The 67176-nt window shown below is 53.8% G+C and overlaps 9 protein-coding genes and 1 pseudogene across 12 annotated transcripts in view; 1 reads left to right on the top strand and 9 right to left on the bottom strand.

Moving 5' to 3' along the window:
* KDM2A (lysine demethylase 2A) overlaps nt 1-29968 on the bottom strand; it is a 33370-nt gene extending 3402 nt beyond the window's left edge. The window contains exons 1-18 of the mRNA XM_062494279.1: nt 29939-29968; nt 29595-29622; nt 28275-28379; nt 15109-15247; nt 14430-14508; nt 13188-13234; nt 12896-13074; nt 12109-12215; nt 11716-11809; nt 11081-11234; nt 10262-10377; nt 10028-10154; nt 8811-9232; nt 4078-4161; nt 2213-2479; nt 1961-2092; nt 1790-1879; nt 488-1200 (exon numbers count right to left, since the gene is read on the bottom strand). Of these exons, the coding sequence (XP_062350263.1) occupies nt 488-1200; nt 1790-1879; nt 1961-2092; nt 2213-2479; nt 4078-4161; nt 8811-9232; nt 10028-10154; nt 10262-10377; nt 11081-11234; nt 11716-11809; nt 12109-12215; nt 12896-13074; nt 13188-13234; nt 14430-14508; nt 15109-15247; nt 28275-28379; nt 29595-29622; nt 29939-29958 (2903 nt within the window). The 5' untranslated portion in view covers nt 29959-29968. The remainder of the gene's footprint in view (nt 1-487; nt 1201-1789; nt 1880-1960; nt 2093-2212; nt 2480-4077; nt 4162-8810; nt 9233-10027; nt 10155-10261; nt 10378-11080; nt 11235-11715; nt 11810-12108; nt 12216-12895; nt 13075-13187; nt 13235-14429; nt 14509-15108; nt 15248-28274; nt 28380-29594; nt 29623-29938) is intronic.
* Nucleotides 29969-31036: 1068 nt separating this feature from the next.
* Nucleotides 31037-32857, bottom strand: RHOD (ras homolog family member D). Its single transcript, XM_062494322.1, has 5 exons — nt 32651-32857; nt 32104-32191; nt 31789-31898; nt 31563-31697; nt 31037-31458 (listed from the first exon to the last, which is right to left on the bottom strand). The coding sequence occupies exons 1-5, from the start codon at nt 32777-32779 to the stop codon at nt 31291-31293; spliced, it is 630 nt and encodes a 209-aa protein (XP_062350306.1). The 5' UTR covers nt 32780-32857; the 3' UTR covers nt 31037-31290.
* Nucleotides 32858-34575: 1718 nt separating this feature from the next.
* Nucleotides 34576-35493, top strand: LOC134045458 (mas-related G-protein coupled receptor member H-like). The gene has a single exon (XM_062495245.1). It carries the CDS (start codon nt 34576-34578, stop codon nt 35491-35493), a length of 918 nt encoding a protein of 305 aa, XP_062351229.1.
* A 1776-nt stretch (nt 35494-37269) lies between these two features.
* Nucleotides 37270-38635, bottom strand: LOC134045077 (proto-oncogene Mas-like). The gene has a single exon (XM_062494661.1). It carries the CDS (start codon nt 38285-38287, stop codon nt 37355-37357), a length of 933 nt encoding a protein of 310 aa, XP_062350645.1. The 5' UTR covers nt 38288-38635; the 3' UTR covers nt 37270-37354.
* Nucleotides 38636-40215: 1580 nt separating this feature from the next.
* On the bottom strand, nt 40216-41150 carry LOC134045078 (mas-related G-protein coupled receptor member H-like). The gene has a single exon (XM_062494663.1). The coding sequence runs from the start codon at nt 41147-41149 to the stop codon at nt 40232-40234; it is 918 nt and encodes a 305-aa protein (XP_062350647.1). The 5' UTR covers nt 41150; the 3' UTR covers nt 40216-40231.
* A 21-nt stretch (nt 41151-41171) lies between these two features.
* On the bottom strand, nt 41172-43519 carry LOC134045076 (mas-related G-protein coupled receptor member H-like; annotated as a pseudogene).
* A 3527-nt stretch (nt 43520-47046) lies between these two features.
* LOC134045132 (mas-related G-protein coupled receptor member H-like) lies at nt 47047-49125 on the bottom strand. Of its 2 annotated transcripts, XM_062494750.1 has the most exons (2): nt 49008-49125; nt 47047-48707 (listed from the first exon to the last, which is right to left on the bottom strand). In XM_062494750.1, exons 1-2 carry the CDS (start codon nt 49011-49013, stop codon nt 48093-48095), a joined length of 621 nt encoding a protein of 206 aa, XP_062350734.1. In that variant the 5' UTR covers nt 49014-49125; the 3' UTR covers nt 47047-48092. The 2 variants fall into 2 exon arrangements, with proteins under 2 accessions (XP_062350734.1, XP_062350733.1); XM_062494749.1 differs by having other exon boundaries at nt 47047-49054.
* Nucleotides 49126-51406: 2281 nt separating this feature from the next.
* On the bottom strand, nt 51407-53943 carry LOC134045008 (uncharacterized). Its single transcript, XM_062494561.1, has 4 exons — nt 53940-53943; nt 53573-53579; nt 53052-53252; nt 51407-52924 (listed from the first exon to the last, which is right to left on the bottom strand). Exons 1-4 carry the CDS (start codon nt 53941-53943, stop codon nt 52468-52470), a joined length of 669 nt encoding a protein of 222 aa, XP_062350545.1. The 3' UTR covers nt 51407-52467.
* Nucleotides 52498-56771, bottom strand: LOC134045318 (mas-related G-protein coupled receptor member H-like). 3 transcript variants are annotated; one of them, XR_009933294.1, is made up of 3 exons: nt 56283-56771; nt 53573-56041; nt 52498-52561 (listed from the first exon to the last, which is right to left on the bottom strand). XR_009933294.1 is itself a non-coding variant. In XM_062495033.1 (3 exons), exon 3 carries the CDS (start codon nt 55745-55747, stop codon nt 55013-55015), a length of 735 nt encoding a protein of 244 aa, XP_062351017.1. In that variant the 5' UTR covers nt 55748-55778; nt 55928-56041; nt 56283-56771; the 3' UTR covers nt 53338-55012. The 3 variants fall into 3 exon arrangements, 2 of the variants coding, with proteins under 2 accessions (XP_062351017.1, XP_062351016.1); XM_062495033.1 differs by lacking the exon at nt 52498-52561 and having other exon boundaries at nt 53338-55778; nt 55928-56041; XM_062495032.1 differs by lacking the exon at nt 52498-52561 and having other exon boundaries at nt 53338-56041.
* A 3528-nt stretch (nt 56772-60299) lies between these two features.
* On the bottom strand, nt 60300-63227 carry LOC134044879 (mas-related G-protein coupled receptor member H-like). Its single transcript, XM_062494367.1, is given in 2 exon segments — nt 60300-62990; nt 62993-63227. Coding segments are annotated over 2 exon segments (894 nt in total). The 3' UTR covers nt 60300-62331.
* Nucleotides 63228-67176: the final 3949 nt, after the last annotated feature.

The raw sequence follows: 67176 nt of genomic DNA, 5'->3' as shown, positions 1-67176 counted from the left end.
CTTCCATGGGAGTTTGTGGACAGCCAGGACCTGATGGCAGATTAGCTGAGCCCCTGAAGGTGCAGGAGAGGGGACACTCCTCTGCCACACCACTGCCACCAGCTGCTGATCAAAGCAGGCAATCCCTGCTGCTCGGCTGTTAGAAACCTCCCAGTTTCCATTCCCGTCTGTTCCCAAGCCCTCCATGCACAGCTGTCCTGATGCCAGCATTGTCTTCAGGCCTGCTGCCCCCCGAGGCACTTCCAGCCAGCAAAGCCATCCCGCCTCAGCCTGCCTTCTCTGCCTGCTGGGAGGTGAGGCAGCAAGGGAGGCCAGGAAGGGCAAGAACCATCAGGGTGATGGGCGAGGGAAAGGCACTGGCACCTCGCAAGGACACAGCCGGGGACAGCTGAGAGGACGGGAGGAAGGCCGAAGGGAACAGCAGAGATGGGTAGACACATGGCAGAGATCCTTCCCCGCCACTCCCTCTGGGTGTCCCCACACTCACCACTTGTACCAGGTTTTGCACACCCGCATGCACTCGCAGAGCTCCCTGCGGGTGAGGTAGCGGAACACGGACATCCAGACCTCGCGCTGGACGCAGCTCTCCTCGCCCTCCTGCACCCGGCCCCCGCGCCCGTTCAGCCGGGCTGCTCCCCCCTCCTCCGCGTTCTCCTCCTCCTCCTCCTCTTCCTCCTCCTCTTCCTCGGCGGCCGCCTCCTCGTCGCCCCCGCTCCGCAGGGGCATCCTGGCAGGCGCGTGGCGCACGACCACGCGCGGCGAATGCTGCAGGTTGGCCGAGGAGGCTGTGATGGCTTGGAGCTTGGGGACGATCGAAGTGCCGTGGACATCTTTGGTGGGGCGCTGGAGCGTCACGGTGAGGTAGGAGCCGTGCAGCTTGGCCTTCTCCACCTCTGACAGCTCCTTCTTGCCGCTGGGGTTGTTCTCCTTCTCCCGCACCATGGTTCTTTCGGTGGCCTGGAGCCGCAGCAGCTGCCGGCGCTTGAAGCGCTCGTCCCGGCTGGCGCTGTGATGGTCGCTGGGCCCGGCCCCTGGGGACGAGCGTGTCACCACCCCACGGGGGGACGCGGGGTCGTGGATCAGCTGCAGCATTGGGGTGGGCGAGTTAGGTGGGGGGGTCAGGGGCTCCTCGCAGCTCCGCAGGGGCCGCAGCACCTTGGCTTGCGCCGTGTCGTCGTCGCTCTCCTCCACCTTCCGCTTCTGCGGGCAATGGGGGTGGCTGGTTAGCAGGAATGAGGCCTGGGGAAGGTTTTTGACTTCTCTTCTTCCCCAGGGAAACACCACTGTGCTGGCAGGACCTGCACCAGCAGCGCCCAGTGAAATCATAGAACAGTTTGGGTTAGATAGGGACACCTTCGACTACATCAGGTTGCTCCAAGCCCAATCCAACCTGGCCATGAACACTTCCAGGGATGGGGCATCCACAGCTCCTTTGGTCAATCTCTCCCAGAGTCTCACCACCCTCACAGCTCAGCTAAGTACCACGAGGACCAGAGTCCACCCACACCAGCAACAATCATTTTCTTAACCCCTTCTCAAAAGGGGTGTCCCTTGAGGTTGGGTCCACTCTGTGCCTAACAGTCCAGTGTCTCTTACAGTGAAATATCTCAGGACTGCATTGAAGCAGGATGTGCCCAGGCTCCCAAGTGCTGCACCCCCATGACTCTCATTCCCACTGGTCACTGCATCCCCCTTCCCCCAGCTCATGCTGGTTGAACACATCCCTGGCAGGATGCAGCAGGAGGGATGGAGGACACATATCCTGCCTTGCCACAGCACAACTGCTCACCTGGCCCTTCTCTGTGTCGTCACCCTGGTAGCATTTGGGACACTCCCAGCAGTTGGGGAGCTCATCGTTGAGCAGCCCTTCCCCATCCATCTGCAATGAGAAGGGGGGTCAGCAGCAGCAGCCCAGCCCCACAGCAGAGCCCCCCCTTTGCCCAGCATGTTCCCTGCTCACCTGCAGACAGCCAGGGTGAACAATCTCGTTGCAGATACAGCACTCCATAAGCTTCTTCTCAAAGTCCTGCGAGTCCTCGTTCTGATCAACCTCCCCGCAAAGTGCACACGTGACCGAGTGAGGCAGCCTGGGCTACAAAGGAAAGCAGGGCTGACACCAGAGCATGGTGGGACAGCCTTCCTCCTTTCCTCCCCTACTACCTGAACCATGGAGAAGCAACAGCTATACCCCAGGAATCCAACCTGGACTCACCGCCAAGCACTGCCGGAGGACACAGGACTGCTTCATGCGGCCAGGCCCACCAAACTTCTTCATGTCCCTGCAGTAATGGCACATGCCACACTCGCCCTGCATGCAGGCCTTGCATTTCCGGCACCGCACCCGCCGCCGCCGGGCACCCGACACGATGGGAGACACCGTGGACCTGACGGGAGTCGGGCGGGGGGCTGGCTTCATGGTGTGTGGCTTGGTGATGGGGATGGTGGGCAGGCGCACCCGCAGCCGGGCCTGGAGCTTGAGCTGGGAACAGGGAGAGAAGGAATGGGGTAAGGAGAGGGAAGCGCTGTGTTCTGCTGGGATCTGGAAGGCTCTGATCCCTGGATCTGGAACTACGACTCCAGGTAATGTGCCACAGAGCAGCTCTGCTCCCTCAGCGCTCTGCAGCCAAAGGTGCCTGGATCAGCGCTGACCTGGCAGCTTCTCATAGAGCACGCTCCCTAATCCCTCACACCACCCCACATCAAGAGCTCCCCTCCCTCTCAGCTCCTGTTAGGGCTCAAATGGGCCTGGAAGGGGCTGCTGAGTCCCAAAAGCATCCCACAACATCCACGCTTTCCTAGGGAGGCAAGGAATTTACAAGGTCCACACCCAGGCTGTCCTCTCTGTGTCATTCTGCTAAGTGCACAAGGGGACAGCTCTGGTGGCTCTTTCCTGAGCTTGAGGCACACTGGGAACACCCACACCTTCCTTGTTTACAGTGCAGGTAGGACAACACAGCTCTCCAGCTGTCACTCTGCATCCCATCAGCCCTCACAGGAAAGCTGCTGGCTGCAGCATCCTTCTGGGACTGGCCATGCTGGGAGGTGCACCACAGCTGATGGGCTTGGGAAAGGGCAGGCTCCCAAGGATAGGGCTGGGGATATGCCAAGCCTCTGAGTGCTGCACCCAAAGCATGCACACATCTCCAGCTCACTTCTCCCAGAAAAGCTGCCCGTGATGCTTGTGCTGCACAAGGATCATGCTGGATACCCAGGGAAGGGAAGGTAAAGACAGGCACCTCCCAAGGGCAATCCGAGAGGCTTGTCTCCAGGCTCTCAAATGGGGTGTTACCCACCCTTCCCATGAGGATCCTGCTCTTCCCATAGCCTGCCTGTGAGCCCATCTCGTGGCAGGAAGGAAGAAGTGATCTCTGGGAACCATCCTGGCAGGCCACAGGAAGGCAGCCTGCAGAGGGGAAGTCCGGCTGCTCTGTGCCTCCATCTGCCCAGCGTGCTCAGCCCAGGTTGCAGTCCAGCTGGGGGCCCTGTGCTATAAGCACAGCTGGATAGGGGGAATGCAGGGATGCATGGATTGCTGAAGAGCTGGCTGCTATCCACAGGGAGAGACTCCCAGGAGAGAGCTGCCTTGCTTGGGGTTGTAAGACCCAATCCTACAAAAGGGACAGGGACATAAGGGACACATACACCTCACAGTGAGGGGCTGGACTGCTCTTGACCATCAACCCCACATCTCACCCACTTCTGCCACAGCGAGGCCTTCCCTGACACACAACATTCCTCAGGCCATCCAGGTGTCCCTGTCAATCCAGAGAGCTCCTGGGATAGTAGGATCACCCCTTCCTCCCACAATGAGGCTCCTTGCTCTCCAAGCACAACCAAAGGGCTGGAGAACATGCAGCAGCTGGGGCTGAACCAGTTACCACCCATCAGCTGAGCTGGGATAACTGGCACGGTGGGAGACCTCTGGGTTTGCCCACGGTACCGTGGAGGTGGCTGCACCCCACATCCCACTTTGGTACTGCTTCCAAGGCGGGTATGGGAGCAGTGCCACCACACCCCACGCCTGGGAAACAACTCAACACGTGACACCCATCTGGGTCCCCTCCTTGCAGCTCCTACCTTATCCCTCTTGGGCCACTGGACGATGGGGACGCCTGTAAGTGCCAGTTTGGGGTCGCTGTTCGCGTATTCTTCCAACAGCAGCTAATGGAGAGACAGGAGGGGGGAACACAGCACAGAGACAAAAAGCACAGGTGTGAGCAGAGGGGAAACAAGGCTCCCGCCAGCGAGGCAGGCTCCGACCAGATGCCAAGGCCAGCATGCTTCAAAGGCGGCTGGGAATGAGCCCTCCTCTCCCTACGCCCACCAGCAACCATCCCTCCTCCCCACATGAGACAGACAAGCTCTGTCGAGTCGATCTGCACCAGCGCTTTCATCAACTGCATTTCAGCCCCGAGGCCCCATGCTGGGTGGTGGTAGAGGAGGAGAGCGCCAAGATTCAGCGATCTGGGGGGATTCTGGGGGGAGGATTCGCCAGCATTGCCCCCCAGGCATGGGGCAGCCTGGAGGGTGCAGCGGCAGCAGCAGGATGTGATGCCCCTGCACGCCCTCAGTGGCCTGGCACAAGCTGCCGGTAGCCGAGAGTTGCTCCCCCGCACTGCCTCGGGGTTTGGCTGACTTGGAGGGAGAGATCCCTCGGCACCGACCGGACTGGCACGCTGCCCTCTGGCACGACAGCCCCTCTCTCCCGGTGCATGGGGCTCCCGTGCTCACCCCGGTCCTTTCAGCACCCTCCGGCGCACCCCCTCCCCACATCTACTCCCCACCGAATTTGCCGATCGCAAAGGTGCTTTATTTACTTGACGTTGCCATGGCTACGCAGGCAGGAGCCTCCTGCCGGCATCCCGGCGGGCGGTGCTTCCCGCTGCCAGGCAGGGCCAGGGCAGAGGGTGCCCGGCGTGCCCCCCGCCCGGTTTTCCGGGTACCTGGGGAGGCAGGAAGCCGCAGTCTCCCCTGGGCTCCCCGGCAGCGCAGCGTGCCGCCTTCAGACCTTCCGGCTCCCCACGAGCACACGCCGAGGGAAAGGTCAGGGCTCGGAGCTCCCACACGGACATCCGTGGGACCGCAGCGTCCGCCTTCCCGTGGCACCGGGGACGGGGCGGGGGTGCGGGCAGCTCAGGCACGCTCCCCCCGCCAGAGAGCCGAGGGACTGCGGGGGCTCCCGGGTCCTGCGGCTGCATCTGGCTCGGAGCCGGAGTAGGCGACAGCCCGCAGGTCCCCCGTGTCTCGTCGCGCTGCTGTGGCCGGGGGAACGCGGCGGAGGGGACCCTGCGCACAAGCGGCCGCAGCGCCTCGGCAGCGGCGCCGGCGAGAGCGCCCCGGGGACGGGAGAGGTGAGCCCAAGCACGGGCCAGGGACCCCGCCGGGGAAGTAGGAGTCCCCCCCGCAGTCCCCTCCCACCCTGTCCGGGTCTGGAGCGTCCCCGCGTCCCCTCCCCGCGCCACGAGCATTGCCAGCTGCCTGACCTTGCGCTTCTGGAGCTGCCGAGACTCTGGGGTGAAGTTTGCCGAGCCCTCTTTGTTTCGGTGCCCGCACTGCGAGGGCTGGGGCCCCCTCCCCTCTCCCCGGACACCTCCGGGGGCTGGCTCAGACCCCGGCCGGACCCTCGGTGTTCGGGGACATGGCTAGGGGAGCAGCTGCGCCCCCCGCCCCGAGCGCCCCCGGCTCCTCCCCGCCCCCGGCAGCCGCACCGGCAGCCGCGTGCTCCTCCCGAGCCCTTGGGCAGCGGCGGCGGCAGCTTCCTGAGACGGAGACAATGCTGCTGCGTCACCCACATGCGGTTCCCAGCAATGCTTTGCAACGGGAAGATGGCAGAAGAGAAAAAGGGAGCGAGGGAGCGGAGGGCAGAGCCGCGCTGCTGCAGCGCCGGGAGGGGCCGGGACGGCGGGGATTGGCGCAGGGTCCGGGCGGCGCTGCCCACCGGCCTCCCCGGGATCCCTCCCTCCCTCCGCCGCCGCAATCCGAGAGGCCGCGGCCGGGCTGCCCGGGGCCGGGCACAGCGTGGCCGAGAGCCCCTACCCCGTCCCGCTCAGGCCCAGCCTCCCCGGCGCCTTTCTTTTGTCTGCTCCGAGGCGGGTTTGGGATCTGGGAGACCCCGCTGGAGCGAGTGGGGCTTTGAAATGTAGGCAAGGGTCAACCCCCTTGCAGCTCCCTCCGGGGTCTGAGACCCCACACTCCCGACCTGGAGGGACAAACATCCCGCCAGCCAAGTTTGGGAGCAGCCACATTCCCAAAGGCACCGGGGACCAAGCCGCTAGAGGGGGACAGATCCATACCGTGCGATCAAGGTGTCCCCCCAAAGCAATCCCAGTCCCCCCCCAACCCCCGAGACAACCCCCCAGCTACACACCGCAATTAAAATGGAGGAAACCCCTGAAATAAAACCAAACAGGCACAGGGGAGCAGCGGCTGCTCCTACTTTTGATGCATCCAAAGCATGTGCAGGCAACTCCAGCTCTGTGTTCCCAGGAAGCCAGTGGCATGCAGACCTGGCTCCGGACTGGCAGCAGCTGTGCAACCAGTGACACCCTCTGCCCCTGGCACAGGCTTTCTCTGACCTGTAGGCAGGAGAGTGACCAGCGCTGCCATCCCACCATGGGAGACCTTCCTGGCACAGCTCACAGTCCATCCTGAACTTCCTCACCCATCCCTGAGGATACCATCCCCATTCCTCACCAAATTGCCTCTGTGCCCATTGCCCAGTCAGGTAGTGAGCAATACCATAGCAGAGGTTTTGAGATGAGGTCCTGGACACACAACCAGCACTTCTGGAAGAGGCTTCTCTTGTTTCTACAATCATTGATGCTCCAATAGCTCCATGCAGAGCACAGCTATAACCTGTTTATGCCATGCCACAGGGGCCTGGCTTCAGACCTGCTGTCAGCTGCCTCACGACCACCCTCCTGTCAAATCCAGTCAAGGAAAGCAGCACACCACAGAGGGGTTGGAAAGCATGGATGGAAGCAATCAAAAGACAACAGGGTGCCCCAGAAATTTCCTCTTTGTCATTGATCCTTCCAATGACCCCTCACCACACTCAGAATTTTCAGACAATTCCTGCCACAGAGCTGGAATGCAACATTGTCACATCCAAAGTGTCACGTCCCTCCACGTGACACTCCAGGCTGAACTCCTGACAGGATACTTATTTCTCCACATGACCCAACAGACAGACACCCTGAAATCCTGATCACCACACAAGAGGCTGTGGGAAAAGGCAGCATTTTCCTGCTCTTGGTGTGCCTGGGACCACTGGATAGCAGAGGGTGGCACTGGATGGGCAGATCAAGGTGCCAGGCCTGCAAGTCTAGATGAAAAAATAACACGTTCTGACTGTGGGGAGTGCAAAGTGCAGCTTTCCCAGCTTGGCCAGATCCCAGCTCCATCAATGACCTTATCTGGCGACAAAAGGGAAAAAGTACCCTGCTGTATTGGTGGCCCCAGTTAGGAGTTTTAGCTAGAAATGTCTTAAACCCTTCTCAGGCTTTACAAGCCTACTGGCCACCTCCATCACCTCTATGGAAAATGGGTTTTGAAAGTAGAGCTTTGCTGTGGTTGGACAAACTTGTCCCACTTTCCCCAGCCACTGCAGGAGGCTGTGACTAAGGATCTTGATGCCTTGAGGATGCCAGTCCTGAGGGACAGTCCTGAAGCTCAGGACTACTTCCAAACCTCCAAGGACAGCCAGCTTTAAGGAGCAAATCCTCAGGGAAGTTGTCTGGGACCACAAAGGGTGTCACCCACAGCTCATCTGCGAGGTACAAGGGGACACCTGGGTGGGTACGTCACACCAAAACCACAGGCACACCTTTACCACCTCCAAAACATGAACAAATTCTTTGATCAGATCTCAAACTCCAACTGAACACCAACAACCTTTAAGGCTCTGCCTTCAAAATGCCCAACACCAGCCCTCTTTTGTCAGTCCAAGGGTGAAACACAGAGCCTACAGCTCAGGTTCCTCCAGAGCACCATACAAGGGCCCAGAAACACACATGTCACATTCTCAGAGGTCACAGCACACACAGGATACCTGAAAAGCCACAGAAAACCAGAAATTCAGCCCCTAACAGCACCTAGACTCTTTCAGCCAAGTCCCTGGGACCCCAGAGTTGCACCCTCTACTCCAAACACATTAGAGCTCTGGATTTATCTGAACATCTCACAAAAAACATCTGGAGACAGCACTTTGAAATAAAAACAATGGCACAGACAAGGACAGATGCATGGCTGTGTCTGGCTGTCAGCTTTGGTTCAGGCAGGCAGCTGTAAAGATCACCAACAGCAAGGAGGGGAGCAGAAGGTAACTTTTTAGGGACTAGAATGTATTTCTGGAGATAGAGTGAAGTTGACATTCCCACTCCAATGCTTAAAGGGCTAAAACACCAAAGCTCATTGGGTCAGCTCAACAGATGGAGGAAAATAAAATCCAAACAACCCTCACCAGCCCAAATTAACTCCAGGTCACACCCTGGGCAAACAACTCAAAGGAACAAAGCCAAATTCACCTGGGGCAAGGAAAAGGCTCCAACTGCCAGAGTCCACAGCCAAAAGTGGAAGTGAACTGCATCAGAAATGAGCATGCCTGCCTGCACTGATAGCCATAAGGGATCCAGACAGGGCCCATCCACCCTCCTGCTTTCCCAATCCCAAATCCCAGGACTGTCCCTCAGGTGTAACATCAGCCTCATGCAGAGGAAGAGGATGACACCAATCCTGCCCCAGGACAGGAGCAGGGTGAGGGTGAAGCCCGATTTCCTTGTGGGAAGTGCTCTGCACTCGCTCAGGCCTACCTTGACGTCAGCGATGAGGGCGTCCTCGTCCTCGATGCCGGTGGGAACACACTTCTTGTGCAGAGGGAGCGACTCCAGCTTGTCCACGAGGCAGCGCAGCCCCTCCAGCTCAAACTGGGTCAGGTGCACCTTCCTGCTCTTGTGGGGACTGCCCCCGCTCGGGTCCCAGGCCTGGCCGTTTTGGGAGCCCCGGCTGGAGTCGGAAGAGTCTAGGGATGGGGTCTTCTTGAGACCCGGCAGGCTGCTCCGGCAGCTCTTGCCCAGTTCGTCATAGTCCACGTTGGCACCGTTGGCGATGGGGCTGGTGAGAATGGACCTCCTGGTCACAGGGCGCCGGGATTCCTTCCCTGCTCCGTCCTCATCATCCTCCTCCTCCTCCTCCTCTTCCATGTTCACTGAGTCCGAGGAGCTCAGCTCCATATCTGCCATGACGGAGAAACAGGGAGAGCAATCACAGGAGGTGTTCCGTGCTTATGTCACGAGGGATGCCAGAGCAATAGATTTGTATGAGGTGAAAAGAACAGAGAAAGTAGAAAAGAACACCCCTATCCCATTCCCGATTTGTTTGTTGGAATGTAAGACAGCAGACATGGAAAAAGGTTGCAGAGGAAGAAAGAGCAAATGCCCTAGACTGAGTTTCATGTCTTGGACTTAATTTAATAGAATTGGGTTGGAAGGGACCTGGATTATCATCTAGTCCAACCCCAGTGACATGGGCCTGAACGTGTTGCACTACATGTTCCTCAAAGCCCTGTCCAGCCTCATTTTGCTTTGGAGGGCTCGGGATCTCCCACTGAGGGCTCAGGACTTTGATGCTGCCTTCATGGTGCAAGAAAGAGGATGTGGACTCACTCAGGACCATGAGGCTGCTGAGCCCTCCAAGTAACTGTGTCAGCCCTTTAAACCCCATGTACAGAAGGCTCTGGCCAGCCAGAGAGAATTCTTGCCCACAGCACTGTAGTGGTCCCTGCAACTTCCCCCCCATCTCTTCCGTGCAACGCTCTGAACTGGTGGTGTGCTGGTTTCACAGCTGTGAGGAACCTGGGCTGCTGCAGGGCCCAAGGAGGAAGCAGAAGTCTGTCTGGTTGTGACTTGATGCTCAAAAAAAACCCCACCCAGCCCTCCCCTGCTGGCCACACTGCTGAGCCAGTACTCCAGCAGGAGGGTGTGGGAATCCAGTTGGATGGGGGTGAGGAAGGAATAAGGGCTGGACTTACCCATGCTGAGAGATTCCTTCTGGAAGTCCTTGGTCAGGTGGGAGCGGCTGGTGATGCAGTACACATAGCGCTCCAGCACGTACCAACACATCTCGTAATAGAAGGGATAACGAAATTTATTTGGGACCTGCAAAACAGGCAAGAGGATCTGTCAGGACTGCTTCTCACTGCTGCTGATGTAAGGTGACAGATGCCACACCAGGTCTGGCCCAGTGTCCAGCACTGGTCCCTTACCCGTGTGCGGTCCTCGATGCTGTAGATCCGCAGCTGCATAGGGATGTTGAAACTGTGTAAGAAGTTGCCCCCAAAAACCAGCGTGTCCATGGGAGTGTACACAGCATGGATCCAACCTTGGGGAGAAAGTGAAGTTGGAAGAATCCTTCTGATCCACCTTGCATAGCTTTTTGTCACCCTAGTGTCATCCTAGGTTGCTTCCTAATCATGTTAGGCCTAGCACTGAGGGAAACAGCCTTCCGAAGTCTGTTCCAACACTCCAAACACCTTCAAAATAACTCAAGTTCCAGTCCTTATCTCCAAGGCTAAGCAATCCAGCCAAGTCCAACATCTGGGGAATTCCAGCATAGGTTTTGTTAAGGCAAAACCACTCAGTTCAGGAGAGGTGTCAGTTGTGATAACAGGACACTAAATGAGTGAGTTGTGCAATCCCTGGTGTTTTTTGTTCCTGGTCCTGCTGTAAGCCACAGCCCTGCAGTGTTGCCATGAAGACACCCAGGAAGCTGAGGAGCTGCCTTGTGCCAGCCTCTCCTGAACCTACACTGCTCCATGCGTCAACATAACAGGATCTGGGAAAGCCTCCTTTAATAACTAATCAAATGTGATGTGAACCTGTCACAGCTTTCGTAACACTTGGGCTGGATCCACAATGCTATCACAGGCATGTTTTGGGAGGTGGCAAGCAAGAGGACAGAGCCACATCATACGTCCCTCTCCCAGTGACTCATGAGGGAGCTAAATCCTGCCAATGTCCCAGGACTTTCAGTGTTGCCACAACCCTGGCCAAGACCAGGATGCCCCTGCCCAACCTGAGGGTACCTGAGGGGATGACAAATGTGTAGCCCTGCTTGAGCTCGATGCGTTGGCACTCTGACACTCTGTCCCCAAGGAAAATGTCTCCTTGCTTCCCTGAGAGAAGCCAGTTTTCATAGAGCTCCAGGTTCTGGGGTGTGGGAGGGATCAGCCAGAAGATCTGCAAATAAAGACAACATGCTTATGTAAGTCATCACATAATGAACAGCTATGGCTTCTTCCCAACATCTGAATCTCTTCCTCGCCCCCTTCCCTGAGAACTTTCCAGCAAAATGACTTGGACAGCTGCCCCCCCTCGAGAGGACAAGCAAGGTCTTTCCCAGTCTGACATACTGAGTAGTGTACAGGTAGCCTGAGCTTGGGATGCTTTTTAAGGTATGATTTACATCAGTGTCGAGAGACAGAGAGTTCAGGAAACCCACCAGAGTGACAAGGAGATTTATTGAGTTAGATTTACCATGTTAGAATTACACCAGAATTAGGGATTGGCACCTGTCTGGCTCCACGCACTATAGATAAGTTTAGGGTGGAAAGATTTCAATTTGCTGTCTGGGAGTTGCATCCTCAAGGATTTACACAAGAACAGACCAACAGCTGCTTTCCTAAAGTACCTGTAGCTGTCCCAATAGGGACAGTCCTACCTTTCCCCCTCGGTGGATGTGGTACCACACAGAAGTGCCACCGAAGTCCACGTGGAAATCTGTGTAGCAGCCCTTGACACTCATCAAACAGTATCTGGTGGAAAACAAGATGAGAAGAATGTGAAAATGAATGGTGATCCACACTTGGGAGCAGATATGACATTCCAAGAGAATGGCTCCCCCAAACCCAGGCCAATGTATTAGAGCAGTGCCATAAGCCACACAGCTAAAGGGGATTAAATAAGTGACTGCAGTGGCCTTACAAGTGCCACCCACAAAAATAAGCTGGGAAACTGTTCCTCCCCCTTCCCCTTGGTACAAACTGCTGCTCCCTTGGGCAGTTTTCCTGTAAAAGGTTGTTTGCTGCCTGCCACAGCTCAGGAAGTCACTTACTTCTGCACCTTCGGATACTGCATCTCCAGAATGGCATTGGTAGACTCTGTCTGACTTTCCTTCAGGTGCCTGGGCCACATGTTATCAACCCAGTCAATCAAATCCACCTATAGCAGAGAGGTAGGAGAGGTGAGTAGAGAAAAAAGGGGCACAGCAAAACCTTTTGCTACCCCAGGCTGGCAAATCTCTTTTTGGTACTTCCCCACAACCAGAAACTTTCCCAGTGCCACTGGGACAGTCCTTCACATAAAGCACTTAGGATCAGGTGTTCAGATGCCAGCTCTGGACTTCCATAAAAAATATGCCAGACAGCATCTCCTAGGGTGGGATTCAACTCCCTAAGCTTCAGGAGAGCCAGAGATGTTGAGGTTCCCTCTGCAGTTAACAGAGAGAACCCCTCATAGCTGCCATTTTCACTCTGCTGACTGCAGAGGGATTTTGGGATGTCCATGCCACCCATCCACAACATTTTCCCACCACAAATCAGCTTACTGCCCCTCTCCCAGCACACCTCCAGTCTTGGCCTCCTCTGTCCTCAGAGATTTCAGCATTTTGCATCAGGAACCCTCCCTGCCCTCACTGTGCAGAGTGACATGCCAGGGACTTGGCCATGGTCACCACAGCCTGACTGGGAGATCAGCTCCAGCAGCTTCCAGACTGACATCCCTACTTGAGCCCACGTGTGTTCTGAGCAGCCCCTCTTTCACCACATCCCAATGCCAGGCTGCACCTCGCCTCCAGATTTCCAGGGAAAGCAGATCCCTGTGGGAGGAAGAGCCCTGCTCACCGTAGCAGGTCTCTGCACCAGGTTCTCCAGTTTGGTGTGGCTGAACTCCAGGCTGATGACATTGTAGAGTTTCTCCCGCTCCTCCTCCGGTGTTTCATAGTAGCGCGCCCACTGCGCCATGGACATCTCGATGTCCCGCTGCGTGTTCACATCCATCACGTCCACTATCCGTCGGCTCCCTGCCATGACAGGCACGTCACTGAACCGTTCCTGTGCACCATGGACTCCAGGAGGTGAGATCCTCAAAGACCCCAACCCCACAAGTGACTGCAGAGTGGCTCTGGACACTTACCCACACACAGCCGCACATCGTTCACGCTGAAGTCCGGATCCGGCATCCTGTGGGACAAACATGTGGCTAAAATATCTTCAAGTTATTCTGGCTGCACACCCTGTAACTCAGGAATCTGCACCCTGAAGCTGCATCTGTGCTGCTTTGGTGTTGGAGAAGGCCATGGAACAGGATCTCTGGGGGCACGGGACTGGGGTGAAACACTAGGACAAACTTCTGGCTCGGGAAGCAGGTTTGGGAATAGGATGTACCATCTCCAGAGCTGTTGTACAGTGACTTCTAGCAAAGGAGCCAGCAGGCCTTGAACTATGCAATCCCAGCTCTCATTCTCAAGGCTGCTCGTGTGAGTTATCCCAGTCCAAAGGCATGGCCAGAGCAGGACATGCAGTATATTCCACTGACACAGCAGAACCATTCCAATGTTTGTACTGGCACCCTTCTCTGTACAAACACTGCTGTCAGAAGCAGAGCAGGCTGGCAGCCATTCTAACAGCTCTTGACCCAGAGAAATACCCAAAAGCTCAGGAGAAATCCAGTTTCAGCCACACTGTAATCCCCAGTATCAAATCTCTACCTTCCCAAGTTGTCCAGCAGTTAAACTGAGCCTGGCACGACTTCCTACCCAATTCACCCTGGCACAGAACATCCTGCACTGGATGAGACATCACCCCTCCATCCATTCACAGCCAGCTGAGGGAGTTTGGAGTAGTGCTGCTGGTACTGGCTCTGAAAGTCTGTGAGGGGTCATTTATTCCTCTATCTTTGTATTAATCAACCCCAAAAAACACTGACCCAGTTTACACTTAGAGCTGCAAACCTCAGTGGATGCACTGCAGCAAGAGAGGCAGACAGCAGTTTAGAAGTTCGGAAAATCAGGTTGGAATTCTGGAAAATGCCAGAAATACTACCAATTGTTTAAGTCTCTGGCAACAGATGCCTATGTTACTAGGAAAGAAACCCAGCCAGATGTTGCATCAGAGCAGCAGTGGGACTTTCCAGACATTTGGTGGAATTCTGATCACCTACAGTCAATTCAGTCCTCTCATTTTCAGTCCAAACAGACAAGGAAGAACGGGATAACCGAGCTAGAAGATATTTCTCTCTGCCCACTGCACATAAAGAACAGCATGGACACGATACAGTCAAACAAGCTTGGCAGAGCCAGGATCAGATCCCACACAGTGTGGAAAGATGAAGGAATTGGGCCAGAGTCACCCACCACTCTGTGCTTCCAGCACTTACTTTATCCCCAGGCCGTCTGAGCTCCTGAAGATGAGTGGGTCCCTCAGGCCACCCCGCTGGATGTACTCAACTGTGAAGTCTGGTGTGGGGAGACAAGAACAGGGAAGGTTCAGGAGAAACTCCTTCAGAGGATTACAGACATGCTCAGGTTGAAAAGGATCTTTGGAGATGCCTAGTTGAACCCTGGTCCTCAGTTTTCTACACTCTTCAGAAATCTTGGAACTCCTTTGCAGCAGCTCTGAAGGGCAGCATGGTGAATGCTGCTGACAAGCTTCAGACATGGTCCCTAAGGAGGGTTTTCTCCAACAGGCTGCTCCTAACAGGTGAACAGCCTGGATTTTGGTGTTCACTTCCCTAAGAAGCTCAGAGTCGAGCAAGAGATGCCTGGCAGAAGTGCTCCTCCCTCCCAGTAAATCCTCATGAGGGGCTGTGTGATGAAAAGCCATCCCACGGAGCCGTGTGCATGGTGAAAGGAAGGGGAGACATCCCACACAGTCCTTGAATTAAGGATCTGGCAGACATGTGGCTGCAAATACAGGTGCTGAACCAGGCAAACCCTCCCATTCCTGGCTGCCACGTGTCCCAGCAAGCTGCAGCCCGGCTCCGCGCTCTCCAGAGCGAGCAGCTTCCATGCCATTCCCCACACACGCTCCCTGGGAGCAGCAGTCCCAAGACAAACCTTTGCCTTCCATGAAGACCACGAAGGTAGAGTTGAACTTGTTGGTGGACAGCTTTTCCTCGAGGTCGAACGTCCTCTTCCCTTCAATCTCATCGTCGGAGATGCCATCGTCCTCGTAACGCCGCCTCATCGTGCCACGCTGAGGGGAGAACACCAGGAAGGGAGACATTATGGACCAGGATGGGAAGCTATGGACCAGGAAGAACAACCAGAGCCTCACGGCAGCCTAGCACAGCTCAGCCACGGCCTCTAGGGGAGCCCAGGTCTGTCCTGAACCCAAAACATACCACTGAAACATTAGCTTTGCTCCTCCTCTATCCAGATTTGTGCTAATTGGGCTGTATGAGAGACAGATAATCACTCCTAATGAATTCCAACATAACACGGGAGGAGGGGAGAGAGTTTAGTGCAACTGAGGCAAAGAACAAAGTATCGGTTCCCCACTTCCACAGGTGCATCAGTATTTTTCTGCACTGGAGGTTAAGGCACTTGTGAGTTTAAATCTCTGCTAGAACACCAGTGATAAAAAAAATATTCTCAAGTCTTCATCTTTGTTGTGCCTATATGCAAAAGGTGATTTATTCCCTTGTTTGTAGGGAAGAACAGCAGAGTGGAAGGAACACTTTTCCTCGAGGGTCTCCTAAGCACATCTGTACAGGGATTTCTGACAGACATCCTCTTCTGGCATTGCTGGATCTGGAAGAAATTACTGTCCCCAGCTGCTGGCCACCTGGCCACAGAGCAGAGTCCTGCGTGGGAATGCTCCCTAAATCCCCTCAGATAAAAGGCAAACCTGCTCTGAATTAGCCAAGCTGCCTTCCCTAATTCGGGATGTTCCCATTATCAAGCGTGCACACCAACTGCTGGGCCAACAGACAGCCAGGGACAGGACAGGGCAGGAGGTGACACAGCTGCTGGCACCTGCCTGCAGTAGGGAGGGGCAGTGTCACCACCAGAACCAGCCTGTGATAACTGTGATAAGAAAGAAGAATGACTCCTTCATACAGAAGCACTGCTTTAAAAAAATTTTTTAAATTAATTAGATGAGCCAGTGCAGGAGCACATAGGGACACACACACAAAAAAAAAAGGCTTTTCCCCCACCCCCTCCAACATTTAATTTTAACTCCCAGTTTCAAGCAGGCTGATGGATGCACAAGGAGTTCCCCTGCCATCAAGACAGAGTCACTCACCTATTGTTAACAGCCCATTGACTCTGCTCAGCTTTCCAACCCCCATCCCAAAAACCTGAATTATTGGGACACAAACACCTCATGAGCCAGGCAGGAACAACTGGATGCTCCCGAAAGGGGCACTTCAGGCAGAGTCTTGAGGATCCTGCAGCCAGGGTGTGTCCAGTGCCTCTGAGGATTAAACAACCTGGAAAAGGGCTGCTGTCCTTTGTCTTAAGCCATCCACTAAAGATGAGTGGGCTCTCCCGTTTTAACAACAAAACCCCTCACTTTTACTTACACGTTTTTCCTGCATAAAGGCAGGAGAATGCATTTAAAAAGAACTGACATATGACGGTGGCACCAGCAGAAGTGACCTATTCCTTGGGAACACTTGGAATTTCACACTGCTAAGGCTGGGCTGCACACACCAAAAACTGGAACTCCCAAAAACTCACTCTGCCTTTAAACTGAGACTGGCTCTTCCAAGGGGATGCATCAGAACTTGAAGCTAGACTTGCAGAGGTGATATGACTGTGCTATAATGGATGATTAGCCCACCTCATACAGCACTTTTCCTTAAAACTCATCCATGAATCCATGAAGCCTGCATAGTACTCAGCTTTAAAAAGAGGACACAGAACAGAGAGGGCTCTGCCCTGCACCGCATTTAGGGCCAATGAGCCAATCACATGCTCAACTTTTCCTTTTTGGGGAAAGACCCATTTCATCCTATTCCTTACTAAACCACACCAAGGAAGTTCAAGGCACACCTATGCCAGGCAAAGATGTGAATCACCTTCCAGCACGACCAGCGTTTCACTTTTCCCAATCCAAGGTAAGACTAAGACTACAGATCCCAGCAGGCAGATCTCTGTAATTAATCAGAGGATGTGCATAATGAAGAGGAGGATTCTGCAGTTCATGATCTCACCTGCTTTGGGATCAGGTGGGTGCTGGCTCACTGCAGGACCAGGCTGCTTTCTGACCTGCTCCTTTATTCCAGACACTCACTTCTGGGGAGAAAAGCAGTTCCTTTGCCTTTGCTTAATTCAAAACTTCACCTTTTGGCATGGAAAATTTGGCAAGAAAAGGCTACATCTAAACCAATCCCTTAAGAGATTATATTTGACTCCCTTGGCTACACTTAATTAGGAGCAGGGGTTACTGCACTGGGCTGGAACTCAGGTGAATCCCATTTGAGGATGAATTTGGGATATCTGGGCTAGAATGCAGCTCCAGCCACAGGCAGATGACCAGGCATTGTCTGTCCTTCTGGAAGTGGCACCAAGCCAGGCTCTGGATTGTGTAGAGCAGCTCATTCAACAGAAATGTGACCATGTGGCTGGGCCTGATTCGGATCCTGTTGGTGCCACGGGTGGATGCTGGAAATGCACTACAGAATCAGGGAACTGCTCAGAATCTCTCCCAGATCTCCTTCACAGCACAGCCTTCAAAGCAAAGGGTTGGAACCTTCAACCCAAGCCACTCCACGATAAGGCAGCCACACTACAGAAGTGCAAACATCAGGAAACAGGAACACCTTAAACTTGAATCCCTTTGCAATGAGGAAATAGGGATGCAAAACACAGAAGGAAGGGGATTGTGTCCTCCAGTCGTGCAAATTCCAAAGTCTATTGCTCCTGTCATCAGCAAAGCATCAGCCACAAACCCCCTCCAGCTCCCAGGCAGATCAGCTTTGCCTGCTCCTGTGGGCAGGGAAGAGTCTGGTCTCCTAATGGGCCCAGCACTGAGGAGAGTGGGATGGCAGCCGTGGCTGAGGACCCAAAAGCACAATGCAAACAGCTCCCATCCCATCGGACCCGGCCAGGGCTACACTGCTTTCATGTCATTGTTGTCTTGGGAGGGTGGGGAAAAACAGTATTTCAGGGCCCCAGAGCAGGCAGGAGGAAGGAAAGACTTCTGTGCTTCCAGGCATGCGTTATGGGAGAGGCAGCATCTGCAGGAGTTTTCCCCTCCTGGAGTCTGCAGCTTCCTCACAGCACAGTGATATAAACCACAGACCCCACGTCCCCAAGCTGGGTCTCTGTATGAGGACAGATGCACTCAGTGGATGCTCCAAGACCATTTTTTTCTTCTCTGATGTGCCACACACGGAACTGCTGCCTGGATAAATAACAGGCTACACGCGACACCTGCAAAGCCATGACAAGCTAATGCCAACCTCACCTTCCCACTATTAAACACACAGAGGTGTGCAACTCTTTCTGATTGGTCAAACACCAAGTTTGACCTCTTCCCAGGAAGAGATGGCTACCCTTGTCCCACAGCCTGTGCTAGGGACAGTGCTTGGCTGAGTATCCCTTCCCAGCACATTCCTACAGCCCATCCAGAGAACATCAGCAACTCACAGTCCTGGACTCTTAGACTAGAACTGCTTCTTCCTGGGAGTGACTCCACTATTGGGAGCTCTCCAGTATCAGCCAGTTCAGCCAGGGACACACAGCTTCCCAAAATGAGATCAGCAGATGTCCCCAAAACTGCCACCTGTGACAATGTTCTGGGTAAAGTTCAGCTTCAGTGAAGCAAGGGCAGAGAGTCAGGCACATTACATTATCTATCAGACAACCTCAGCATGCAGTATTTAGCAGCAATATTTAAATATCACTTTCTTTTCCCAGCTTTCTCTTAGGATTCAGGCATTTTTCATCCTGCTGTGAGTTTTACTAAGGAAGAACTGACAAGTGGTCCAAACCTTTTCTCTCTGTGTCAGACAGGGTCAAGATAAAGGCAGTTTATTCATCCTCCCAGACCAGACAGCCACCAATTCCCACCTAAGATAGCTGTCCTTCACCATTCCTTTCTGACCTCCTGGGTACCATTCAATTAATGGAAGAAGCAGGAAGCACGAATATTAATCCTGCTGACAGCTATCCCTTCTATTCTGATTCCTTCACCTATGTTCTCCTTCACCCAAGGATTCCAGGGGAAGTTCCACAGTGGCACTCTCCAAAACCCTTCCTTGGAAACCTCTTCCCACCAGCAAGAGCTGCCTCCATGGAGCCTAGCTCCCTCCAACAGCAAAGGAGCTGACAGTAAGCTGAAGAGAGCCAGGAAAGTCCTCTCCTGTGAGGCTTTTTTGAGGGAAGAATGAGTACAAGGTCACATTTGAAAAAAAGAACAAGCTGTCCTTTCGCTGAAAGAGCCTCATGTATTTAAAGAGTGAAACCAACACACACCACAGTATTTTAGTCACTTCCTGTCCTGTCTGCTGCCATCCCCTCCCTCAGCTCCATCGCCCAGTCACCAGGAACCTCTTCCTGCTATGCCACAGCTCCTTCCCCCTCAGGAGACCAGAGCACACCTTGTCTTTCCTCCCCCTCTGCTGGTTGTCTTTCCAGAGCAGCTTGTCCCTGTGAAGCTTCCACAACCCTCTTCTACTCCTTTGACATGAAGAACAGAGGAAAGTTTCACCTCCATTTCCAATCCCAAACTCCCCTAGTTGCAGGTTTTAACTTCTCCCTGGCTCCCAGTGTATCCATAGAGCAGTGTTACTTACCAGTGCATTTCTTCCTCACCCCATCCCTTTCCAGGTTTACTCTGCTGAAATGCACCCAGATTGATAATAAGTCAACCAGCTCAACTCACCTCAGTTAAGGAATTTAACTTCTCACATATTTTTACACCAAACAACTGTGGCTTTCGTCTAAATAAATCCAGACCTGCAACATTCAAATCTCTTGATGGATGTTCTGACCTCAAGCAAATACCTGAGGGAAGTCCAGAATTCTACCTCTGAGACCTTGTGCTGAGAGTCCCAGCAATTTTAGCAGTGGCAAAATGGGAAGAACAACTTCCATTTCTCCAGGAAGGCACAAGGCAGCCTGAGAGGAGGATGGACAAGCAGGGGAGCAGCCAGGCTGTGATCAGACAGACTCAGGGCACAGCAGGTGCCAATGCCAGAACGGGCTATGCGGGGAAGATCCTCCCTTGCCAGTGTTTCCAGACAGAGTGTGAAGAACCAAGGCACCAAGATTATCACACCCAATCAGCAGCCTGCCAGGCCACTGCTTATCTTAAGCACAAGAGCTTTTCCTTTCTACATCCCTCTCCTCTCCAAGCCTGCACCTCCCACTTCAGCTCCTAGGCTGGGCTCTAAGCTCTGGAGCACAAGCATAGCACAGAGGCAGCAGGTTCCTTCCCTCCATGCTTCTCCCACCCCCAATCCTGGACTCCCTGCTCCCCCAGATATGGAAGGCACCACTTAGGATCTGAAGAACAGGCACAATCTCCTCAAGTGACTCGGGACAAGAGGAACCATTGAGATTAACTCAGGTTTAATGCCCCTCACCACCTCCTATTTTTCTCAAAACCCAGAATGCAGAATGGGAGTATCCCAGGTGGCACATCCCTGGACAAAGACATACTCAGAGCACCAGGCTGAGGAGCAAACAGGATCTACACAAAACTGGAGTCCTTCCAGGCTTCCCAGCTCCAGGAGGGATTCCCATCACAAGCAAGGCTGGCAGCATTTCAGAATGTCCGGGGAGAACGCTTTCGTTTGCACTTTTGGGTTACAAAATTGAATGTACATGAGGAGTAATTGGGGAACTGGGGCAGGGCAGGTGGAGAGGGAGCATGGAAGGGCTGAACATGCTGCACAGCTGCTCCCAAAACACACACTGACCAGCCACAGCAGTGAAACCACGAGGCAGAGGAACACACTAGATCAGGTCACAGATGGGCAGCTCCGGCAGCAGTCCCAAAAAGGAAGCACTGCTCCTACGAAAGGATACAGCTCCTTACTCCAGTCACCTGCAGCCTCTGGCACACACAGCCACTGTCCCAACAGGCTTTGATGGCACTGCTAACCCCCAGACTGCCCATTTCCACTATCAGGACAAATCCTGCCTGGATTCCATGAAAGCCTGGAGAATCTCTTGAAGGACCATCCACACCATTTCAAGGCTGAACACTGACCCTCAGTGCTAAAAGCCATCATCCCTTGACATTCAACCTTCTCATTTCTGGAGAAGACTGAGAAAACCCCTTGAATTATATCCCACCCCTTCCCAATCAGAAAAAAAAATCCAAGGAAAAAGCCGCGCATGGAGCCCTCCTTGTCAGGTGTTCCCAGCATGTGCTCTATGCAGTCAGGTAGATGAGCAGTACCTGCCTCTGCTCCTCCTTTTGCTTTGTGCAAGAAGGCAACAGAATCTCCCCCAAATGGAACAAAATAGACCAAACTGCTCCAAAAAAAAAAAAAAAAAAAAAAGGCAGGCTTGGAAATAATAGACATTTAATCCATATTCCCGCTACTAAGTTCATACAGACCAGGAAGCAGAGACCCATGATAAGGGACAGACAGAGCTATATGCACTCAGAGGTGCAGCTGATCCAGCAGCAGCAGGTCAGCCTTGAGCGACTTCATTCCTTGCTGTGGAGCTCTTGGTCCTCAGCACACTGAAAGACCACAGGACTAACTTGTATTTTTATTTTTTTTTAATCAGGGAAGTGCTCACCCTCCAAATTTCTCAGTGTCCCAACCCAGCTCTGCCAAAACCTGTTGCCAGTTCTGTCCCATCACCCAGCCTGAGCGAAGCTGGACCACAGGAGTATCGGGATAACAAAAACACAGGAAGCTTTGAGGTTTGCACTGCAATTCCTGCTCAGCTGGCACTGTTTTTTAAAGGGAACAGCAGCAAGTTGGCTGCATTGCAGGTTATAGGGCTGAGGATGCTCAGGAAGAGGGAAAACAGCCCAGAATTGGGAAGAACATGGACAGTGTGGGAATCCAGCTACTAGGAAGGATATTTCCTCTGGACTCTGTGCTGTTACACCATCCTTGCACACACTCCCTCCCCCTCTCCTCCATAAGGAGCCCAGCACTCGTCCCTTCCTCACTCCAAATGGGGCAAAGGGGCTCAGTGACACATGGAAATATTTATGCACAGAAAATTAAAGACACTGAGGCAGCCTGACCTTAAAGGAGCATGCACTGCCAGCCCTCTCCTTTCCACTTCCAGCTGCTTCAGCTCGATCCCAAGATTACAGCTCCCAGGAGCTAGGGGTACGTGGAAGAACTAGGAGGACTTTTCTCAAGTGGTATTTTCTCCCAAACCCTGTCAGCACTGGCTAAAACACAACAGGATTGTGCACTCAGCTCCCAGCCCTGAGGACTAGCATGAACAAAGCTCACAGAACCTCTTCCTTGACCTAAAAGGGTGTGTGGGGGAAGCTTTACTGAAACTCTTTTGTGTACAGTGCAATGGCTAAAATATGGAAAATCCTCTACCCTGCAACCCTGAACACATCTCAGCCCAAAAACTTCTTTGGTTCAAGTTCCTGGAACTTCCAGACAGATTCAGAATCCCTGGAAAGCCAGCTCATTGCTGCTTACTCCCAGTGCTGTTGCTACAGCAACAGAGATGCACAAGGAATGGGACAGAACCCCTGTCCAACAGCTCCATCTTCTCTCCCCCCATCATGGATTCCCGGAATACACTTTGCCACCAGGTTCACTTGAACCACCTGAAGCAGCAGAAAGCAACACCCACAGCTAGCTATGAATGCTCCCCACCTGGTTCCCAAGAACTGGGAAAAGAGGTAAACAGAGAGTATCAGCAGCACAGGGAATGCAGGCACTGTGGGAAGGGAAGAACAGCAACACCAAAGTTCCTCACAGCCCCCTAAAGGCTCAGCCATCATTTCCTCTTCTGGAACCAGCAACTCTCTTCTCTCAGCAGCACCACAGATCTCATCCTGAAGGGAATTGCTTCCTTTGTACATTTTCAGAGGACAAGATCAGGGCAGCACCTTGTTTTTTCACCTTCTGAGCATGTCACTTTCCCACCTGTGCTCTGTCTCCCCCAAACCCAGCCACTGATCTGTAAATCTGGATGGCTCCTGACATAACTAAAAAGGCACTTGGGGGCACAGGGACTGCTCTCCTCACTTGTCAGTGTCACCTCCAGCTGGGATAACCCTGGGAAAACTTATTCCTGGTTATTATAGGAACATAAATGAAGCCCTGAAGAGACTGTTTGGTAACTCAGAGGTAACTTGAAGTGCTCCTGTGATGTTTGGTTCCTTGCTTAGTCAGCACTGCAGCTTCCAGGACACACTCAGGCTTAGGACAGTAAGAATCCCACAGATATTTACCTCCTGCATCCCTCTCTGCTGACAGGGAACAGCATCCGCTTGGTTTCAGGGACATATTCTCCCAGGGACCAGCACAGTCATGCATCTGGCAGGATCTAAACGCTCATGGGGATTTCTAAAGCTTTCCAAGAATAGCCTTCAGTTGCTGCTAGCTTCCACCAAAGCCCTGCCCAGACCAAATCTGAACAGCCCCTGAATTATTTAGAGCTCATTTATTACACCTGGGTCATTTGGAATGACTCATTTGTAGTGCCTCCAGTTTGAGGCATGTGGGAGAGATTAATTACCCCCCTTGCCCAGGCCCTGTCTAGACTGGGCAGCTGAGGTGTGTCCAGCAGACCAGGGACATTTGGCCAGGCTGGGTTTCACACAGAGCACAGAGGAACTCCAGGAAGGAACTTGGCTTGACAGGAATTGCCAGTGTCACATTTCAAACGTGGGGAAGAGGGAGCAGGTGATGTAAAAACAACCAAATTCTCACCCAGTGCCTGGGGCTCATCCCATGTCCAATGTCTGCAGGGAGCAACACAGGCAGAGTCAACCCAGCACATTCGTATGAGTCCCAAATCAGTGGGAACAGCCCTGAGAAAGCCAGTATCCAGTAGGACTGGCCTCTGACACCCTCCAGTACCTGGGGGGGGGACAAACACCAGCAATCTCCAGGGATCATTACCTGGCAGTGAGCAGCTTTACAGGACAAACAAGAAGTTGGGCTGAACTTGATGGGATTGCTCCTTGCAGCCCACTGTTGGGATACTGTGAAACACTGAAGATGGAGCAACACAGAAAAGGCAGGAAGCTGCATCCTCCTCTTTCCTATCTTGCCTGACACAGGCAGTCCACAGCCTGCTCCCCCTGACCTCCCTCTATCAGCTTTGAAGCCATTTCTCCCTCAATCTATTCCTATCCTGTGAGAAAAACTGTCACAAGTGTCCTGCCAACATGTGTGGGCCTTCCTGGCCCCACAACTTGTGTCCTGCACTGACATCACCCCATCCATCCTGCAGAAAGGACACAAACAAGTTGGAAACCACAAGATTCCAGCTGTTGGGACTCTGGGCACTGGCCAGAGCCAGCAGTGCCATCCCTCAGGCATGGGCTGAGCTGGGATTATTCCACAGCACACAGGGCTGCAAAAAAAGCCTCATCCAGCACACTCCCTGGGCTTCATCCCCCAGCTGATGGCTCCACATGCTGCAAAGCCCATCTGAATTCTCCCAGGGGATAGTGTGGACACCAACAAGTAAGGGCAGGTTTGGTAACTGCTGTCTACAGGATCCTCCTCTCAAATTTCACACAAGGATCTGACCAGAGGGCAGGGCAGTGCTAAGGCAGGACACAGACTGCTTCAGGCCATGGGATAGAGCACTTCACTCCCTGGCTCCCCTCTCATCTCCCAAATTCTCCAGCACCCACAGCACTTAGGTCTCCTGCTCCACTAACCCATTTCCCTTCATGGGTGTCACAACCCCTCCCACAGCCAAAACAAGGGTGACACTGCACCCAGCCAGGGATGGTCACTCGGGGCCAAACCCCCCCCAGCAGGAGCTGTGGCTCCCACAGAGCCCCCAGGGAGGGCGAGGCTCCTCCTCGGGCTCTCTCCAGCAGCAGAGCCAGTTTAAGAGGTTCCTACCCCACCCTCTCTCTCCATCTCAGACTTCCAGCCCCATCAGGTTTGGTCACTGTCCCAGCACAGACAACAGCTGGGATTAGATGCCTCCCCCCGGACAACTTCCATCCAGGACACGATCCACAATGCCCTGAAGCAGCGTTCACCTCAGGGCCATCAGCTCCCGGGGCACTAACTGAGGGAGGGAGAAAACTTCTTCAACCAGCTCTGCCACCCCAGCAACCCTGACTGGGAACCACACCCTGAGATACAGACTGTTGGGAAGCCTGTGATGAGCAGGATTTGTCCTTTGGATAATGGCACTCCCCTGCTGTCCTCCCAAGTAATTCCGAAGCGATCCAGTGCTGCTGCCCTTCATTTCTCACCCTGAACATTGTCACTGCAAGCACACGGCAGCACCGTGGTAATGTGCTAATCCCAGTTTGCAACTCACATGGCCTTGCTAGTCTCAGTTCACAGCACAGGCCTGCCAAAATGAGCCCTGGAGCAGGCAGAAGGTGAGATTTCCTCACACTTCCAGCACCCAGGAATACGGCAGGATGGCTCTGCAGAAGGGCAGGCAGCCTCTGTGAGCAGCAGGCCAATGGATCTTTTTCTCCAGAGCCTTTAAGGAGTGCAGGCTCCTTGTGGGGAGTCCAACAGCCTGGTGTGATATGGGCTGGGTGCAACCACCCAGTGACAGCCAGCAAAGATTTCCAAGTCTCAGAGAGGGACCGTGGCATTGTTACTGCCAGGGCTGGACTGTCACTCAGGCTCAGGACACAATAGAGCATTTCAGCTCCTCAGTTAAGGGCCTGCAAAACACGCAACTCCAGTTTGAAATGCTGGCACCTCAGCCCAAGCCCCAAGAACTGCCTCATTAGGGCAGGACAACACTCACACAAAATTAGCAGGAAACTACTCCACAGTGCCTGCAAGCCCCATCTCCACTGCTCCCAGTCTCTGGGTGAGGAACATGTATATCCCATAACTTGCTTCTTTGTGTCCTATCCACACTCAGCATCACCCAGTGCCTGTGTGAGACTCCCCAGAGCTCACCAGGACACAGCTCCTCCCACAGATGGTCTTGGATTGGGTGCAAGACATCCTCCCAGTGATATCCCTGAGTCCAGAGCAACTAACCCAGGCTTGTGTTATCCTGGGAGCCACGGATACACAGCCTGAACTACAAAGCAAGTACAGTTAGGGCAGTGCAACCCACCTAATCAAGGTGTCACACAATGTGTGACCTGGCAGAGAATTCCTGCAGGACCATGACCACACCTAAAGCAGAGGTGAATTTCTCCTCCAAACCCAGATCTTTCACCAACACTGCTAAGTTCATTCAGAAAACAGACACACATCAGATTTTTGTTGAAGTGGAAGAAGGTGACATTAATGCAAACTAAATAAAATAACACAGAACACTCAAGATTTCCTCTGCGTCCTGATGGAAACCAGTCAGGAAAAAGATGCTGTCAGTGTGATTACCTGACACACCAGAGAACAAACTTCCTCTGCCATGTCAGATGGTACCATCAAACCACACAATTAATTCAGCTCCTTCACCACCATAAACTGTTCTGGTCTAGGTTGTTTGGCTGGTAGGACTACTATCACACCTGGATTGTTTTTTTTTTTTTTTAATACATTTATTTTTTGCTAGTTGAGCCCCAGTCACACACCAGAAACACAGCTGACAGCAGCAGATACACACTGTACCACCAACTCCCTGCTTCCCTATTTGGAACTTTTCATTTAGGCCTACTAACCCAGCTCCCAAGTCCAAGGCAAATGTGGGATATTCAAGTAAATCAAATCATGCTCTACAGTGGAAAAATAATCATCTTCTAGGGGTCCTTCAGCAAGAGAGCATCACCAACAGCAGCAGCACATAACGAGCTGGAAGTTTCCAGGAAAAGCATGGCAGGTAGGAGTTAAGCCTGACCCACCACACAGGGGTCATGCCTCCTCCTCTGGGCCTCAGGCCAGCACAGACAAGACACGCACACGAGGCCACACAAGTCCAGGTGAGCCTCACCCTGCTGCCCATGTGCCTTCCCAAACCCCTTAAGCACGGAGCTCATCAGCCTGCAGGCATTTATCCAGCTTAGCACATTCTGCTGGAGCCCAGCCCACCTGCACCAGGACACCAACTCCTTCTGATTTTTATTTGAGACATGATAAGCATTTTTAAAAACTAACAAGTTCCTGGGTGATAGTCCCCTTCACCTGCCATATCTTCATCCAGATATTTTGGGTTAATCCTAGATCACTCCCCAGTCAAACCAGCACCTTGAGCTGCACCCTGCACAGCTGTGGGAATAAATGTGTCAGGATGAGGGAGGAGGTGGGACTGCTGCTGATGCCAAATTAGAACATCCACTGAAGCACTTGGGAACTCCCCAGCACCTAGAACTGCTCATCTTGAGGAGAAAGCTTAATGCCAAGAACCACACAGCCTCGCACCAAATGATTCCAGAGAATTAAAGGATAAGGATTTACCTTTATGGGCAGCACATTGAAGGTGAGGGTACAGGTACTGCTGTGACTCAGAGAGGGACTCCACTACAGAGCTTGGCCCCCCCTGGGGGTTTGCAACTGCCTTAAAACAGTGTGGGAGATACAGCAGCTTCCCTCCTTCCCTGGGATCTCCGGGAATATCACCTCAGATTCTAAGAGCAGCTGCTCCCAAGCAATTAAAGCCCAATTCCCAGATTCATGCAGTCCCACCAAACAGCAGCACAAACACCAGAGCTCCTGACAGGGCCTGACTGGCACCTGAATGCTAGAACAGCTCCTTCAAAAGAAAACACTAGGAAGAGACACAGGAAAACTGGAGCTTGAAGCTAGAGCTGATTCTCTCTGATTTCACAGCCATTCATATCAAGAATGGTAACACAGTTTCAGGTCCTCTGCTTGTCACAGACACACAGAAGAACCTGTTGTGACAGAAACTACACTGACACCAGTTTCATGTCCCCGTCTCAAAGCTCCTTCCCCAGCCTCAGCCTCCAATCCCCTTTTCCAGAGCTCAACAGCCAAATTCCCTTAATTAGGACAAACTTGGTGACATCTCTCAAACTTGGTGACACCAAAGGACCCACAAAGCCACCAAAGCCAAGCCCACACCTCTGCACGGGCAGCATCCATCCACCACCAGCCTGTCTGGGTTGGTTATCCCTGCTGCCAGGATAAGCCCTTCCCTTTTCCAGCTGCAACAAAACCAAGACTGGAATAGGATTGTTTCAAGGCACTACTGACCAGTCTTTGGCTGTAACGGATCCGTTCTTCCTCGGGCTCCATCTCCGACTCCTCGGAAGAGAGTGAGAAGGACACACCAGGACTGCTGTCGTCATCCTCTTCCTCCTTGGAAGCCAGAAGGAAACGGTGAAAAAAGGCACAGGGACACCCACACCCCTCACCTCCCTTTTCTTGGGGCCAACCCCATCCTGCTCTGGAGGCTGACAGAATCCACTGGATGAACCTATCCCAACTTTTAAGGCTCTTATTCTAACTTAGAATAAATGTTAGAATAACTTCACCAGCTCTTCTGTAACACAAGAGGAGCTGCAGGTCTCCCACCTGGACTCCACATTATCACCAGCAGCTCCACTGGCCTACAGTGGGATAAAAACCAGGGAAGGTGCTGTCAAACTCCGGCTTCCCCAAAATTAGACATTAGAGAGCCAACTCCTCCAAACAACACAATCACTGTCCTCGGGATTATCCTGTACCATGGCACCCGGGAGAAACTACACTGGCACAGGACATCTCCCATGATCATGGAAGGCATATGGGATCTCTCCTACATGCACCACCCAAGCAAGGAAGCAGTTAGGGATCTAACTCCTGGCTGGAGGAGACCTAAATGCTGAGCTTTCCAAACGTGCCACCTTGTGACACCACACACCAACCTGGGAAAACCTCCCAGGGCGTCAGATGGCACCTACACTTTTTTTTTTTTTTTTAAAGGGACAGAAACCAACCAAAGTCTGGGTATGGCACGGCTCTTAATCGCCAGGACTATACCTAAGTCAAACCTTCGGGGAGGAGAATCTGGGAAAGGGATCGAGGAATTGGATCCTCCACCCCCTGTTTTGTTACAGAACCGCTAGGACCACGCAGGGAGAACTCAGTCCATCCTGCTCCTCCCCAACCCCCGGCATCGACAGCAGAGCATTCCCAGTCCCACCAGCACCCTCCCTACACCTGCCTCCCTTGGAACCACGGCACCAGGACACCCGGCCCGGCCGAGGGAGACAGTTTCCCCACACTTGCTGAACTCTGTTTATAAACAACCGGACAACCGGAGCGCAGCGCGCCCGCCCCGCCGCGGGGGAAGGGGCCACCCCCGGCCCGCCGGGCCACCCCAGCCCGCCCCCGCCGGGCCAGGACGGGAGGCGGGAGTGAGGGAGGGTCCCCGGGGAGCTGTCAGCCGGCACCCGCCGCCCCCTCCCCAACTTCCCGACGCGGCCTCCCGGGGCCCGGCAATGGGAAACCCGCCCGCGCCCGCTCCCGCCCGGCCGCGCTCCGAGGCCCCGCACAAACTCGGGGGTCGCCGGTGACCCCCGCGGTGCTCACCAGGTCTCTCCTGCGCCTTTGTCCTCTTCTACCGCCGGCACGGGGTGGGGGGAACAGAACAGACAGAGGAGGAGGAACCCCCCGGTCAGCAGCGATCGCGCCCCGGACCCACCGCGCCCCCGGCCCCGCCGCTCCCGGTGCGGGCAGCGGGCGCTGACAGCCCCGCCGGCCGCCCCCCGCCGCCGCGGCCCGCGTCCCCCCGCCACCGCCTCCGCCACCGCCGCCGCACTCCCCCCGCCGCCGAGTGCCGCGGCTCCGCCGGCGCCGCCCGCCCCGTCCAGCCCGCGCGGTGCCCCCCCTCGGCGCCGCCGCCCCCCGGCCGGGACGCGATTCCCCCTCCTCACACAGGAGCCGCCGCCGCCATTTTGAACCCGTCAGAGCCTCACATACACACCGACGCCGCGCGCACGCGCCGCACGCACGGTGCTTCCCCCCCCCTCCCCCCCCCCCCAGCGCCCGCGCGCCGCGCGTGCGCCGCGCACTCCCCAGCCCGGCTCCGCCCCGCGCGCGCGCGTCTCGGGGGGCCACGCCCACGCCCGGCCAAAGCCGCGCCCCCCCCCGTGGCCACGCCCCCGGCTGCGGGGGGGTGGGGTGGGGGGCTGCAGAGTGGGAGTCCCGGTGGGATTTTGGGGGGGGTCGTGACCCTCCGTGAGGCCCCCCGGGGTCCTCGCGGCTGAGCGAATGGCTGTGCACGCGTGTGTGGGGGTCAGAATGCAGAGACACGGGCAGGCGCCTACATACACCCACGTAACTGCGTACAGCTCCTTAGTTCTATACTACAGTTATTAACAACGTTTTTATAAACTATATGTAGCTATGCAGGTAGTTATAACCTAGCTATATGCAGTGATATGTATAATAAATATAGCGATACGGATGGTTATAAGTTAACTATATAGTTACATATACATTATACATTTATGTATATGTATATGTATATGTATATGTATATGTATATGTATATGTATATGTATATGTATATGTATATGTATATGTATATGTATATGTATATGTAACTATACATGTTGTTATAAACGGTACCCCTACAGAACTGTACCTGCAGCACAAACCTCTCACGCTCACACACACCTCAACCCAAAATCAGCAGGTGACCCCATCCCAGTAGCCTCTCATCCACCCCCTGCCCATGGTGTGACCCTGTGTCCCCAACATCCACCTCATATCCCCAGCACCCACCCCATGTCCCTGACACCCACCCCATGTCCCCAGAGCCCATCCGAAGTCCCCGACACCCCCAGGCCGTGCAGGGGCTGCTCCTGCCCCAGGGACGGTGTCACGCTGACGAGATTTGTGTCACTTTAGTGGTAGAAGATGACCCCGCAGTCACCCCGTGTCACCCTCCGGCACTGGCCTGCCAGCGGGAAGGGGAGCCCCCAAATCAGTTCTCTGCTCCTAGAGCCTGGCTGGCAGGAGATGCTGGCAATCTGTGGTGGGACAGGATGCTGGGATTCCGAGCGGAAAAGACACAGGACTCAGGGATCCAGGCGCGACAGTTTCTTCATGCCAGGGATGCTTTCCTGCTGTCACCCCGCGGTGACCAGCGGTGCCAGCCCAGGGTCGGGAGGGTGACAGCGGCATTCCGGTGGCGGAGGCAGAGGAGCGGCAGCAGCAGCGGTGCGGTCGGAGCGTGGGGAAGAGCAGGAGATCCCCGGGGGGCTGTGCCGAGCCGGGGGGCTCAGAGGAGCACGCAGACCTTCCTGGGTCTCTCCTTGCGCTGCCTCCGGCGGGCGGCACTGATGGCGGCACTGCAGGCTGTCTCAAAGATGTTCCTGACGTTATCCTGGTACCTGGCCGAGCATTCCATGTAGGACACGGCGCGAATGTGCCGGGCCATGGCCTCCCCCTGCGGGGACACAGACTCAGACTCCCCCGGGACACCGCTGTCGCACTATCCCGTGCTGGGGGTCACCCCTGTCCCGTCCCGTCCCAGCGGGAGGTGACACCCACCTGCTGGCGGGACACGGGCTGTATCCGTCCGTCCTTCAGCTTCTGCAGCACCTCCTGGTCCTGCCGCAGGTCCGTCTTGCAGCCCACCAGCAGCACCGGGACCCCCTTGCAGAAGTGGTTCACCTCCGGGTGCCACTGTGAGGAGACATGTCACCCAGGGATGGGCGGGCACCTGCCACCTAGGGATAGGGACAGCGGACAGGCAGCACCCCCGGAGTCGCGTTACCTTTGTCTGGATGTTGTCGAAGCTGTTGGAGTCGGTGACATCAAAGCAAATGAGGACAACTTTGGCATCTGAATAGGACAGAGGGCGAAGCCTGTCATAGTCTTCCTGTCCTGCCGGGTGGAAAAGGAAACCATTACACACCAGCCTGGGACCATGAAAGCGACATCTGTGGGGATGGCTGTGGGTTAACCCCTGCTCTCCCATGGTCATGGTATGGGGACACCCTGCCAAGGCATGACCACGCGTGTGGGATACCCCAAAACGCCCGGGTGGGAGAGTAGGGGGCACAACCGCCCGCCCAGTCCCTGTCCCCACCTGCTGTGTCCCACAGGTGGATCGTCACGGGCTTGCCAGCAACCTGGAGGGACGTTGTGTGCTTCTCGAACACGGTGGGGACATAGATCTGGCAGGGGACAGGGAGAGCGTGATACAGGTGACACAGGCAGGTGTGGGGGGCAGCGATGGAGGGCACCCCAGTGGGGACAGAACGGGGCACAGGGAGGGAAGCAGGGAGTAGGAAATGGTGCTTCCTCCCTGGGGCAGTGGAATGGGGACCACCCTTGTCCCCCATCCCAGGACAGTACAGAGCATCATGGATGTCTCAGGGGGATTCAGGACAAGGGTGTCTGTGGCTGCCCCCCTTCCCTGAACTGGTTGAGTGCCCTCACTGAGGGACAAACCCTGCTCCCCACCCTGTGACCCGCCAAGAGAGGCAGAGGTGTCACAGACCCCCACTTTCTCCAGGCTGAGCCCTCCTGTCCCCATGTCCTGCCACCGTGTCCGTCACACGGCCACCCTCTGCCCGTCACCACTCCCGCACAGGGACAGTCACCCACCCACCAGGGGACAGGGGTCCCGGTACCTCGGAGAAATCCCCTTTGGCGAAGGCCACCAGCAGCGACGTCTTCCCGCAGCCGCCATCCCCCACGATGACAACCTTGACCTCAGTTTCTGGGGTTCCTGGGCTCTGCCCCCCCCGCTCCTGCTGCATGGGGGTGTCCGGTGAGGCCACGGAGCCCGTGTGGCCTCGACGGAGACAGGGATGGGGACAGCGGGGAGGGAAGCACCCGCCCGGTCCAGGGTGCGGCTGTCACCTGCCCGCCGGGCCCGCCCGCCGCCAGGCTGGGGCCGCGGCGGTGACAGCGGCCGCGACACACATACAGGTGTCCTGGCACACAGGGTGACCTTCTCCCGGCAGGTCCTCGCCGCACACAAGCGTCACACTGCCACCTGCATGTCCTGTGTGACGCTCCCTCGCAGTCCTGCCCGCTGCCTCTGGCGCGCTCTCGTCCCCATCCCGCTCCTGATGTCACTCCCCACCGTGATCCCACTCGTGCACTCTCCGTGCAGACCCCTCTGCACGGCTCAGCCCTCACACCCCCGGGATGGGACCCCTGTGCCCTCCCCGATGCCCCATTCCCGCCTCCGAGACTGGACCGGGATTTATTGCCGTGAGCATCCGCGGGAGGCAAAGTCCAGGGGTGGAGGGAGGCAGGAGGTGGTGACTCACTGCCCTGGGCCCGCTGTCACTGCCACCCCTGCTGTCACACCCCTGCTGTGCCATGATGAGCCTTGCTCTGCCAGGAGCCTCCATCTCCAGCTCAGCAGCACCTGGGTGAGGGGGCAGCCACCAGCCTCCTGTCTTTTCCTAGTGATTCCAACACAGGTGGAACGTGCTGTGACATGCCATCCTATCAGTGATGTCCCCCATGCCTCTGTTTGGATGTCCCCAAGACCCTCTCCACTACACTCGGTCCCCTCTTCTGCCACCCCAAAACTTTGGTGGGGATGAATGGATGCTTCTGGTGTAGGGTTGCAGGTAGGGATGTGGGGTCGTGTGTGCTGTCCCCTGCCGTCCCCTCATCTGCCACCAGCCACTCCAGGCTCTCTCAGTGGGTACCAGCCAGTCCAGGAGGGCTCTGGAGTGCCCAGACCAGTTGGAGTGAATCCAAAGTGGTGTCTCGAACTGTAAATTCCAAATTCTCGCCCAGGCCTGATGCAGGATGAAGTCGGAGGAGAGGGATTCTCATGCTGGGAGGCTGGGAGGCAAATGCACGCAGTAATGAACAATCTCAGAAGGATGCCAGCATTGGGGTAGGATGGGGAGAGGAGGCTTGAGCACCATCAAACAATTAGGAAGGTGGCAATTACCAGTCTAATGAGATATCAGGTTGAATCCTAAAAGCATCAAGATTCTTTCACAGCAAGATGTAACTGCTGCAGTGTTTGTCCTCTGGGGTATTTGCTCGGACAAAACATTTCCTTTCCCGCAAGACCAACAGAATTTTGACAAGAGAAGAGACAGCCTGTGTGCAACTGCCCAGTGCTCTCAGTGCCTGACCCGTGATTGTGCAGAAACGCCCCAAAAAGCAGCTTTATTTGGGGACAAATAGGCTGCTTGGAGCTTCTGAATACGTGGAGACCCCGATTTTTCTCACTGGAGAAGACTGTGGCTAAGAGCACCGGAGGGAAGGAGCTCAGACACAGGTTGGCCTCAAGGAAAGGTAGGGGTCGGGACCAGAGTCCAGCCCTGGGTACTGCTTGTATCTCCCTGGATGTCCCCAAATCCCCTCTCACCCCTCCCATGGTTGTCCTCAATCGGGAAGACTGGATTGATCCAACCCTCCCTCCACCCTCACCTCACCCCCAGCCATCCCATGGCCCCCCTGTCCCCAGCCCCCTTGTGCCACCCCACCAGGGCCCCTCCCCCTGTAATGGGATCCCCTGAGGTCCCACTAACCCCCCTCTGTTCTGACTAGAGCTGGGGAGCACATCCCACCTTCCACCATGGAGCTGAACCAGACGTCCCCACCTCCCTCATCTCCCGTGATGGACACCGAAGGAGATGATTCCTGTGGGATCAATGTCACCGATGTGGCCATAGATGGTGTCACGCTGCTCATCTGCCTCTGTGGGCTGGTCGGGAATGGGGCTGTCCTCTGGCTCCTTGGATTCCACATCCGCAGGAACCCCATCACTGTCTACATCCTCAACCTGGCTGTCGCTGACTTCACCTTCCTCCTCTTCATGATCCCCTCCTCCCTGCTCTACATGCTGGAGGACGTGTCCTGCTCCACAGTCGTGTCCCTGAAGTACCTGAGGTCCCTTCTCCTGCTCTCCCTGTTCTCCTACAACATGGGGCTGTACGTGCTGACAGCCATCAGCATCGAGAGGTGTGGCTCGATTCTCTTCCCCCTCTGGTACCGCTGCCGCCGCCCCAAGCGCCTGTCCTGGCTGGTGTGTGTCCTGCTCTGGGCACTCTCCATCGCTGTCATGGTGGTGGTGACCTCCCTGTGCCTGTCATACGAGCACGAGCACTGCCGGGTGGCTCTCATCTCCATGTATGCCCTCAGCTTCCTCATCTTTGCTCCACCCATGGTCATCTCCAACATGATCCTCTTCATCAAGGTTCTGTGTGGCTCCAAGAGACGTCAACCTAAAAGGCTCTACATTGTTATCTTCCTCACTGTGCTCTTCTTCCTCATCTTTGGAGTGCCCCTCAGCCTCTGGAATTTCCTTCAGCAGCTCTATTACACGGTTGTGTCCTCTCAGGTGGTTTTCCTGCTCGCCTGCATCAACAGCAGCATCAACCCCTTCATCTACTTCTTGGTGGGGAGCTGCTGGAGGCATTGCTCCATTGTGTCCCTCCAGGTTGCCTTCCGGAGGGTCTTTGAGGAGACAGGGATCACCACAATCTCCAGCTGAGAGGCCATTGTGGTTCTGCTGGCTGTGCTGCCCACATCAGCTTCATGCTCAGCTGCTAAGCCTTGCTCCAGCTCCCAGCCAGGCCTGCAGGTCATCTTCCTGCAGCTGTGAGTCAGGATGCATCCCGTAGATTTTCCCATCCCACTGATCCATGATGTTGTGTTCACCCCTATCCCTATCCCTATCCCTATCCCTATCCCTATCCCTATCCCTATCCCTATCCCTATCCCTATCCCTATCCCCATCCCCAACCCTGTCCCCGACCCCATCCCTATCGCATCCCCATCCCTATCACATTCCCACCCCAGTCCTATCCCCAAACCATCCTCACATTGGCTCCCCTTCCCTGTTGCCTGTATCCATCCCATCCCCATGCTGCTTACCATCCCTATCTCTGCTCCATTCCCCGTCCCGTCCCGTCCCGTCCCGTCCCGTCCCGTCCCGTCCCGTCCCGTCCCGTCCCGTCCCGTCCCGTCCCGCGGGTTTGTTTCCCAGCTGGCGTTCGCTCCGAGTGCGGCCGTCGGGCTCTGCTGCCCTCCGGTGGGAATATTTGGGATTGCCGGCATTCAGATCCTTCCTGATCCCCTCTGACATCCCGGATTCCCCCCCCCTCCGGAGCCGCCTTTTTCCCCCTGACAGCCCAGCTCCTACCCCGCTCCATCTGGTATCCCTGGCAGTTTCCCCACTCGTGGCCATTCCGCGCTCCTCCGCCCCAATAAACGCTCATGGATAGATCCCGCTGTCGCCTCTTGTCCCTCTCCAAGGGAAGCTATGGGGCGGGACACCGCGGGTGAAGCTCTGGAGTGGGATCTCCCAGAGAAACAGTCCCCGAAAGCCGCATGAGGCAGCCTGGGATGAGCAGCCCATGGGGAAGGACTGGAGCCTCAGACACGGGACTGGGAGGGATGGGAAGGGTGGGAGGTGGGCGGGCTGGGAGGGGAAGTGGGATAGGAGGTTGTGGGGCGGTTTTGGGATGTGGAAGGGCTTGTGGGCAGGTATTGGACATAGTGGGAAGGTGTGGGATGTGGTGGGGCTGGAGAAAAGTTGTGGGATGTGGTGGGGCTGGTGACCTCAGCGAAGCCACAGGGAAGCGGGTGATGCCCAGGAGCCCGTGGTGACAAACACAGATGTCACCCTGCTCCTGGGAGGGGGTGGCCGTGCTGAGGACCACACGGCCTCCTCCTCTCCTTGCTGCTGCACCATCCGAGCCCGCTGAGGGAGCGGCTGAAAGCTGTAAGGGTTTCTGAAGGCAGAGAGTCCTTTGCACCTGGCTCACAAAATTAAATATTGAAGAGCTTTGGGGAGATCTCTGCTGTGATGCTCTGGGAGCAGCCAGGGGGGAATGCTGAGCCCCTGGAGCATCCTGTCCGTGCCGGCTGTGCCGGTGCCAGCCCAGCTCTGGGCACTCGGGATCGTGGTTGCTCCAGGGAGCACAAGCCACGGCAGTGTCCCCTCCCTCCATCCACGTTCTCTGCTGGCAGCAGGAGCCAGAGGAAGCCGGCAAGTGCTGGCAGAGCCGGCAAAGGCAGCTAAGGGCTTCATGATGCTGTTTATTGATATCAGACCGCAGTAGGATGCAGGAACCAGGTGCCAGGGGGAATTCTGGAGTCTCAGCCACGTGGGGCATGATTCCTTTTGGGGAATAATGTTCTAGAACCCGTGAGAGAGGAGGAAAGCCATGCTCCAATGTGCTCCCTGCAGACCATCCCTCCCACATGGCTTTTGGCACTGCCCCTGCTCCCTTCTCCAGCAGAATTACAGCACCACAGGGAAGGTGATACCATGGATATTTATTAATCAGGTGACTCGAGGAAGCCCTCAGCCACTGTCCCGGGGTCCTTCAGCAGAGCAGTAGAAGGGATCAGCAGGCTGGGATGGCTGTGTCCATGGCAGGATCAGTGCCATTGGCACTGCTTTCTTCTGGCTCCTCAAAGACCCTCTGGAGGGAGAGGCGGAGGGACCCCAGGGAGCAACTCCTCCAGCATCTCCCTGACAAGAGGTAGATGAAGGGATTGATGGTGCTGTGGATGCAGGCGAGCAGGAAAACAACCTGGGAGGACACAACGATGTAACCAATCTGCTGCAGGAAGTTGGAGAGAGTGAGGGGGAGAGCAAAGAGGAGGAACGAGAGCACAATCAGGAAAATAACAATGTCATGTCTCTTGGGTTGTTGCCCGTGGGAGCTGCACTTGACCTTAATCAAGAGGACTGTGCTGGAAATGAGCATGGCTGGGGTAAAGAAGAAGAGGTTGAGGGCGTACATGGAGATGAGAGACACCTGACAGTGCTCGTGCTCCTGTGACAGGCACAGGGAAGTAACTGTGACAATGACAGCGATGGAGAATGCCCAGAGCAGGGCACACACCACCCAGGACAGGCACTGGGGACGGTGACAGCGATACCAGAGTGGGTAGAGGATGGATGTGCACCTGTCAATGCTGATGGCTGTCAGCACGTACAGCCCAAGGTTGTAGGAGAACAGGGAGAGCAGGAGAAGGGACCTCAGGTACTTCAGGGACACGACTGTGGAGCAGGACACGTCCTCCAGCATGTAAAGCAGGGAAGAGGGGATCATGAAGTGGAGGAAGGTGAAGTTGGCAAAGGCCAGGTTGAGGATGTATAAGGTGGTGGGATTCCTTTGGAGAAAGCAGAGGATAGCCCCATTCCCGACCAGCCCACAGAGGCAGATGAGCATCGTGACACCATCTATGGCCACATCAGCGACATCTATCTCACAGAGATCGTCTCCTTCCATGGGTGAAGCAGGAGATGGGGACACGGTGGTCACCTCCATGGAAGGATGCTGAGCAGTCAGTGGGATGTGGTCCCTGGATGTGGTCAGAGTGGATGGGAGTCAGTGCTTGGAGAATCCAGGGTTGGACCACACGGCTTCTCAGCAGCTCCCTGCAGTGGGAAGGGTTCAGTGGGGAGGAGTGAGATGTGGAGGGGAGGAGGGTGGTGGAAATGGTGGGGTGGGAAAGGGAGGCGGGAGGGTTAGGATGTTCAGAAGGGGATGTGGAAGGAAAGCACAGGGCAGAGGAGGCAGAGGAGGGGGAACCTGGAGAGGGCACTGTGGTCACCGGGAGAGGGTGGTAGGAACAGGGCAACTGCTGGAGGAGAGGGAGGTGCAGGAGGGAGAAAGGAAAACATTCCACTGACCTGTTCACTGTGGGGCAGCAGCAGCAGGTAAAGGGGATCTGTGCAGATCAGCGGTGATTCCTGGTACCTCTTGATCCTTTGGAATACATGTCCTAAAGTGGATCCTCCCAGGTCAGAAACATGAAGAAGGAGAAAGTTCCCAGATCACCAGGAGCTCCCCACTCCTGTTGCACCAGCTGCTGTCCGTACCTTATTCTGGTGTTGCTCCCCAAGGGTCGGTGCAGTCATGGGGCAGTCGGAAATTGCATCTTTGGCTACGTCAGAGCTCCACTTCTATGGAGTAATTTGTTATGGGTTTTTTTTTGGTTTTTTGTCCACTAAGGAAGTGGTTTTTGCCAGATGGTCCATGTACAGAATTTTGCAATTTTCTGTTTATTTCTTCCTGATGAGAAACACTCCACTTCCCTGCAGAATGTCCTGTTCTCCAACTGTCTTCACTCTCCTGACATGTTTTTACCATTCCTCGTTTCTCTTCTCTGAGGGGTCATGGTCCCTCCAGCAGGAGAGAGATGCTGGTGGTGCTGGAATGGTGGCAGTGCTGGTAAAGCAGCTGGCTGCTTCTCAGAAGCGTTTCTCATTTTGGGAAGAGCTCTGGGATCATTGCCAAAACCTCCCCTCGACCCAAGGACGCTCAGCTAGGCTTCAACTCCATATCCCAATCCCATCCTCATCCCGGCTTCCCTTTCCTGCAGCCTGCCCCATCCCATTATCATCCCTGGACCCTCTTCCCGCTCTCCATCCTTATCCCATCCTCTCCCATCCCGCAGGTTTCCCGGCTGGCGGCAGCTTCCCCGCTCCGAGCACGGTCTGCCGGACTCTGCTGTCCTCCAGTGGGGAGATTTGGGATCGACAGCATCCAGACGCCCTCCCACTTTCTCTTTACCCCTCTAGACCCATCCTACACCTCAGACCCCTCCTCCCCGGGGCCACCGACCTCGCCCAACATCCCGGCTCCTGTGCTGCTCCACCCGGGAATCCCGGCAATGTCCCTGCTCCTCCTATCCATGGTGTTCTAGGACCTGGGAGGGAGGAGGAAAGCCCTGCTCCCGTGTGCTCCACTCAGAGCCTCCCTCCCACATGCCCCTGCTCCCTTCTCCTGCGGGATTACACCGCGGGAGTGTTCCAAACGGGAGTGTTGGAGACCACTGAAAAAATCGCTGCCAAGGGCATCAGTAAAAACCAGATTTAATATGAAGCGTCAGCACAACGGAGTTCAGTGGCTGGGTTCACTCTAGCCCTGACTGGACAGGAACACCAAGGGAAAAAACTTTACAAAGAAAATGCAGTCAATGCAACAGGAAATATGCCAAGTGTGTGGATGCAGACAAGCAGTCACTGCAAGGTCCCTGTGAAAAATTCCCCTCAAAGGCAGTGAAATGCTCACTCTGGATGTGTTTGCAGCTCCTCACCGGGTGAAGAGTTGAGCCTCGAGGAGTGAGGGAATCAGCCCAGGAGCTGCCGGGCTTCAAGGATCCTCTGAGTGCAGCAAATGGGAGCGTTCCTAGCTCAGGTGACTCAAGGAAACCCTCAACCACTGTCCCAGGGTCCTTCAGCAGTGCAGGGGAAGGGGTGAACAGGCTCAGACCCCTGTGTCCATAGCAGCACCATTGCTGCAGGCAGTCCTGTCCTTTGACTCATGAAAGGTCCTCTGGAGGCAGTCCCTGAGGAGACTGCAGCAGGGCCTCCAGCATCCCCCTGCCAAGAAGTAAATGAAGGGTTTGGTGCTGCTGTGGATGCAGATGAGCAGGCAAACAACCTGGGAGGACACGGCGGTGTAATGGAGCTGCTGCAGGAAATTGCAGATGCTGACAGGGAGAGTGAAGAGTGCAGTGAAGAAAATAACGATGTCAAGCCTCTCTGGGTGCTGCTGCTGCTGGAAACCAGACCTAGCCTTAGTGAAGAGGATTGTGCTGGAAATGGCCAGGGGTGCAGCAAAGAGGAAGAAGTTGAGGGTGTACATGGAGATGAGAGCTCCCCAGCAGTGTTTGTGCTCATATTTCTGGCACAGGGAATTCACAGTGGGATTGAGAGCGACGACGGCGTAGAAGAAAGCCCACTGCAGGGCTCTCATGACCAGCCACAGCATGTGCTGGGGCAGGTGGCCACAGAGCTGGTAGCCAATGGACCTCCACCTCCTGGTGTTAAAGAACATCAGCCGGTACAGCCCCATGTTGTAGGAGAACAGGGACAGCTGGAAAAGGAAGCTCAAGTACACAGGAGACATGATAATGGAGCAGGACATGCCCTCCACCAGGAAGAGCAGGGTGGAGGGGACCATGAAGAGGAGGAAGCAAAAGTCATCGAAGGCCTGGGTGAAGATGTAGCCAATGATGGATTTCCTGCGCTGGAGCCAGAGGACAGCCCCGTTCCCCACCAGCCCACAGAGGCAGATGAACAGTGTCACACTGTGTATGGTCACCTTGGTGACATCTGTCTCACAGAGATCGTCCCCTGCAGTGGGTGAGGCAGGAGATGGGGACACGGTGCTCACCTCCATGGATGGATGCTGGGCAGGCAGTGGGATGTGGTCCCTGGCTATGGTTGTCAGAGTGGATGGGAGTCAGTGCTTGGAGAATCCAGGGTTGGACCATGCGGCTCCTCAGCAGCTCCCTGCAGTGGGAAGGTTTCTGTCAGGAGAAATGAGATGTGCAGGGGAGGAGGGTGGTGGAAATGGTGGGGTGGGAAAGGGAAGGCGGGAGGGTTGGCCTTGTTGGTAGGGCACTGATAATAAGCATAGGCAATAATCAATTTCTACTCTTCTGAAGCTGCTCCATGACCAAGTGGCCAAAAAGATAAAAGAATATAAAGACAGGCACACTGGATGATAAACATAGCTGAACCCAGTGCTGAAATTAATAAGGAGTCCTACAGTGTTTTTGAGGCAAGTTCTGTAACAAGAAGGAGGAGCATATGTCTGAAAGGGAAAGTTCAAGGCAAGGTGACCTTTAATATTGCAGCACTCGGTGAATACAACCACCAGAGATCCCTCTGGATGATCCTCTATTGCCATAAAAGTACTTCCAGTAGGAGGCTGACACGTGAAAATCAATTCTAGGAAAAATGGTGCTTGTGTATTAGATACGAAAAGCTTTTTAACATCTATTTGTGGTTATAATGGAAAAAACCCCTGCTGTAAAGTCTGACAACACACAGAACAAATAGAAATAGATCTCTGTGTATCCTGTGGAGGCAAAGAAGTCTTCTTCCTCGTGCCTCCCCTTGTGTTAGGAAGTTTATTGTGGCTGATTTTGGCATCACTCCCCAGTCCCCATCTCCAGCACTCCTCATTCCATGCCATGCCATGCCATGGTCGCTCCCCATCTTGAAGTGCTGCCTGTCAGGCTCTGCTGCTCTGCAGTTGGGACACTTGGGATCGGCAGCATCCTGACTATTCCTGACCCCTCCCAGGGCCGCCTTCCCTCCCCGACATCCCCGCTCCTACCCTGCTCCCCCTGGGACCAGGGACATCTCTGCTGTGATGCTCTGGGAGCAGCCAGGGGGGAATGCTGAGCCCCTGGAGCATCCTGTCCGTGCCGGCTGTGCCGGTGCCAGCCCAGCTCTGGGCACTCGGGATCGTGGTTGCTCCAGGGAGCACAAGCCACGGCAGTGTCCCCTCCCTCCATCCACGTTCTCTGCTGGCAGCAGGAGCCAGAGGAAGCCGGCAAGTGCTGGCAGAGCCGGCAAAGGCAGCTAAGGGCTTCATGATGCTGTTTATTGATATCAGACCGCAGTAGGATGCAGGAACCAGGTGCCAGGGGGAATTCTGGAGTCTCAGCCACGTGGGGCATGATTCCTTTTGGGGAATAATGTTCTAGGACCCGTGAGAGAGGAGGAAAGCCATGCTCCAATGTGCTCCCTGCAGACCATCCCTCCCACATGGCTTTTGGCACTGCCCCTGCTCCCTTCTCCAGCAGGAATAAAGGTGGGAGGGTGATCCTGTGGATATTTATTAATCAGGTGACTCAGGGAATCCCTCACCACTGTCCTGGGATGCTTCATCAGTGCAGTGGATGGGATCAACACCCCCGTGTCTCTGGGGGTGTCATTGCTGCTGGCGGTGTTTTCTTCTGGCTTCCCAAAGACCCTCTGCAGAGATTCCCTCAGGGACTCCAAGGACAGTTCTTCCAGCATCTCCCTACCAAGAAGTAGATTAAGGGTTTGATGTTGTTATTGTTGCTGGCAAGCAGGAAAAGCAGGGTGGTGTAGCTGAGCTGTTGCAGGAAATTCCAGAGGCTGAGGGGGAGAATGATGATGAAAGAGAGGAAGATAACAATGTGGAGTCTTTTGGGCTTGCCCTTCTCTGAGCAACACATGTCCTGAATGCAGAGGAAAACGCTGGAAATGGGAGCATGAAGGGAGCAAAGAGGAGGAGGGGGTACATGAAGATGAGAGGCACCTGGCAGAGCTATTAATGAAAGTGGCACAGGGAAGCCACTGTTGGATTGAGAGTGATGACAGCGAAGAAGGCCCACAGCAGGGCACTCATCACCACACATGGCATTTTGAACACCACATGAACACCACATGGAGCAGCCCCACCATGGAGCACAAGATCGACAGCTGGAAAAGGAAGCTCAAGTACCCCTGGGGCAAAATAGCAGAGCAGGACACATCCTCTAACGGAGGAGCAGTGTGGATGGGAGCATAAGGAGGAGAAAGGGGAAGTCAGCAACAGCCAGGGCTGAAGATGAAGTCGATGGTGAAGCTGAAGTCAAGGATGCAGAGGCCAGGCCCCGTTCCCAGCCAGCCCACAGAGGCAGATGAGCAGTGTCACACTGTGCTTGGCCACGCTGGTGACATCTGTCTCACAGAGATCGTGCCCTGCAGTGGGTGAGGCAGGATATGGGGACACGGTGCTCACCTCCATGGATGAACTCTGGGCAGGCAGTGGGATGTGGTCCCTGGCTGTGGTTGTTAGAGTGGATGGGAGTCAGTGCTTGGAGAATCCAGGGTTGGACAATGCAGCTCCTCACCTGTGCCCTGCAGTGGGAAGGGTTCAGAGGAGAGAAGTGAGATGGGCAGGGGAGAAAGACAGTGGGAGCTGTGGGGTGTTCTAGGGAAATGGGAGGGTTGGGATGTTCACAAGGGGATGCGGAAGGGAAGCACAAGGCAGAGGAGGGGGCACCTGTGAGGGCACTGTGGTCACCAGGAGAGGGTGGCAGGAACAGAGCAGCTGCTGGAGGAGAGGTAAGGAGGAAGGAAAACATTCCACTGACCAGGTCAGTGTGGGGCAGCAGCAGGCAAAGGGGGTCTGTGCAGATCTGCAATGCTTCCTGGTACCTCTTGCTTCTTTGGGATCCATGTCCTAAACTGGTTTCTCCCAGGTTAGATACTTGAAGGAGAAAGTGCCCAGATCACCAGGAGCTCCCATTCCTGTCATCTGACTCTTTGCTGTGCTCTGTCCTGCTGTTGTTTCATAATGCCTGGTATGGTCACAGGTCAGTCAGAAGCAGTTTTACATACTTGGATCCATGAGAATTCCACAGACTCAGGGTTATTGATCTTGATTGTTTCTTCCTAGGAAGGAAGTGGCCTTTTGTTGTGAGAAACAATGCCGCACTGTTTAAAAATTAAAAAGTTTATTGAACTACAACAAGGGACAAAAGGTAAAAGGAACAACGGTGCTGCTCACCCACAGCCACAGGCACACTGCCCACACCTCTGACAGGCCTTATCTACTCTTGGTAAGCAAACCCCTGGTAAGCCAAGCCCACATTCAAACATATTCCATTCCTCCCACACAGCTCCTCCTTCATCCTGCCTTCCCAGAGCTTGTGCAGTGCTTGTGCCTTCAGCTCCCCACAATGGCCAGAGATCAGCATTACAACATTCAACATGAACACTACACTCACATTAGAAAATCTCCACACCTGAACAGAGCTTATTTTAACATTATAACACACATAATGTTCATTCAACAACCGCGAGAGCCAATCACCATACCACCTGCTTATAACATTTGTGAATGGCTCCTCATTTCCCCTAATTAGAAACATATCTTCCCAGCAGTATGTCCCATTCTCCAACTGCCTTCCCTCACCTGACAGGTTTCTAGTCCTCATTTCTCTTCCCTGAGGGGTCATTGTCCCTCCAGCAGCAGAGGGATGCTGGTGGTGCTGGTGGCACTGGATTTTTGGCAGCACTGTTGAAGCATCTGGCTGCTTGTCAGAAACCACTGCCATTCTGGGAAGAGCTCCAGAATCATTGCCAAAACCTCCCCTGGGCTCATGGGAGCACCCCTGGGCCATGGACTCCCATTTCCATCATTCCAGTGCAGGCTCACCCAGCCCAAGGGAAGGACAGCAATCAGCTGCTTGCAGCCAGGGCATCAGCACTTGGAGCCCATCCTGATTACAGCCAATCCCCTTGAGGATGCAATGAAAGCTACTGGAGAGCAGGGTGCTGTGAACCCCCTTCCAGCCCTTCCCCAGAGCTGCTGCTCCTCCTCAGTCCTGGGAACACTTGTGGGTGCTTTGACCTGATCCCAAACTGTCCCTTTGCCAGCAGGGACACTTTTCTGCTGTGCCAGGTTGCTCCAAACCCCATCCAAGCTGGCCTTGTCACTTCCAGGGATGGGGCAGCCACAGCCTCTCTGGGCAACCTGTGCCATTGCCTCAGCACCCTCACAGGGAAGGATTTCTTCTCAATATCCAATCTGAACCCATCCTCTCTCACAGGGAAGCCATTCCCTCCTGTCCTGTCACTCCATGCCCTTGTCCAAAGTCCCTCTCCAACTCTCCAGAAGCCCCTTTATCTCATGGATCATGAAGTGTTTGCACTTGCAAGGATTGTCCTGGTGAAGGGATGTGAGATTCCATAGCTGGGGACACAAGCGTGGTGTCAGCAGGGAAGAGAGGTGACACTTCTGGTCCCAGGGCTGCCACATGTGCCAGTTTCCAGGAGGAGTATCCCAGATCCCTGAGGCATGTCAGCCTGGGTAGGAACCACCTCAGCTTTCCAGGAATTCCTTGGAATTCACTGTAGGCTGCTCTCTGAGTCCCAGGTGAGTGTAAAAGGTGACTCAGATGAAAACTGTAACTTTCTAAGGGTTGTAGCCAAGGGAGCAGCTGTTGGGGTTTGGCTTTTTTTCCTTTTCTCTTTCCCTGTTCAATTTTTTCACATCATCATTCTAAGAAGCACTGTTGGCCAGGTCCTTGAGACAGAGGGGAGCGGGAACCTCCCGGTTTTTTAGGGAGTTTTTTTTGGAGTGGAGGGGGCGTGGGGGGAACGGGGAGATTAGAAGCAGGAGAAGGAGGGTGGGGGCAGATGCTGGCTCTTGCTCGCTCTTGGCTTTGGATGAGGAAGGTCACTGCTGCCACCACTGCCATCCCAACGCTGGGAGCTGCCTCTTCCTCTGCTACTTGACCCTGCACCCCTGCCCTTGCTGGGACATCATCTTGCTTCAGGTTGCTCTTTCCAAGCATCCTGTTGGAGCCCTGGGAACCACACTGCCCCTGGGTTTGTGGGCAAAACCTCTCCTCCATCCCTTCCCATCCGGGACACAGCCACCATCACCCCAGTGCCCTGCAGCCGCAGGGATCATCACACCTGGGCTCCTGCCCATCAGGATCCTGCCAGGGCTCACTGCCAGCTGTGACAGGAACTGCACCAAAGGAAAAGTGCCCGTGGCCAGAGGACTGGATCTGGGTTCCTGTTCTGTTTGTTGTTAATTCCTTGGTTGCTGTTGTTTTGTTTGCCTTGTTATATCTACATGTAAGAAACTGTTATTACAATCCCCATATCTTTGCCAGAGATCTCCTTAATTTCAAAATTATACTAGTTCAGAGGGAGAGGATTTATTTTTTCCATTTCAAGGTGAGGCCCTGCTTTCCCTGGCAGACACCTGGCTTTCAGACCAGGACAGGGAGAGAGTCCCTGGCTGAGTTATTCTTTCCTTCACAAAATGTTGTAGTGTGGAATATTTCTGCTTTCCAAGCGACAGGAAACAGGAGACAGGAATAAGAAAATCCTCTTAGATGTCAAAGTATCTCTTCTGGTAATTACTAACAACTCTGTCAATAAATGCTTTCAAGATGTTTAATCTCATGTGTGTCTTGTGTCTCCAAAGCCTTACTGTGCACCCACAGCTTTCACTCTCCCTTCACTTTCCAGAAGCAGTGGCACCTTGGATTCCCCTGGATTTAAGGCAGTGGAAAAAGAAGGGACAACTTCCCCCTGGATAAGAGATGTGGCTGCTGCCCAGGTCTCTCCCAGGAGGAATGAAGAGATCTTGGCATTGTCAACATAATCCCAGTCATTGCAGGCACGTGCCTTAGGAAGAGTTCCGGTATGAGAGAGGTACCTGTCCTCCTCAGAGACCAGCCAGAATCTTTAGAATGGGATAAAATAAGGAAATGAGCCATTTTGGACACTGTTCACCCAGAACAAGCTCTGTAGAGAAGCCTGGATGATGTTTATTCAACAAATTCTGAGGTCAGAAATATCACACTGGAAACAAGTAAAAAAATTAAACCCAACTCTGCTGTACATATGGGTAATAACAAGATGACAAAGATCAGTACAAGATGGATTTTGGGTGAAGTTGGTGTGCACAGTTGCTGTTCAGCTCCTCCTGAAGGTGGCCAGGCTCTGGATTCAGGTGGTCAAGAGCTTCCTTGGACTTTGATGCTGGGGAACAACCAGAGGATGGCCCCACTCTGCAGAACAGCAGCATAACCCCTAATTTCTGTGCAATTAAATAGTCCAAGCACCTGGTGATGTGAATTTCCATGTTAAAAGCTCTTTTTGTTCACAGGCACAAGTGTTCAGTGGAGGTCACCTTTGACCCTGCTCTTTACTCAGAACAAGTCAATCCTGGAATTAAAGAATGTGACAGATTCCCACTGAAAGCACAAGGGAATGTTGCTGTCCCTGCCCAGCTCTGCAGCCCTACCTGGTGTCTCTGCCCATCAGCTGGAAATGCAGGGCTGGCTCTGGTGGACAGAAGGGGAAGGAGGCTCCCTGTGATCCCAACCCCTCTCCTGCCATCCAGAGGCACCAGACCCGCAGGGATTTGGGAAATCAGCACCACCCAGTGCTGGGTGTGTCCCCAGGCATTAATTAGTGTATCACAGTCTTTGTAGGCAGGAGATTCCTCAAAACACCATGAAACTCATGTGGGTAGCCAAAGGAGAATGAGTTCATTCCCTGGGGCTGAGGCAATGAGGGTCATTCCATGGGGAATAGAGCTGGGGAACAGCACTGAGCCCAGCTGCACTGCCTGGAGCCATGGGGGCATGGCAGGGAGGAGGAAAGCCATGCTCCAATGTGTCTATGGCAAAGCATCCCTCCCACATTGTCCCTGGCAATGTCCCTGCTCCCTTCTCCTGCAGGAGCACACCAGCACAGGGAGGGTGAAGCTGTGGATATTTATTAATCAGGTGACTCAAGGAAACCTGTGCTGAGGTCCTGCAGCAGAGCAGTGGAAGGGATCAACAGGCTCAAATCACTGTGTCTGTGTTTTCATCATCGCTGCAGTCAGTGTTTTCTTCCTTGTCCACAAAAACCCTCTGGAGTGAGAGTCGGAGGGACCCTATGGAGCAGGGACTCCAGCACCTCCCTGCCAGGAAGTAGATGAAGGGTTTGATGCTGCTGTGGATGCAGGTGAGCAGGAAAAACACCTCAGAGGACACAGGGAAATATCCGAGCTGCTGCAGGAAATTGCAGAGACTGAGGAGGAGAGTGAAGAGCACAATGATGAAGACAACGACGTGTCGCCTCTTGGGTTCCTGCTTCTTGGAGCCACGTGTTGCTGTAATGATGTCGATTGCACGGGAAATGACCACGGGTGCAGCAAAGAAGAGCAGGATGACAGCGTAGATGGAGATGAGAGCTGCCCGGCAGTGCTCCTGCTCGTGGGACGGGCACAGGGATGTCATCATGGGAATGACAGTGAAGAGAGCAAAGAAGGCCCAGCGTTGGACACTTTCCAGCACCAACCACAGGCGCTTGGGAAGTTCGCGGTGGAAGCAGAGTTTGCACAGGTTGTTGATATCGCCCACAGTGCTGCTGCGCATCAGCCGGTACAGCCCCCAGAAGTAGGAGATCACTGACAGCTGGAAAAGGAAGCTCACGTACATCAAGGGCAGGATAGGAGAGCAGGAGAAGTCTTCCACCAGGAAGAGGAGGGCAGAGGGGAGTGTGAAGAGAAGGGAGAAGAAGTCTGCAAATGCCAGGTCAAAGATGGCATAGGTGTGACTTTCCAGGCTGTAGAGGCAGAGGACTGCTCCATTTCCAGCCAGCCCACAGAGGCAGATGAGCAGTGTCACACTGTGTTTGGCCACATTGGTGACATCTATCTCACAGAGATCGGCTCCTTCCATGGGTGAGGCAGGAGATGGGGTCACGGTGCTCACCTCCATGGATGAACTCTGGGCAGGCAGTGGGATGTGGTCCCCGGCTGTGGTTGTCAGAGTGGAGGGGAGTCAGTGCTTGGAGAATCCAGGGTTGGACCATGCGGCTCCTGAGCAGCTCCCTGCAGTGGGAAGGGTTCAGTGGGGAGCAATGAGGTGTATAAGAAATGCTGGGGTGGGAGAGGGAGGTGGGACAGTTGGGCTGGGTGGCAGGGGACTGATAAATGACACAGAATAAACATTTTCAACTTGCCTGAAGTTGCTCAAAGACTAACTGGGCAAAAATATTAACGTATGAAAATATGTGGACCCAGGGTGATAAACGTGTCTGGAGCCAGTGGGGTAAGTGATAAGGAGGCATACAATATTTTTGGCGCGATTTCTGTAACGAGAAGCAAGAGCACATGGTCGAAGGAAGAGTTCAAGACAAGCTTAGCTTTGATATAACTGCACTCAGTGAATATGGCCACCAGAGACCCCCGTGAATGATGCTCCAGGACCATGAAAATAGTCTCAGTTAGAAGAGGATGCATGAAAATTGGTTCTAGGAAAATGGTGGGGGTTTTTTACTAGATAGGAAAATATTTTTAATGTCTATATATGTTTATACACAGGTTATAATTGGTAGAAACAGTGCTGTAAAGTCTCAGGATACACACAGAAATAAGGAGAGATGGTTCTGCGTGTCCTGCTGCCTAATACCTCACTTGTAAACACCATTACTTGGTGTTAGGAACTTTATTTTGTCTGATTTGCTATCACTCCTTACCTCTATCTCTGTCCCAGTCTACATCCCCTCCCCTCCCATGCCATGCCATGCCATGCCATGCCATGCCATGCCATGCCATGCCATGCCATGCCATGCCATGCCATGCCATGCCATGCCATGCCATGCCATGCCATGCCATGCCATCCCGCTGGTTTCCCAGTTCAAGGCCATTCCCTGGCTCCAAGTGTGGCCTGTTGGGCTCTGCAGAAGTCCAGGGTGGAGATTTGGGATTGGGAACACCCAGACCTCTCCAACCCCCTCCAGCCCCTGTCTGCCTGATGCCTTGGAGTGGCTATCTTGAACAGAGGCTAGGCAAGGTTCAGAGAATAAAAGCAGGTATTTATTGAAGGCCTTCAAGAGGTAAACCTTGGGCAGTCAAGGCCCCTGAGAGGGCCTACAGTCAAAATGGACAATGGCCATGAGTTTTTCAGACAGATATAGGTCTGGTCCATTCACGTATCAGGGCTTAATCCTCCAATTACAGGTTCAGGTAATGAAGTCATACACGCCCAGTTTGCCCCCCCATCCCCCAAATCACTTTTGTTTATACTTTTCGGGGCCTGCGGCAGTAGAGTGTCCTTGAATTCCAGGCCTCCAGGAATTTTTTTTCTGACCTAAATGTGAAGACAGTTAAATAACGCTCTGGATGGAGTTTAGAGCTTTGCACTGGTACAGTAGAGGATTTGAAAAATATAAAGGCTAAAATCCTAAGGCGTCCTGCTCCCCTCTGCTATCCTCTAGGAATTCCCCCCAGCCCACCTTCCCCTGCAGACAGCCCCAGCTCCTCTCCTGCTCCACACGGGATCCCCACCGGCGTTTCTGCTCCTCCTGGCAATTCCATCCTTCTCTACCCAAAGAAACACCAGTGGACCCATCCATCTACTGCCTCTTGTTTCTCTCCAGAGGAGGGTGGGGGGCTGGACACCAGGGATGAAGCTTGGGAGGGGCGTCCCCAAGAGAAACACTCCCTCGAGGCCTCAGGTGCAGCCTGGGGTGAGCAGCCCATGGAGAGGGACTGGAGCCTCAGGGACAGGGCTGGGAGGGATGGGAAGGATGGGAGGTGGGTGGGCTGGAAGGGGAAGTGGGATGGGAAGTTGGTGTGAGAGGTGTGGGACATGATGGGGCTGGTGGCAAGAAGGCGTGGGAAGGTGTGGGATGTGGTGGAGCTGGAGAAATGTATGGATTGTGGTGGGGCTGGAGAAAAGTTGTGGGATGTGGTGGGGCTGGTGACCTCAACGAAGCCACAGGGAAGCGGGTGATGCCCAGGAGCCCGTGGTGACAAACACAGATGTCACCCTGCTCCTGGGAGGGGGTGGCCGTGCTGAGGACCACACGGCCTCCTCCTCTCCTTGCTGCTGCACCATCCGAGCCCGCTGAGGGAGCGGCTGAAAGCTGTAAGGGTTTCTGAAGGCAGAGAGTCCTTTGCACCTGGCTCACAAAATTAAATATTGAAGAGCTTTGGGGAGATCTCTGCTGTGATGCTCTGGGAGCAGCCAGGGGGGAATGCTGAGCCCCTGGAGCATCCTGTCCGTGCCGGCTGTGCCGGTGCCAGCCCAGCTCTGGGCACTCGGGATCGTGGTTGCTCCAGGGAGCACAAGCCATTGGTGTGTCCCCTGTGAAGCAAAGAAGCTTAAGTCTAGGAGCAAAAGCATGTTAGACTAAAAGCAATTTGGAGTCAAAATTGTGAACATATTGGAAATTTATTTGCCATAGGCATGTTCAAAGAAGCAACGAGTTTCAGGCATTTTTATACGCTATAACATCCAATAGTTTTTATAGATACTCCCAAAAGTGCTTCCAATTTATTACATCATGGTATAGGTATTTTTGTTTCTTTAAATGGCTACCAGATTATACATAAGCCAGGTTTATTCCAGCTAAACAATATTTTGTTAAACTGGATGTCCGGTTAGACAATTACCATTGATTAAGTTTTCTGAGGTCTACAAGCCTATGAAATGACTCTCTTATTGCCCTTCCCATTTATCTCCTATCTCAATTTATTGATCAAGTCTTCTGGTGTGTATGGGCCTCTGAAATGCAAATTCTGTGAAGATATCTTTCTTATTTGATGACATCCAACTGATTTCTAGTTATATGATAAGCATTAAGAAAGACTTTACTGAACCTTGTTCTCCAACTATTGATTAAGTTCTCTAAGGGTATGAGTACATAGAATTTTCTCCTGACACTCAGCCAACACGGATCTAAATCAAAACTAGCTAAAACTAATTAACTACTTTAACATAATTCATTACGAAATTTTTAAAGAATCACAAAATTCCTGGCTAACAAACTCTCTGTCCCCTCCCTACAGCCACATTCCCAGCTGGCAGCAGGAGCTAGAGGGAGCTGGCAAGTGCTGGCAGATGGGCAAAGGCAGCTCAGGGGTCACAATGTTGTTTATTGATATCAGACTACAGGGGGATGCAAGACCCAGATGCCAGGGGGAATTTTGGGACCACAGCCATGTGGGGCACCATCCGTTTGGGGAATTATGTTCTAGGACCTGTCAGACAGGATGAAAGCCATACTCCAGTGTGCTCCATGCAGAACATCTGTCCCTCATGCCTCTGTTCCCCTATCATCCAGGAATGCAGCAGGGGAGGGTGATGCCATGGATATTTATCAATCCAGTGGCCCAAGGACTCTCAGCCACAGTCCTGGTGTCCTTCATCAGTGCTGTGGAAGGGATCAACAGGCTCGGACTGCTGCGTCCTTGGTGGCATCATTGGTGCTGGCAGCATTGACTTTCAGCTTCTCACAAAGCTGACTCTGGAAGAAGACTCTGGAAGAAGAGTCACAGGGACATGGAGTGGTGTCCTGTCCAGATGGTTTCCTGACACATACCACCCAGAAGTAGATGAAGGGTTTGGTGCTGCTCTGGATGCACGGGAGCAGGAAAAGCACCCGAGAGGACACTGCAGTGTAGCCAAGGTGCCTCATGATATTGGAGAAACTGATTGGGAAGGAGTGCAGAGAAGAAGAAGATGTGTTTGAGCATAGTAGGTTCCTCCTGCTGGGGGCAAAAAATGGCCATAAAGTATAGGATTGCAGTGGACATGACCAAGGGTGCAGTAAAGAGGAGGGGGGTGAGGATATACAAGGACATGCGAACCACCTGGCATTTCCCTTGGAAAAGGAATAGGAAATTCACCATTAGAATGACAGCAATGACAACATAGAAAAAGGCCCAGTGCAGGGGTCTTTTCATCACCCTCAGCTGGTGCTGGTATTGGTGGAAGTGGCACCAGAGTGTGAAGTTGATGGGCCTGTACCTCTCGATGCAGATGAACACCAGCCAGAACAGCTCTGTCTGGTAGGAGAACAGTGATAGCTGGAAAAGCAAGCTCAAGTAAATGGGGGGCACCAAAGTGGAGCAGAACACATCATTCCCCAGGTAGAGCAGGGTGGAGGGGACTGTGAAGAGGAGGAAGAGCAATTGGGCAGCAGCCAGGTGGGCCAGCAAGTCAGTGCATCTGCTGGACAGCCCCGTTCCCAGCCAGCCCACAGATATAGGGGAGCAGTGTCACACTGTGTATGGCCACGCTGGTGACATCTGTCTCACAGAGATGTCTCCTTCGGTGGGTGAGAGGGAGGATGGGAACACGGTGGTCACATCCATAGATGGACACTGGGCAGGGAGAGGGAAATAGGAGAACTGGGATGTTCCCTATGAATCGCAGAGCGGGGAGGATGTGGGGAGGGCACTGTGGTCACCAGGAGAGGGTGGCAGGAACAGAGCAGCTGCTGGAGGAGAGGAAGGTGGGAGAGGGAGGAAGGAAAACATTCCACTGACCTGTTCACTGTGGGACAGCAGCAGGCAAAGGGGACCTGTCCAGATCAGTAGTGCTTCCTGGTACCTCTTGCTCCTTTGGGATTAGTACCTTGAAACAGCAGCTGGTGTGTGTAAATTGATGTGAGTCCATTCTGGTGAAGCTCTCCAGGGTGCAGAAGGAAACAATATCCAGCATAAAGTGAACTGACAATTGGGGATGACAAGCATCCTAAAGCCACCACATGATATTAGGTCAGACACTTTCCACTTTATCAGGGCCCTCGTATTGGGGTAAAACCTGGTCACGCCTTTTTTTTTTGTTTTTTTCAGCTAAGAGAGGGGCATAGGGCATTAAATGCCGTAAATATTGTGGGAAATGAGAAATTACCCATTTTTGACATTGTTCACCTGGGACAAGCTCTGCAGAGAAGCCTGGATGTTGGTTATTCAACAAATTTTTGGTTCAAAGTTACATTCTGGAGTCAAAAAAAAGACATAAACACAAATTTAATGTAGGGGCAATAACAAAATGACAAAGATCAGTACAAGATGGATTTTGGATGAAGGTGCTATGCACAGTCCCTATTCAGTTCCTCCTGAGGGTGGCCAGGTTCTGGATTCTGGTGGTGAAAAACTTCCTTGGACTTTGATGCTGGGGAACCAGAGGATGGCCCCATTCTGCAGAACAGCAGCATAACCCCTAATTTCTGTGCAATTAAATAGTCCAAGCACCTGGTGATGTGAATATCCATGTTGAAAGCTCTTTTTGTTCACAGGCTCATGTATTCAGTGGAGGTCACCTTTGACCCTGCTCTTTACTCAGAACAAGTCAATCCTGGAATTAAAGAATGTGACAGATTCCCACTGAAAGCACAAGGGAATGTTGCTGTCCCTGCCCAGCTCTGCAGCCCTACCTGGTGTCTCTTCCCATCAGCTGGAAATGCAGGGCTGGCTCTGCTGGATAGAAGGGGAAGGAGGATCCCTGTGATCCCAACCCCTCTCCTGCCATCCAGAGGCACCAGACCCACAGGGATTTGGGAAATCAGCACCACCCAGTGCTGGGTGTGTCCCCAGGCATTAATTAGTGTATCACAGTCTTTGCAGGCAGGAGATCCCTCAAAACACCATGAAACTCATGTGGGTAGCCAAAGGAGATGGAGTTCATTCCCTGGGGCTGAGGCAATGAGGGTCATTCCATGGGGAATAGAGCTGGGGCACAGCACTGAGCCCAGCTGCACTGCCTGGAGCCATGGGGGCATGGCAGGGAGGAGGAAAGCCATGCTCCAATGTGTCTATGGCAAAGCATCCCTCCCACATTGTCCCTGGCAATGTCCCTGCTCCCTTCTCCTGCAGGAGCACACCAGCACAGGGAGGGTGAAGCTGTGGATATTTATTAATCAGGTGACTCAAGGAAACCTGTGCTGAGGTCCTGCAGCAGAGCAGTGGAAGGGATCAACAGCATCAGACCCCCGTATCCCTGGTGGCATTATTTCTGCGGGCAGTTTTTTCTTTCTTATCCTCAAAGACCTTCTGGAGGGAGAGCCGGAGGGACCCTATGGAGCAGGGACTCCAGCACCTCCCGGCCAGGAAGTAGATGAAGGGTTTGATGGTGCTGTGGATGCAGTGGAGCAGGAAAAACACCTCAGATGAGATGGGTAAATATCCGAGCTGCTGCAGGAAATTGCAGAGGTAGAGGAGGAGAGTGAAGAGCACAATGATGAAGATAACGTTTTCTCGCCTCTTGGGTTTCTGCTTCTTGGAGCCACACCTGGCCCTGATGATGTCAATTGTGCTGGAAATGACCACGGGTGCAGCAAAGAGGATCAGGATCACAGCATACATGGAGATGAGAGCTGCATGGCAGTGCTCCAGCGCCTGTGATGGGCACAGGGAAGTCACCACAGGAATTAAATTGAAGAGAGCAAAGAAGGCCCAGCGTCGGACACTGTCCAAAACCCACCCCAGGCGCTGAGGAAGTTGGCATCCACAGTAGAGTTTGAAGAGGTTGTACATATCGATCACAATTCTGCTGACCATCAGCCTGTACATCCCCCAGTAGAAGGAGACCACTGACAGCTGGAAAAGAATGCTCACATACATCAAGGGCAGGACTGGAGAGCAGGACATGTCCTCCACCAGGAAGAGGAGGGCAGAGGGGACCATGCAGAGAAGGAAGATGAAGTCGGCGAAAGTCATGTCGAAGATGGCATAGGTGCGGCTTTCCAGGCTGTAGAGGCAGAGGACAACCCCATTCCCAGCCATCCCACAGAGGGAGATGAGCAGTGTCACACTGTGTATGGCCACCTTGGTGACATCTATCTCACAGAGATCGTCCCCTGCAGTGGGTGAGGCAGGAGATGGGGTCATGGTGCTCACCTCCATGGATGGACTCTGGGCAGGCAGTGGGATGTGGTCCCTGGCTGTGGTCAGTGGATGGGAGTCAGTGGTTGGAGAATCCAGGGATGGATGGTGAGGCTCCTGAGCAGCTCCCTGCAGTGGGAAGGATTCAGTGGGGAGGAGTGAGATGTGCAGGGGAGAAGGGCAGTGAAAACGGGGGGTAGAGGGAAATGGGAGGGTTGGGCTGTACAGCAGGGAGAGTGTAGGGGAAACTTAGGGAATGGAGGGGGGACATGGGCCGGGCATTGTGTTCACCAGGAGAGGGTGGCAGGAACAGAGCAGCTGCTGGAGGAGAGGAAGGTGGGAGAGGGAGGAAGGAAAACATTCCACTGACCTGTTCACTGTGGGACAGCAGCAGGCAAAGGGGGTCTGTGCAGATCTGCAATGCTTCCTGGTACCTCTTGATCCTTTGGGATCCATGTCCTAAAGTGGATCCTGCCAGGTCAGTAACATGAAGGAGAAAGTGCCCAGATCACCAGGAGCTCTCCATTCCTGTCCCTCTGTCTCTCTCTGTGCTCTGTCCTGCTGTTGTTTCCCAAAGACTGGGTGGGGTTGTGGGGGAGTCAGAAAATGCCTCTTTGGCTACCTCGGAGTTCCACTTCCTCAGAGGTATTTATCCTGGGGTTTTCTGCTACAGAGGAAGTGACATTTGTCAAAAGCTCCAAATGAAATATTTTGCAAATGGCTCCTCATTTCCATCTGATGAGAAACATTCCATCCCCGCAGAATGTCCCATTCTCCAACTGCCTTCCCTCTCCTGACAGGTTTCTAATATTCCTCGTTTCTCTTCCCTGAGGGGTCATTGTCCCTCCAGCAGCAGAGGGTTGCTGGTGGTGCTGGAATGCTGGCAGTGCTGATGAAGCAGCTGGCTGCTTCTCAGAAGTAACTCCCATTCCGGGAAGAGCTCCGGGATCATTGCCAAAGCCCTGGGCACAAGGAAGCACAACTGAGCCTCTCCTCTCTCTCCTCTCCTCTCCTCTCCTCTCCTCTCCTCTCCTCTCCTCTCCTCTCCTCTCCTCTCCTCTCCTCTCCTCTCCTCTCCTCTCCTCTCCTCTCCTCTCCTCTCCTCTCCTCTCCTCTCCTCTCCTCTCCTCTCCTCTCCTCTCCTCTCCTCTCCTCTCCTCTCCTCTCCTCTCCTCTCCTCTCCTCTCCTCTCCTCTCCTCTCCTCTCCTCTCCTCTCCTCTCCTCTCCTCTCCTCTCCTCTCCTCTCCTCTCCTCTCCTCTCCTCTCCTCTCCTCCCCATTCCCACCCCATCCTGTCTTATCCCACAGGTTTCCCAGTAGCAGCTGCTCCCCCATTCTGAGTGTGGCCTCTCAGGCTCTGCTCTCCTCTGGGTTTCCCAGCATCCAGACCCCTTCCAACCCCTCTGACCCTCTCCTGACCCCTCCAGCCTGCTCTGACACCCCAGAACCCACCCAGGGCTGCTTGTTTTCCCCTGACAGCCCCACTCCTCCCTGCTCCACCTGGGACCCCGGCAGAGTCTCTGCTCCTCCTGCCCATAGGGTTCTAGGAACCAGGAGGGAGGAGGGAAACCCAGCTCCAATGTGCTCACAGGAGCACACAGGATGATAAATGTGGCTGGAGCCAGTGCAGAAACACAGAAGGAGAGCTCCAGGGATTTTGGGGCAAGTTCTGTGACAAGAAGTAAGAGAACATGGCCAAAGGAAAAGTTCAAAGCAAGGTCACCTTTAATATTGCAGCACTCGGTGAATACGACCACCAGAGACCCCTCTGGATGATCCTCCAGGATCATAAACGTACTTCCAGTAGGAGGCTGACACATGAAAATAAATTCTAGGAAAATGATGCTTATGTGTTAGATAAGAAAATCTTTATAATGTCTCTGTGTGATTATAATGAATAAAACCCCTGTTGTAAAGTCTCACCACACACAGAGATCAGGGAGAGATCCTTCTGTGTGTCCTGTGCACGTGAAGAATTCTTACTTCCAAATGCTCCCCACGGTGTTATAATGTTATTTCCAGCCCACTTCAATGTCAGGATAGAGAAGGGAATCAGAGGGCATAGGAGGGGACACCTGGGTTGGTCACTGTGGTCACCAGGAGAGGGTGGCAGGAACAGAGCAGCTGCTGGAGGAGAGGAAGGTGGGGGAGGGAGGAAGGAAAACATTCCACTGACCTGTTCACTGTGGGACAGCAGCAGGCAAAGGGGGTCTGTGCAGATCAGCGGTGATTCCTCCTCGTACCTCTTGATCTTTTGGAAGCCAAGTCCTAAAACGGATCCTCCTAGGTCAGAAACATGAAGGAAAATGTCCCCAGATCACCAGGAGCTTCCCATTCCTGTCCTGCTGTCTCTTGCTGTGCCGTCTCCCACTTTTGCTCCCCACGACTCAGTGGACTCACATGGGAATTGGAAATTGCACCTTTGGCTACATCAGAGTTTCATTTCCTTAGCCGTTATTATCTTGGATTTTTTGGGGTTTTCTTCCTACAGAGGATGGGACTTTTATCAAAAGCTCCAAATGAAATATTTTGGAAATAGCTCCTCATTTCCTCCTGATGAAAAGCATTCCTTCCCAGGATAATGTCCCTTTCTCCAGCTGCCTTCCCTCTCCTGTCAGGCTTCTAATATTCCTCATTTCTCTTCCCTAAGGGGTCATTGTCCTTCCAGCAGCAGAAGGATGCTGGTGATGCTGGTAGCACTGGAATTCTGGCAGTGCTGGCTGTGCTGGTAAAGCACTGTTGAAGCATCTGGCTGCTTGTCAGAATCAACTCCCATTCTGGGAAGAGCTCCAGAATCATTGCCAAAATCTCCTCTGGGCTCAAGAAAGCACAGCTGAGACAAGAACTCCCGTTTTTGTAATTCTACCGGAGAATTCTACCACAGCCCAAGAGAAGGACAGTAATCAGCTGCTTGCAGCCAGGTTATCAGCACTTAGAGACCACCCTGATTATGGCCAATGTCCTTAATGATTCAAAGAAAGCTATTAGGGACCAGACTTTGGAGTGCTGTGTTCCTCTTTCCACCCCTTTCCACCCCTTTTTTGGAGCTCATCCTCCTCTTCCTCAGCCCTGGGAACATTTGTGGCTGTTTTTATCAGACTCCATCCCTCTGGCAACCTGTGCCAGTGCCTCAGCACCCTCACAGGGAAGGATTTCTTCCCAATATCCAATCTGAACCCATCCTCTCTCACAGGGAACCCATTCCCTCTTGGTCCTGTCACTCCATGCCCTTGTCCATAGTCCCTCTCCAACTCTCCAGAAGCCCCTTTATCTCATGGATCATGAAGTGTTTGCACTTGCAAGGATTGTCCTGGTGAGGGGATGTGAGATTCCATAGCTGGGGACACAAACGTGGTGTCAGCAGGGAAGAGAGGTGACACTTCTGGTCCCAGGGCTGCCACATGTGCCAGTTTCCAGCAGGAGCATCCCAGATCCCTGAGGCATGTCAGCCTGGGTAGGACCCACCTCACCTCAGCTTTCCAGGAATTCCTTGGAATTCACTGTAGGCTGCTGTCTGAGTCCCAGGGGAGTATAGAAGATGACTCAGAGGATACCTGCAACTTGTTAAGGGATGTAGCCAAGGGAGCAGCATTGATTCACCTCTTCCCAGGTGAAATGACATTGCTGAAATCCTAAATTGTCACTCTGGTGTGTGCCTACGCTCCAGTTCAGGCACAGAATTTATTATTCCATGAATCCTTCTGCAAACTGCTTGGTGAAGGTGAAGTACCACTGAGGTTGTGGCATACAAGTGGCAAGACTAGATTGGAACTAGAATTCAAACTTTAGCAGCACATTTGCAGTGCAGGAGCATAAGGACCAGTGCAGGAAAGGGAGGGGGCAAGTTCAGACAGTTCAAATGTCAAGATTTTAGGATTTGGGTTGCTTTATATTGGAAGAGGAAGCTGGCACGGAGACAAACTGCTTTTGGCAGAGGTCTCGTTGCTGAGGCTCTGTGCTGTTCCTCATTCCCTGGAGAAAGTCAAGAGCAGATGAGAAGCAGAGCCCTGATCCCGTCCCAGGCTCTGCAATAGTTCCCTGTCTGTGAGAGCCCTGGAGAACAGGAGCCAGCACGGAGAACAGGGCTTGTGGCAGGAGCTGGGACAGACCCCGCGCCGGACGCTGCTCGGGCTCACCCCGTGGGCTTCTCTCTATCTCCTGGTTTGAAAGACAGGTGTTTGCTAAAGAAAGGCAGAAGCCTCCCTCTGAAATGAAAAGTGTGATCCCTCCTCCTTACAAATTATTACAATTTTGGAATTAAGGGAGGTCTCAGGCAAAGATATGGGGGTAGGAATAACATTCTTTACTAGTATATCTAACAAGACAAACAAGAACAACACCAGCTATGAAATTACCCACAAACACAACAGTAACTCAGTCCCAGTGTTTTTTGGCTGCAGGCACCTTTTCCCTGAGCTGCAGTTCCCGGTGCTGGGGGCGGGCGGGTCCTGCAGAGCTGCAGGAGGGCTGGGGGTGATGGCAGCGCTGTCCCAGGGGGAGAGAGAGATGGAGAGAGAGCTCTCCGCTCACGGTGTGGGTCCTGGTGCTCAGCAGAGTGCTGGATGGTGGCAGGTTACAGTGAGAAGGCAGCAGGGCAGGGTCCAACAGCAGTGAGGATGGCAGGGATGGGGCTGAGGCGGCGATCGTCCTTCTCGTCCTCCCGTCCGAACTCTGCGGGGGGAAAAATGGGGCCCAGCCAGAGCCTTCCGTCTGCTCTTCTGGATGTTTGGACATCAAGGGGTTTCCCTCTTCCTTCCCCTACCCCCTTCCCCCTGCCACTCAGACCTAATCCACAGGTATCTTAGCATGGCAATGGGGAAAATTCCACAGGAGGGAAAAGGGAAAACCAAGAGTATGAGAGCATTGTCCAAAACTCCTTGAGCTCTGTCCGGCTGGTGCTGTGTGCAGCAGGGGAACTCCTGCCTGGAGTGGATTCTGGATGACATGAGGAATCATCATGGAATGGATTGAGTTGGAAAGAATCTTAGAGATCATTGCATTCCAACCCTTCTGCCATGGGAAAGGACACCCAGGATAGCTCTTGCTTTGAAATCTTTGCTTTGAGTCTTTCCAATTCAACAAGTCTGAATTAGAAATTGATTTTTCTGTCTCAGAAATGAGCTTCCATACCCTGTGGAATATTCAAATCGAGTCACCAGGGCTGAGAGCTTTTCCCAGTGGATTTGATTGGGGTGTTTGCTTAAAAACAGCATGTAGGTGGATTAGAGATCTCGGCACAGCAGTGCAGAAAATTCCTGGGTGAATCCTGTCCATCTCCAGCAGGTTGTTATGCATGGGAAGACCCTGTGGAGGCTTGACACTGAGCTGTGTTTTGCAGGCGAGTGTGCAGGTGCTTGGGATGGCCCCTGGAAGGCTTTCCCAAAGTGCACAGGGAGTTTGGTGCTGTGGGCTGTCTTTTAAGTTGGAGAAGGATGGCCTTTAACAATCTTACCAGCCCAAAACATTCTGGGCGTCCATGGAAAACAGGAAATTCAGGTAGGGAATGGCCTGTGTGACACTGGATATAAGGAAGGTGCTTTGAAGCGGAAAAAGTACATCAGAGGATTATGAGACTTCCATACCTGTATTGGGAGGGATCCCTGAGTTGTTCTTTCAACCAAAAGACATGTACCATTGAATGTTTCTGCTTTCCAATTGAGAGGAAAACAGGAGACAGGAAGGACAGACCCACTCAGATGTGAAATTGCATGCTGAAAGATCTTTTTGGTCACAGGAACAAGGGTTTAGTGCATGGCACCTTTGACCCAGCACTTTACTCAGAACAAGTCAATCCTGGAATTAAAGAATGTGACAGATTCCCACTGAAAGTACAAGGGAATGTTGCTGTCCCTGCCCAGCTCTGCAGCCCTACCTGCTGTCTCTTCCCATCAGCTGGAAATGCAGGGCTGGCTCTGCTGGACAGAAGGGGAAGGAGGATCCCTGTGATCCCAACTCCTCTCCTGACATCCAGAGGCACCAGACCCACAGGGATTTTGGAAATCAGCACCACCCAGTGCTGGGTGTGTCCCCAGGCATTAATTAGTGTATCACAGTCTTTGCAGGCAGGAGATTCCTCAAAACACCATGAAACTCATGTGGGTAGCCAAAGGAGATGGAGTTCATTCCCTGGGGCTGAGGCAATGAGGGTCATTCCATGGGGAATAGAGCTGGGGAACAGCACTGAGCCCAGCTGCACTGCCTGGAGCCATGGGGGCATGGCAGGGAGGAGGAAAGCCATGCTCCAATGTGTCTATGGCAAAGCATCCCTCCCACATTGTCCCTGGCAATGTCCCTGCTCCCTTCTCCTGCAGGAGCACACCAGCACAGGGAGGGTGAAGCTGTGGATATTTATTAATCAGGTGACTCAAGGAAACCTGTGCTGAGGTCCTGCAGCACAGCAGTGGAAGGGATCAACAGCATCAGACCCTCGTGTCTGTGTTTTCATCATCGCTGCAGTCAGTTTTTTCTTCCTTGTCCACAAAAACCCTCTGGAGTGAGAGTCGGAGGGACCCTATGGAGCAGGGACTCCAGCACCTCCCTGCCAGGAAGTAGATGAAGGGTTTGATGCTGCTGTGGATGCAAGTGAGCAGGAAAAACACCTCAGAGGACACAGGGAAATATCCGAGCTGCTGTAGGAAATTGCAGAGGCAGAGGAGGAGAGTGAAGAGCACAATGATGAAGACAACGACGTGTCGCCTCTTGGGTTCCTGCTTCTTGGAGCCACGTGTTGCTGTAATGATGTCGATTGCACGGGAAATGACCACGGGTGCAGCAAAGAGGAGCAGGATGACAGCGTAGATGGAGATGAGAGCTGCCCGGCAGTGCTCCTGCTCGTGGGACGGGCACAGGGATGTCATCATGGGAATGACAGTGAAGAGAGCTAAGAAGGCCCAGCGTTGGACACTGTCCAAAACCCACCACAGACGCATGGGAAGTTCACCATGGCAGCAGAGCTGGAAGAGCTTGTAAACATGGATCACAGAGCTGCTGCCCATCAGCCGGTACAGCCCCCAGAAGTAGGAGATCACTGACAGCTGGAAAAGGAAGCTCACGTACATCAAGGGCACAATAGGAGAGGGAGGGCAGAGGGGAGTGTGAGGAGTAGGAAGATGAAGTCGATGACAGCCAGGTCAAAGATGGCATAGGTGTGACTTTCCAGGCTGTAGAGGCAGAGGACAGCCCCGTTCCCAGCCAGCCCACAGAGGCAGATGAGCAGTGTCACACTGTGTTTGGCCACATTGGTGACATCTATCTCACAGAGATTGTCTCCTTCAGTGGGTGAGGCAGGAGATGGGGACACGGTGGTCACCTCCATGGATGGACTCTGGGCAGGCAGTGGGATGTGGTCCCTGGCTGTGGTCAGTGGATGGGAGTCAGTGCTTGGAGAATCCAGGGATGGATGATGAGGCTCCTGAGCAGCTCCCTGCAGTGGGAAGGATTCAGTGGGGAGGAGTGAGATGTGCAGGGGAGAAGGGCAGTGAAAACGGGGGGTAGAGGGAAATGGGAGGGTTGGGCTGTACAGCAGGGAGAGTGTAGGGGAAACTTAGGGAATGGAGGGGGGACATGGGCCGGGCATTGTGTTCACCAGGAGAGGGTGGCAGGAACAGAGCAGCTGCTGGAGGAGAGGAAGGTGGGGGAGGGAGGAAGGAAAACATTCCACTGACCTGTTCACTGTGGGACAGCAGCAGGCAAAGGGGGTCTGTGCAGATCTGCAATGCTTCCTGGTACCTCTTGATCCTTTGGGATCCATGTCCTAAAGTGGATCCTGCCAGGTCAGTAACATGAAGGAGAAAGTGCCCAGATCACCAGGAGCTCTCCATTCCTGTCCCTCTGTCTCTCTCTGTGCTCTGTCCTGCTGTTGTTTCCCAAAGACTGGGTGGGGTTGTGGGGGAGTCAGAAATTGCCTCTTTGGCTACATCAGAGTTCCACTTCCTCAGAGGTATTTATCCTGGGGTTTTCTGCTACAGAGGAAGTGACATTTGTCGAAAGCTCCAAATGAAATATTTTGCAAATGGCTCCTCATTTCCATCTGATGAGAAACATTCCATCCCCGCAGAATGTCCCATTCTCCAACTGCCTTCCCTCTCCTGACAGGTTTCTAATATTCCTCGTTTCTCTTCCCTGAGGGGTCATTGTCCCTCCAGCAGCAGAGGGTTGCTGGTGGTGCTGGAATGCTGGCAGTGCTGATGAAGCAGCTGGCTGCTTCTCAGAAGCAACTCCCATTCCGGGAAGAGCTCCGGGATCATTGCCAAAGCCCTGGGCACAAGGAAGCACAACTGAGCTTCTCGAGCCTCCTCTCCTCTCCTCTCCTCTCCTCTCCTCTCCTCTCCTCTCCTCTCCTCTCCTCTCCTCTCCTCTCCTCTCCTCTCCTCTCCTCTCCTCTCCTCTCCTCTCCTCTCCTCTCCTCTCCTCTCCTCTCCTCTCCTCTCCTCTCCTCTCCTCTCCTCTCCTCTCCTCTCCTCTCCTCTCCTCTCCTCTCCTCTCCTCTCCTCTCCTCTCCTCTCCTCTCCTCTCCTCTCCTCTCCTCTCCTCTCCTCTCCTCTCCTCTCCTCTCCTCTCCTCTCCTCTCCTCTCCTCTCCTCTCCTCTCCTCTCCTCTCCTCTCCTCTCCTCTCCTCTCCTCTCCTCTCCTCATTCCCACCCCATCCTGTCTCTTCCCACAGGTTTCCCAGTAGCAGCTGCTCCCCCATTCTGAGTGTGGCCTCTCAGGCTCTGCTCTCCTCTGGGTTTCCCAGCATCCAGACCCCTTCCAACCCCTCTGACCCTCTCCTGACCCTCCAGCCTGCTCTGACACCCCAGAACCCACCCAGGGCTGCTTGTTTTCCCCTGACAGCCCCACTCCTCCCTGCTCCACCTGGGACCCCGGCAGAGTCTCTGCTCCTCCTGGCCATAGGGTTCTAGGAACCAGGAGGGAGGAGGGAAACCCAGCTCCAATGTGCTCACAGGAGCACACAGGATGATAAATGTGGCTGGAGCCAGTGCAGAAACACAGAAGGAGAGCTCCAGGGATTTTGGGGCAAGTTCTGTAACAAGAAGTAAGAGAACATGGCTAAAGGAAAAGTTTAAGGCAAGGTCACCTTTAATATTGCAGCACTTGGTGAATACGACCACCAGAGACCCCTCTGGATGATCCTCCAGGATCATGAAAGTACTTCCAGTAGGAGGCTGACACATGAAAATAAATTCTAGGAAAATGATGCTTATGTGTTAGATAAGAAAATCTTTATAATGTCTCTGTGTGATTATAATGAATAAAACCCCTGTTGTAAAGTCTCACCACACACAGAGATCAGGGAGAGATCCTTCTTTGTGTCCTGTGCAGGTAAAGAATTCCTGCTTCTTACAAAATGCTCCCCATTGTGTTAGAGAGTTTATTTCAGCCCATTTCAGTGTCAGCACACAGAAGGCAAGCACAGGGCAGGGGAGGGGGGGACCTGGGTTGGTCACTGTGGTCACCAGGAGAGGGTGGCAGGAACAGAGCAGCTGCTGGAGGAGAGGAAGGTGGGGGAGGGAGGAAGGAAAACATTCCACTGACCTGTTCACTGTGGGACAGCAGCAGGCAAAGGGGGTCTGTGCAGATCAGTGGTGATTCCTGGTACCTCTTGGTCTTTTGGGATCCATGTGGTAAAGTGGATCCTCCTAGGTCAGTAACATGAAAATAAAGTTCCCAGATCACCAGGAGCTCTCCCTTCCCGTCCTGCTGGCTCTGTCTGTGCACTGTCCTGGTGTTGCTCCCCAATGCTCACTGGGGTCATAGGGCAGTCAGAAGTTCTTTTACAACTTTGGCTGTGTCACAGCTCCACACCCTCAGTATATGTCTTGATTTTTTTTTTTCTAACAAAGCAAGTGGTTTTATGTTTGTGAATGGCTCCTGATTTCTCCCTATTTAGAAACATTCTTACCCCGGACAGTGTCCCATTCTTCATCTCCCTTCACTCCCCTGACAGGTTTCTAACATTCCTTGTTTCTCTTCCCTGAGGGGTCATTGTCCCTCCAGCAGCAGAGGGATGCTGGTGGTGCTGGTGGCACTGGATTTTTGGCAGCACTGTTGAAGCATCTGGCTGCTTGTCAGAAACCACTGCCATTCTGGGAAGAGCTCCTGAATCATTGCCAAAACCTCCCCTGGGCTCATGGGAGCACCCCTGGGCCATGGACTCCCATTTCCATCATTCCAGTGCAGGCTCACCCAGCCCAAGGGAAGGACAGCAATCAGCTGCTTGCAGCCAGGGCATCAGCACTTGGAGCCCATCCTGATTACAGCCAATCCCCTTGAGGATGCAATGAAAGCTATTGGAGAGCAGGGTGCTGTGCACCCCCTTCCAGCCCTTCCCCAGAGCTGCTGCTCCTCCTCAGTCCTGGGAACACTTGTGGGTGCTTTGACCTGATCCCAAACTGTCCCTTTGCCAGCAGGGACACCTTCCGCTGTGCCAGGTTGCTCCAAACCCCATCCAAGCTGGCCTTGTCACTTCCAGGGATGGGGCAGCCACAGCCTCTCTGGGCAACCTGTGCCATGGCCTCAGCACCCTCACAGGGAAGGATTTCTTCTCAATATCCAATCTGAACCCACTCTCTGGCAGTGGGAAGCCATTCCCCCTTGTCCTGTCACTCCATGCCCTTGTCCAAAGTCCCTCTCCAACTCTCCAGAAGCCCCTTTATCTCATGGATCATGAAGTGTTTGCACTTGCAAGGATTGTCCTGGTGAGGGGATGTGAGATTCCATAGCTGGGGACACAAACGTGGTGTCAGCAGGGAAGAGAGGTGACACTTCTGGTCCCAGGGCTGCCACATGTGCCAGTTTCCAGCAGGAGCATCCCAGATCCCTGAGGCATGTCAGCCTGGGTAGGAACCATCTCACCTCAGCTTTCCAGGAATTCCTTGGAATTCACTGTAGGCTGCTGTCTGACTCCCAGGTGAGCGTGAAAGGTGACTCAGATGAAATCTGCCATTTTTTAAGAATTGTAACCAAGAGAGCAGCGTTGATTCCCCTCTTCCCAGATGAAATGACATTGCTGAAATCCTAGATCATCCCTCTGCATGTGCCTGCGCTGCAGCACACTCACAGAATTTATTATTCCATAAATCCTCTTGGAACCTTCATGGTAAAAGTGAAGTACTGCTGAAATTGTGACATACAAGTGACAAAACTAAATTTGAACTTGAAATCCAAGTTTAGCACACATTTGCTGTGCAGCGTCCTAAGGCTCCAGCACTGGAAAGAGAGGGGACAAGTTCAGGCAATTCAAAAGACAAGATTTTGTGTTGACG

Source organism: Cinclus cinclus, chromosome 6 (assembly GCF_963662255.1).
Source record: "Cinclus cinclus chromosome 6, bCinCin1.1, whole genome shotgun sequence".
Classification (NCBI taxonomy): domain Eukaryota; kingdom Metazoa; phylum Chordata; class Aves; order Passeriformes; family Cinclidae; genus Cinclus; species Cinclus cinclus.
Note: the sequence above shows the minus strand (reverse complement) of the source record. Positions and strands in the feature narration are given on the sequence as shown.

Coding starts and splice junctions, on each gene's coding strand:
- RHOD (XM_062494322.1), bottom strand. CDS start 32,779: ATGCAGCAGGAGCGGGGGGGGCAGAGCCCAGGAACCCCAGAAACTGAG. Junction 32,192..32,650: donor CCAAAGGGGATTTCTCCGAG/GTACCGGGACCC, acceptor GTCCCCTGCCAG/ATCTATGTCCCCACCGTGTT. Junction 31,698..31,788: donor TCGACAACATCCAGACAAAG/GTAACGCGACTC, acceptor GTCTCCTCACAG/TGGCACCCGGAGGTGAACCA.
- LOC134045458 (XM_062495245.1), top strand. CDS start 34,576: ATGGAGCTGAACCAGACGTCCCCACCTCCCTCATCTCCCGTGATGGAC.
- LOC134045077 (XM_062494661.1), bottom strand. CDS start 38,287: ATGGAGGTGACCACCGTGTCCCCATCTCCTGCTTCACCCATGGAAGGA.
- LOC134045078 (XM_062494663.1), bottom strand. CDS start 41,149: ATGGAGGTGAGCACCGTGTCCCCATCTCCTGCCTCACCCACTGCAGGG.
- LOC134045132 (XM_062494749.1), bottom strand. CDS start 49,013: ATGGAGGTGAGCACCGTGACCCCATCTCCTGCCTCACCCATGGAAGGA.
- LOC134045008 (XM_062494561.1), bottom strand. Junction 52,925..53,051: donor GTGTTCATCTGCATCGAGAG/GTACAGGCCCAT, acceptor CTAATGGTGAAT/TTCCTATTCCTTTTCCAAGG.
- LOC134045318 (XM_062495032.1), bottom strand. CDS start 55,933: ATGGAGGTGAGCACCATGACCCCATCTCCTGCCTCACCCACTGCAGGG.